The 72,089-nt window shown below is 38.5% G+C and overlaps 1 long non-coding RNA gene across 1 annotated transcript; it reads left to right on the forward strand.

The window, feature by feature from the left end:
- Window positions 1-20,050: 20,050 nt before the first annotated feature.
- LOC136007233 (uncharacterized) lies at window positions 20,051-42,129 on the forward strand. The gene is made up of 4 exons (XR_010609540.1): window positions 20,051-20,245; window positions 20,989-21,061; window positions 40,383-40,529; window positions 41,463-42,129. It is a non-coding gene; the product is annotated as an uncharacterized LOC136007233 (long non-coding RNA).
- Window positions 42,130-72,089: the final 29,960 nt, after the last annotated feature.

A 72,089-nucleotide genomic window follows, 5' to 3' on the forward strand; every position in this document is an offset into this window, starting at 1 on the left:
GAGGGAGCTGGGTCTCTTTAGCTTGGAGAAGAGGAGACTGAGGGGTGACCTCATCAATGTTTACAAATATGTAAAGGGTAGGTGTCAGGATGATGGAGCTAGGCTTTTTTCAGTGATATCCAGTGATAGGACAAGGGGCAATGGGTGTAAACTGGAGCATAGGAAGTTCCACGTTAACATCAGGAAGAACTTCTTTACTGTAAGAGTGACAGAGCACTGGAACAGGTTGCCCAGGGGGGTTGTGGAGTCTCCTACACTGGAGATATTCAAGGCCCGCCTGGACAAGTTCCTGTGTGATGTACTGTAGGTTACCCTGCTCTTGCAGGGGGGTTGGACTAGATGATCTTTTTAGGTCCCTTCCAACCCTTGGGATTCTGTGATTCTGTGATTCTGTGAATGCCATTTGCACACTACATCTGCTAATACGTTTGAAGGAAGGTTGTTTCCCTTTTGCATGTTCGTATTGAACAAGGCAGTACGGGACAGACACTGAAATGGCAACACCAGCTCAGGTGAGTATCACATACAGTATTACATTTCCAAGAAGAGATGTGAGCTGGGAGTGAGCCCTAACTCTGGTTCCCACATCAGCTCATACAGATCCATGTTGTCTGTCTCTGCCTTGCATTGCACTCAGGCTGCCAGGGATCCAGACAGAAGTCTTTATGCCAAAATATCCTAAAAATTGAAACTCTGATCAAGACAGAGCTTGCTAGTAGGCTAGCTGCAAAAGAATTTCTTCTCTTCCCAGGTGATCCAAGATTAAAGTTTCCTTGGACTTGGAGAGAAGGCAAAGCTTTAGTAATTCTGGAAAAAATGAAAAAGCTATGCACAAGTTCTCTTTCCTACTGCAGCAGTCCATAGGGATGGGATAGGAAGATGATGTGTCTTGTCTGTACTGATGCAGAACTGTGTGGGGATGTTTTTATTTTATTTAGATGTATTCCCTGTGATGGTAGGATAACTTGCTAAAAGAAAATAGCATCTGATTTGGACAGATGTCTGTCATTGTAATTATAAGCTTTCAGGTGGTTAGTGACAGCAAAAATGGTTGGAATCAAAATATTTAGGCTGTCTCCCAAGTGTGTTCTAAATCAGGCTGAGCCCTCATGCAGAAACTTAAAATAAATAAGTGCATCCTTCCTGGGGCCTTCTGCACACACAGATACAAAATAATTCCTATCCGAGAAATGTCAAATGCATTTGGTAAAGCCAGAAACTGAATCCATAAAAAACCCCACAGAATAAAATGCATGTATCCCTTCTCTGTAATGTTAGCATGAGTCCACTTCACTATTTCCTTTCCTGTAACATCCAGAATTAGTCCACAGTTTCAGCTGTCCACTTCCAACTTGGGGCACTAACAACAACCACAGAGGGTTTTAGTAAGTCTCTTTTGTTTGATTTCCCTCAGGAGGACTTGCATCAACTAGAGACAGAGATTTAGGTTTTCTGTTTTAAGATCTTAGCTCTGCTGTTCTCCTGTTTTATCTCTCCCTGCAAGTCCTCAGCTGGTGCAATTTCTTATGGAATAATCTGTTCTGTGTCTTGCAGGGAAAGCATAATTTTTGTCTCTGTTAGCCAAGTCAACAACTGGGTGTGAGAAGATTTGAGGCTCTTCAGCAGATTCATTGCTTGGATTTCCTTCTTGCTTGGGAGTGTTTTCTTCTCCCCAGACACCCATTCAAGACAAGAACTTCTCCTTGTCCAAGCTCCTCTCATTATTACCCAGTGCTGCCTTTCAATACCAGATTCATATTAGTCAATGTTTATGCAACTTTCCAAATACTACAAGAGAAGGAAGAATTCTTTGCCAGCTGTAATTTTAGGATGCGGGCATACGTGGTGATAATAGCTCTTCAGATGAGCTAATTAGTAGATGATTACTTTAACAGAGGAAAACATACTATAAAAACTTTCTTGTATTCCCTTGTCCTCCTCAAGAACTAACCCTGACCTAAGTCACTTCCATTTCTTTTTCCCTTTTTTGTTTTGATATTTTAGGAGGCTTTTTTCCTAGGGATGTTATATTTGCTTTACTGCCTTTTCACATGTTATTTGAAAACATTACAGAGTATTCACTTCATCAATTAACAATTAACAAGCTTGCTTCCAGTCATAAATACTGAAGTTCTCTAGATGATGTTTATTCTGATCTCTCTTAAAGACAAATCATATATGCAACCTCCTCTAACCTCAAAATGGAATCCAGATTGCCTGCAATTGCCTGCAGAAGTTTGAAATAACACAGTAAAGCCTTTCTAACTTCACAAGTTTTTTTTTAGCTCAGAGTCACTCCTCAGACTCACCTACAGGAGGCTGATTGATTGGTTTTGGTTTTTTTGCGTCCTGATTTCAAATTGGATATTCCTAGAAGTATGAGCAGCACAGGCACTTGCACTGATCAGCTGTGGAGGATTTGTGTAGACTGAAAGATGGGTCACTGCTGGCATTCGGCAACTGTCAAGTCACGAGAAAGGAAATTGCTTGTGTTATACACCCCATGCTCAGACTTTTCAGCTCTCTGATTGCCACAGTTGAAATATGACTTGCAACAGGTAAGAAATATCCCTAGTTATGGGGTTACACAGGAAAAGGTGTTTTCTGTGTCCCTGTTCACTGAAATTTTGATATCTCCAAGTCTGTGACCGGAAGAAGGAATCTGGGGTTTTTCCCTGCTGGAGTTGAGAAGTCATGGAATTTTCTGTTTTGATAAAAATGCAGGGGTTTTGAAACTGCTCTTGCATTGTAGCTATCTTTTATAGCTGTTTTTTTGTTTTTTTTTTTTTTTGGTTTTTTTTTTTTGAGGGTTCGCTTTGCAGCCAGCTGCTGATCTTTGGAAGAAAAGAAAAAGGCAAAGGATCTAGCCATGCTGAGATGCTCCTATCTCGAAGACTCCCAGGCCTATAGCCATCTGCAAAGAAGATGGCATAGCCTAGGCTGATCTGCAGCAAAGTCTGGGATCCCAGACCACTTTGAGAGGTGGCACTTGCAGAAGAGTTGAAGGCTGGTTATGGTTGTTAACAGGCTTTCATCTGGCTGTCACCTGGGAGATGAGGTGACACTTCAGATGTCACCTGAGGAAGACTTCTGGCATTAAGGGTAAGGAAGGAGTCAGCTTCCAAGCTGTTCTCTCTGAACAAATTCATTCCAGTGGGACATTTCAGAGACAGCCATTTCCCAGTGGAAAAATGTAGTGTTCGGAACATCATCTGGCCAGCTCCAGTTCCTGTTTTATTCAGGGCTTGAGCACTCTGGTCCTAATTCTTCAGTTCCCTAAGTTTCATCCAGTTGTTTATACCTGTCACATATGGGTTTAACAGGCTTTGCTGTTCTGTTTTTATGCCTTTCTTTGTACTTTTACAGTATAAATAACATTAGAACAGTAAAATCAACAGAATAAATGGCTAGGAGAGATGGGATGCAATAAGAAACAAAGGCATGTGATGTTAAAAAAGCAAGATATACTCAACCACTGCCTATCTGGTTTGTATGTACTGTTCACTCAATAAGGGAATAAGGTCCACAGGAAAATTTTGGAAAGTGAGTCCCTCAAAGAAAAAGCAAGGATTGTACCTGCTGACAGATGGTTTGGTTTGCAGATACCTACGGTTTGTGCTGTGTGCCAAGAGGTTTGTGGAGTTTGTTCAGAAGATTGAGATGTTGTGAGGGAAGGTGATACATCCTGAGTTCTGCAGTTGGCAAACTCAGCTTCTTAAGCTAATGCAATAGAGGAGTTATCCACCATTCTGCCTACAGATGCTCTGAAATTTAAGCCAGGTTTTCTGTCATCTCGGGAAGCACAAACTAAGATCCTCCATGTCATAAAATTTGAGGATAACGCTGCAGGGTTATAAAAATGTGGACATTTGTTTGCAGCTCATTGTGACTCTTAACATAACTGTTTAGTGGAGGATACATGACTGAACCACCCCCGTGGCAGGTTGTTAATGGATTTCCAGAGCTGGTCCTGAGAGCTTGGGTGGTTGGCATACTCTTGAAACGAGCTCATTTGTGATAGGAAGTTAACAGGTCACCCACTTCTCCCTCAGGTTCTCTAAGTCTCAGTGCAGCTGAAGTGATATAATTAGCATTTTAAATACAGATAGTGCTCCAAAGAAATTATTTCAGTTAAGATGACCATGTGGAAAGGTTGCAGTATCCGTCTTATGCATTCACGGCAGTCTGCCTCACCTGAAAAACTGCAGTCTGCAGTAGCTAAGGCTTCTGGTGGAGTTCAGGGACCTCTTTAAACAGAAATAGGTAATATCAAGTGAGCTTTGGTATAATAAAAGTTTGAATAACCAGCGGCAAGGACTGCCCAACTCAGTGAAAGGCTGCACTCTCCAAGGCATCATAAAGTAGCATAAATTATTCAATGCCACAGCTGGCATTCAGGAATGCAGCAGCAATGATAAGGAACATCAAATCTCTGATCCAGCAAACTTTTGGGAGTGCCTGCTCTGCACAAAACACAGATCTCTAAAAGAACAACTGTTTTTTTTTCCTTAACTCTGGTACATATTGCTTATGCTTGTGTTTATCCAGGCCTCCTGGAACACACAGTGATGCTCCATCCCCATCTGCATGCTCAGAGGATCAAGTGCATCTTGTTTCTGTTCTGACCAAAGCATCTATGTCCTGCAGTTCAGGCGATGTCAGAAAAGGAATCCTGTGGACTAGAGAGAAGTGTGTTTGTGAAATGATGTAAGTGCCTGCAGAATGAAAGAAGGACTCAAAGGAAAAGAAAAAAGCAAAGAGTAATGGAAAGAAAAAATGATTCCCACTCAAACTGAACCAACAGGTAAACATTCTGTAATGAAGTCCATACGTTCGTAACATTCATGGTAAGATAATGCTGAAATAAAAATGTAACAAGGTAATCTACTTCCTAGATCACTGAGTTGAATTTAAAGGAACTATTGTAGATGTGCATTGCTTTAACAGAGAAAAGTGTAGGTCTGAGTCTATGGTGTATTTTTGTGGTCTTGGCATGTATTCTAAAGGCCAGAGATCTGAGAGATGAAGGGACTGAGATCTGAGAGATCAGAGAATGGAGGGACTTTATATATACACCCCCTTCTTGATGCTAAAGCAAGTTAGCTAGCCACTTGAAAATTTTAAGGTGTCTGAAAGTACCAGTAGGTCATAAAATGAATGGTTATTTAAGGGAAGATGAGACCTGTTTATGCCTAATTAGATTACTGCCAGCAGTATCTGTATGGCTTAGGTCTAGTGAGACCTGAGAACATTTGGTCCTTGTAAAGACTATGAGCACAAAAAGTGATTTTGGTTGATGGGAAGAATGCATTGCTCATGTGACTGCGAGGCAAATGCAAAAAGTGGGATGGTAGATGTGTTCCTTTGTGAGTCCCTGATTAAGGGAAGCATGTAAGAGTCAGTTTCTAATCACTGTAGGCCATGTTAGCTGGAGGAACCTTCTGCCCAAAAAATTATTTCCTAAGGCAAACTGAATCTGAACTAAATAGAATTTTGATGTAGCTTGTTTTCTTCCTGTCTTGATGAGATAGCTAGCATATATATCTACAGAAAGACTTTTGTCTTTTTGTCTTTTGTGTTATTTTCTGCAAGGGATAATCTGTACTGAAACACAGGTCCTGGGACAGGGAACACAGCCTATTCTCCAACTTGTTCAAGAAAGTGTCTGTGATTAAAATAATAAATGAAGGAAAAGAACATGGACTTGCATTGTTGAATTGTTTTGTGTTTCACCAAATTCTTTAATGCACTTAGATTCAAATCCTGTTACTGTTAAGTTACAAATAGGAAGACACTAGCTATAGGCATTCCTGGTCCCTGGAGCTTTGACGAACAGAAAAGTCTGAAAGTTCAGTATCTGAGGAAAGAAGCCCAGATTTTTTTTTCTGGTAAATAATAGCAGTGAAATAGTCTTGTTCCTCTCTTTGCACTACATCATGGAAGTCATATGGTATTCCCCATGCACGGAATCATTTTACCTTTATGTTCTCTCAACCTGATTATTGCAGCTTTCTGGCCAAAATCCCAGCTCTTCAGCAGGAGCAGAATGCTGCAGTCTGTCCTCATATATATGTGTCAGGAAACATGAATATCAGCCTCATTTTCCTACAATTATGTTGACTCCCATCTATTTTAGAATCCAGCTCAAAACACCCTGCATCTATTTAGAAATCTGTTTGAAAATCTGTATATTAGCACAAAGAAGCTGTTTAGCTTTTCTTGAAAACAAAAGACAAAGAAAGAAAAGGATTTGGTTGAAATGTATTAGTAGATATCAAAAGCTGGAGCACTGTTTCAGACTCTGTGTTCTCTATGCATCGTCAAAAACAACACCTGGCTTACCTATTACAGAAAACTCCTGTGATCAAAATGTATTTCTCCTGCTGAAACGATTGTAATTTTCTCTTTGCTCATTACTTCTAGAGGGAGAATGCATCCTAATGAATTATTGTTAGGTACTTACTGTGATAGCTCTGCTTCCTAAAGGGAAGACGGAAGTCGAGAATTAGAGTTCATGGAAGGATTTGTGTTTTTAAGATGCTTTCCAAAGGTTTTCATTGCACCTGGAATTTGTCAGCCATATCCTCATGGGCTATGCAGGCAGGAGTATTATGGGTGAACTTTTGGAGCTAGTAAAAGAGGATGCTCCAAGATTACAGCCTTAAGCAGTCCCATGCACTTTTCTCATTGGTCCTTTCCCCCCTTCTTCAGTCCCAGCACTCCCAGCTTTGACCTGCATTTCTGTGGTAGTCATGGGACTTTGGGGATAGGCAGTGAGAGGCTTGTTTGGTTAAAATGTGAGTATCCAGTGAGACAAATTTCACAGCCTTGTAGGTTAAAACCCTACAGCTCAATTCAACTTTAAAATGTTTATGGTTCTCTCCTGTTGGTCAAGGCCATCTCATCTAAAAATGATGAGAGCTTCTCTTTGTCTTTGGAATTCATTATTCTTAAAATTTTTTCTTAGAAACAGATTGTCAGTATTTAATGAAATGGACTGATTTATAATAATAGCATCTCTGTACTGCACAGAAAAAAAGAAATAAAACTTTGCAATAGTGTGTTATTTAATGAACAGATAAGCGGCAATTTTTCTAAAATAATGAAATGAGCTTAAGGAATTGCATTTTTTGGTTATGACTTTTTTTTTTTTCAATGACATTTGGGCACTTAAATCTTGGGCTGAGTGGAAAACCAAAATCTTACTTCTTAGTTGGCACAGAATTCAAATAGGGAGGCAAACTCTCAGAGTCTCAAACTGGATTAAAAATTTCCCAGGTTTGATAGAGTTTGGAATTTTGATTCTGTTCATTCTAAGGAAAGAAGCCAGGCAGAAAGTTATATGTATTAAAACTTTTCCTATGCATTAGAATATTTTATATGTATTAAAATATTTTTATGACTCTTATCACTAGGTTTTGAGTGAATAGATTTGGATCTAAATTTTGGCAGCAGTTAAGAGTCTGGATCAAAGCTTTAATTCAGAGCTATCTTCCATTCTAAATGGCTTCTGTGGGTTTATGATCCCACTTTTTTTGTTTTTGAAACTGAATACATTTCAGACATTAGACATCACATTGGTTTAAGTTGGCAAAGTATATAGCAGAGCTGTCTGCAGATAATGAACTTGTGGATATCATAGGAAGCTGACCCTTGTGACTGTCAACCTTGACCTCCAACCCTCTTAGCTTTAATTAAAATCTTTATGAAAAGCTTTGTCTAGGCAAAGATCTCTGAGGAAAGGGTAAAACATAAGTATAATTTGTAGTGAATGTACCATAAAACAATAAAAAGGTATTCTATTTCTAATGATGAAAAAAAAAAAGAATAAATATACCAGCTCAAGCTTCAAGATAAATTGCCTAGTGATATGGGAAAATCTGAAGAGGCAAAAAGTTCTGTGTTGCTTCCTGACATTTGAGCAAACAGATTTTTACAGCTGTGTGCAATTACAAGAAGTTAGAGGACTGTTTATTTAAAAATGATATATTTATACATTTACCAGGAAATACAGCATTAGTCAGGCATTAAAATATCTGTTAAGCTATCTGCTATAATATCTGCAAACTGAAGCCTTTAAGAAATGGTACTCTTCCGTAGTATTCTTCCATACAATCATTTTTCAGTTTTCTGTAAACACAGCAAGAAAGGCATAATCCAACGGGGAAGTTCATGGAGGTTCACACAGAAATAGAGATGTGCACCTTACAAGTTTTTTCTCTCTCTCTGATATAAATTTAACACCTGTTCAGATCTCAGGGCTTCAGATTTTTTTATTCATTTTGTTTAAGTTTTTTTCTTTTTTTAACGTGTGTTTGTCTTTGTGTCACTTTTTTTAGGTCAGGAAATTGTCATATCTCCATTCCTGATGGGGGAAACTGAGCTCTGGACTGATAAATGCAAAAGACTTTAGGACAGAGGGGAGGGAGATTTAGATGCCCAAGTCCAAGACTAGCATCTTACTTGCACAGCTAGTCCTAGGGACACATTTTCTAGTGAAGTTTTTTCTCACATGAAGTAACTAGTGTGCTCGGTGTCTTCTGTTACGTTGTGTTAGAGTAATCTGCTGGACCTCTATGTGGATCCAGGCAGAATTTGAGCACTGATTGTGCATTCCCTCCATGCTGTGGCTCCCATTAGGATATCAGTCAAGGTATATCTCTTAGACAAGGCTCTACATGGAGTGCACCAGCAGCCTTGGTATTCATGAGAAAAATGTGTAGAGGACTAGATGGTGATGGTACTCCACTTTACACAACACTTTTGTGGTTAGAGCATTTGATGGTAATCATAGAATCAACTAGGTTGGAAAAGATCTTTAAGATCATCAAGTCCAGGCTTTTCCCTTTGGTATGTGGGATGATAGTGCAAATGCTGTAGATGTGCTGTTCTTGAAAAAGTGCTCCAAATATCAGAAGATAGTTGATGTATTGAAGATACTTGAATTTGAGTTCCTCCTTTAGAAGTTTTCTATGAAGTTAATAGCAGAGGGAAAGGAAGCCAATTTTTCAGTCACTAGCTAGCATCTTACCAATTCATATTAAAACCAGAAAATGGAATTTAGTTTTAATATTTTTCTTGGGTAATTTCTTTTCTTTCTTCATCCTCTTGAATTAATTTAGTGGTGCTGAAGAGTTCTGAAATTATTTCCTGGACTAGATTGATTATTAAAGACAATGGGAGTTGTTTGGTTTACTTCGCTGTTAATTAGAACAAGTAATTTATTAAAAGGCATGATACGGCACGAATGAGAAATAAAGCCAACTCTCCCTTCTCTTGTTCCTCTACAGAGACACATACAGGCACTCTCACATGTAATTTCAGCTTTGATCTCTAATTGTGAAAATAGGTTGTTCTCCAGACCTCTTAATTTCTGGGTGATTTGAGGAGAGGTTACTGATGATGAAGTGACCACCTTCCTACTGCAAAATGGATTAATATAATGAATTTTCACAGTTTTTTTTCAAGTAAGTTTCAGAACATACAGCATTTAGAATAGTTTTTTGTTTTCTGTTTTTTGCTTTTTGTTTTGGTTTGGGGTTTTTTCCCCCTCTGGTTTGAAGCACTTACGTGGTGTGATGTCAGAATATTTAAATGATAACCTCGTTGTCACATCTGCCCTGTAGATTTTAGGGGTAGGGAACAAAACAGAGACTATGACTAAAAATGAGCAAACAGAATGGATTTTTAATAATGCAGCAAACGCAGCATCTTATTAATAGTACTGAAGTGCATATTGCCCCTTTACCAATAGACAGCATAAGTCATTACTGATGTGCTGTTATCACAGCTGCAAGAGCATTTACTGATAAATCTCCTGAAGTGTGCAAAGCCCTCACACCAGCTAGTTGCTTTATGCATGTGAAGGGTAAATGTGAAAGCCTTTTTTTTTTTTTAATATGCCTCTAAAAACATAAGTACTTGCTTTAATTACCAATTACTGCAGATCCTGCTCCTGTTCCCATAAGGGTCAGATCTTTACAGCTGATTTCAATGAGAATGTAATCAGGGCAATAGAGAAGAGGGTGCCTCACAAAGAAGAGAAAGCCTTTTAAAATAAACCTCAGTAACAATGAGAGATGTTATAGTTTTCTTTTCCCTGCAGAAAGCTGACTTTCAGTTTGGTATAAAATGCAGACTATGCACTTTTGACCCATTCTAGGACTTCTTCCACAGACAGAAAACTAAGCCACCCTAGAAGTAAAAAATAAGAGATGTGGACATGAGGGAGTAGCACTTGCAAAAACGTAAGGTAGTCAGTTAGATGGGAGAAGTTCTGCGCGTGGACAGAGTATACCATGTTTTGTCTTATAGTCTAGAAAGACATCAATACTCTACCTGTCGTATTCAGTTGGGCCACATTTAATAAGACCATATTTCAATGCCATCAGCTGTGGTTGGAAAATCAGCACTGAAAAATGTTATGACGCAAGAGGGGACACACACCCCCTCCACCCCCCCACCCCACCCCCCCCGACCTTTTCTTTTGCTCTTATTCTTGAGAGAGAAAACTGGTTAGAATCAATTTTATGGAGAATTTTAAAGAATATGCCTAAAGTCTTTTGCTTCTTTCTGCTGTTAGCAATACTATTGGAAGGCTGCATGTGTTACTCTACAACAGTCATGATTACCCACTGATCCCAAGTTCCATCTTATTTGCTTCAGTGGCAGTGGCTTATACAAGCATGATTGAGTTTAGACAGGGTGGTTATTTGCATGGCATGTTCTGCCTTAAAATTTTTAATGTCTGCGTATTCTCCTTAATTTTAAATGTTATGATGCATTATTCTACAAATACCTTTACCCTTCAAATCATCCTGAATTTTGTTTTGAACACTCCAGTAATTTTAATAATACATAAATTTTCATAGTGTTTAGAATCTTTTAATCTCACTTTGCCCTACAATATGATTTTCACAAACACTCATTATTGGTCTAATCCTTCTCCCACTGAAGTTAACAATAAAGCTTCCATTAAATTCAATGGGAGGCAGAATTAGGCCAACTTTAATACTTTTCAAAACAGTACCTGGTTCATAGACCTGCTTGCTGCCTGAGCCCTTAAATAGGAAATTACTGTTGAGATTATAGTTTGATAATAAACCCCTGTTTACAGTAAACCAAATGACAGGCTGGATCCCAATCTTAACAGAAGTATAGGTCCCTACTTGTCTGATGCTTAAATCTTCTGCAAAACAAAGTGATTTGTCATTTTTAAGAGCCAGAATGCTGTCGTGTAACTCTTTCTTCTGTTTATTTCTCCCACCTTTACATTCAGTGCAGATGACCACTGAAATTAGACTCCAAACTTATTTTCCTCATAGTAGCCTTAAATCAACTCCTTATTAATACTCTTTGTTTACCCTGCTGATAGCAATACTACTCTAAAAATATATTTCTACAATATATTATTATCTGACTCTGAATGTTTAATTCACAAGGAGGACATAATAAATTCCGTCTCTTCCCATACATGACAATAGTCCTCAAAATCACTGGCAAACTTTACTTTTCCATCCTTCTTAATACCCAGGAGTCCTGTATCTTTTTAAACAGTCAGCATTCTTATTGCTCGTTCTTCTTGCTCTTATCTGACTATTTCAATTCCACAATTAGTCATGTGTCCTCCAAAGAGCTGTGTAGAAACATAATCAACTTTTCTGTGAGATAAGGGGTGAGTTTTGCAATTGGCATGTTGTGATGACTCCATTTGGGACCCTAATGAATATATTAAACAGTCTGGGCAAAATGGAAGCTGTTGTGGGTTTATCAGAAGACAATCTTAGGAGTAAATCAGCAAAACAAAACAGGGAAAAAAGGAAAATGTTTTCAGTGCTTCAATTGCAAAACTGTTTGCTTCAGAATGAAATACTTCAATTTTATGTGACAAACTTCAGGCCCAGTTCCAAAGAAAAGCATCTTGGTTTAAGAAAGTGTATTTAGCAAGATTTTTTAATTATTTTGATTTGCTGGTCCTTCTTTGCACCTTTTTCTTTCTTGTGTCTGAAACTGCCAGAACTGTGGCACTAGACCTGTAGTCTGCCCTTTACTGTTTGCCACTGCATTAATTGCATAGTTCCAGTTGCATTGTCATCACATTGTACCAGAGTGGAAGACAATACTGAAAGCAGAGCCTGGACAGTCAGAGTTTCCTTGAGTGCCCTTACAGGCCTCGTGACTCAAATTCATATCTGAAGCTACCTCCCTGGGCTTTGCTTGAGTCATCTGCAGAACAAATGGAATAAAGTCAAAGGCTAACAGAAATGGCATCCAAGAAAAATGTCCTGCAAGATATTAACAATCACTGGCTTAAGGGTGTAATCTTACTCTTATTGTAACTACTGGAGATTAAAGGGTTATAAACTATTGGCGGAGAAACTATGGGCAGAGAAGTGATTCAGAGCAGCCCTGCGGAGAAGAACTTGAGGGCATTGGTCCATGAGAAAATAAACATGACTGTCAGTGTGCACTCACAGCCCAGAAAGCCACCCATATACAGGTTGTGTAGAACCTTGGGTGACATGGTCTAGGATGAGGTGTCCCTCCTCATGGCAAGGGGCTTGGAACTAGATGATCTCAAGGTCCTTTCCAACCCTAACTATTCTATGATTCTATGATTCTATTCTGTGCTTATTTTCTGGTTTCTTATTCTGCCTCTGGAGCAACTGTGCTGGCCACTCTAAGGAGTGGGAACACTTAACTATACAGAACACTAGTTCAAGCTGGTATGTTTGCTTCTAAAGTCTTCCCTCCATAGCGAGATGGTTATAATTAACTGTCCTTTCTGGTGTTTGTGAAGATATTCAAATGAAAGAAAACCACTATCAAAGAACAAAGTGCTATCAGTAGCTAATGCTCATGGGTGCAGTTGCTGATTCAACAGAGCACTCATAGTGGTTTGAGCACGATTAATCTTCAAATGAAAAATGCAGCACACTTGCAGGTGAAACATATTCTGAAGTGAAATAAGAGATTAATTATTAGAAGGCAGCTGACTGGTCTAAGCAATAGCCTTTTTTTATCAATGCTTGTGATGCACATTAAAAACCCCAGACAACCCTACAACTAAATATAGCATGAAAGTTCTCAAAAGCCAGTCAATAAGCAGTAATTATCTCTCACAGCTGGAAGCATGTTTTGCTTTGAGAGTAACCAACAAACTGTGCTTGACTGTGTGATGATTATTTAAATCAGGTTATAAAGGAGAATGTCATGTGGGAGCTGCTCACTTGGAAGGTGTTCCTGTAAATGTGTGCATATTTCTGAACTCTTCTTTCCAAACTGCTACTGACCTTGATAAATGCTAAAGCCTGGCTGATCTGAATGCAAAGTCGGTTTGTGATTCAAATTCTGGTATTGGGCAGAGCTTCATCAGATCTCTTCCCTAAGCTCCCACTTACTGCTCCTGTGCAATCACAGGTCCCAAAATAGCAAAGCTGGCTTTCAGCATTTGATCAATCCTGCCAGGTCCCATGGCTGAATGCCACTTGAGAGGTGATGAATCACCATGTTTTGAGAGGGGAAAAAGGAAGAGAAGAGACAAGAAGGCAGCTTTTGGAAGAGAAGATAAAAAATAGGCCTGGCATGTTTCATGGTCCCTGACACAGTGATTTTTTCAGACATCTGAGCAGTGCTGGAAAGTGGACTGAACTATGAGAGCTTGAGAAACATGATCCTCATGACTGGCTACCCTAATGCTGTCAAAATGAAGGACCGGTTTTAACTGATTGTCAAAGTTACCATTTCAACAAACAGATCAAGAAACACAGTTTTGTAATGTTCTTGTGATGCATCCTCCTCGTCCCAGGCAACTAAATTCTTAGTGTCCCACTATCAAACTGTTCATAGAAATCCTGGGCTGGCATACGTAACTCCCATTTTAAAAAAAGCCACACTTTTTTAGTATCATCTTGCAATTCATGGGACCTGTTTTAGAAACTTCATGACCTTTGAGGGTTTCTTTTTCCATGCTAGAATGATAGTTGTCTTTCAGAAAATAGTATCTATTCTGATGTTTGGTCTCCATTTCTGTTTTCTCAGTGCATAAATGAAATATTGCAAGGCCCTTGTAGATGGATGTGCACAGCATGTCCATACTCCAAATTATTGTAGACCTTCCTTTATGCAGTATGCTGGGTTTTGAAGAAATTTCTACCTGAGGTGTAGCTACAGCTTCTGGATGGATACTTCACATGTTGTCATCTTTCTTCTCATCTTCCTTCTTCCTAACAGGATTATTTGAAGTGTTCCCATTTCTTTTCATATCTTTGGTATATTTGAGAAAAAAAAGGGGCTGCCAATCATTTTGCTTATTACTTAAGCAGATATCTGCTTTGTTAGAAAGGCATGAGCAAGGAAGTAATTTTGAATTCCCACGAGGAATATTTTATGTTGTTTGGTTATTTTTTCAAACAATGGCCTCTTTTTCTTGGAAGACATTTTCATAAGTAACATTTTAGGATGCCGAATGCAGCTTTTACTCCATTGTGCTGTTCAATTAATATTTCACTACTTTAAAAGTATTTAGACTGTCATGAAAATTTAGTTGAAAATAAAAGCTGGTTCCTTTCTAGGTCAGGTGCTGCTTTATTCTCTCATTTGATTTTGAATTATCTGTGCTGTGGATTACATGTGAAATTACTTCAATTCACAGGGGGAATATGAGGCTGAGAAGTTTTGTGGAACATCTCAACACAGCACATTTTTTTGCCCTTACTATAGCCAAAAGGGAAGGATCCCCACTGCAGTTAAAAATTGTTTTTTATTTTTCCCAGTATTATATTCTGCCTTACTATGCCAGTTCTAAGGCTAGTTATAAATTACTACAGGACAGCAATATCAGCAATGATTTTCAAGACAAAAAGAAGTACAACAGCAAAGTGAGCTGTTGATTGAATGGTAAAAATTCATGTCACTTGCTATAAGATGTTGTCTGACACGCAACTGAATGGCAGTGGAGTCTTGCTAAGATTTTTTTGCTAAACTTATAATTCTTCTAAACAGAATGTCAGGCAGGACACATTAAATATGTCTGAGGGTTTTGCAGTGGTGCCGTTTTCAGTGTGACCTGATCTACCCTTGAGAGCCATAAAGCTTGCCCTAGTTGAGAGGTTTCCTTTTTTTTTTTTTGCCTTTCTTTTTTTCCTTTTTTTTTTTCCTTCACAGTAAAGGCTCCTATGATGGAGCAAATCTCTCTTGAACAAAGCCACTGAGGAACAGAATAGATGGACTTGAGTGATTACAGGTTTAGGTAGCCCTAAACATGGCAAAACTGTGATAGAGCACAAAAGTATGATACAGCGTAGAAATGCATCACAATCAAATTGGTTTTACCAAAATTAGCATAGAACAACGTATCTTGGTGTCATTCAAATGTTCTCTCAAGGTTACATTCTTGGCGGCAACTCAGTTTGGCTGGTCTCTTTGTTTTTCCAACTGTATATGGACTTCTTTTGTTTCAAATTAGTCTGTTGATTGGCTGCAGATGTACACCAAAATGTCCTTTGTTTTAGTGTACATTTTCAAGTGTATAATGATTAGCATTGGTTGGAAACTTTTCTGTTGAAATGGTTTGACAGACATTTGTGGTTACAGCAAAATTGATATTTTCTGTGGAAATGTATCATTTTTGCCAAGGGAAAAAAATATTTGTCAAGTCATCCTGAAATTCATGGTTTGTTTTAGGTCAGCATATCAGTGGCTCTAAGTTGTTGCATTGTTTCAGGCCACTGCTTAAGAGTTGTTTATAATGACCTCTTCTTTTGTTGTTCCATGTTCTATTAATCAATCTACTTCAAACATCAGTATCCACTGTTGGAGATGTCATGATCATGGTCTGGGAAGTGTAGTAACTGTGATGCCTTCAGAGAGAAAATATCTCATAGAGGAGGTTGTGGATAAGTTTGCAGCTCTTGTGGGGAAAGTGCAGCAGCACTGTTTGCAGGGTTTGGGTGCTTCCTGTGCAAAATGTAGTTTGGAAAGCATAAAGCTTTCATTTGAAAACATTTCTATCCAGTCTTAATAGGAGTGAAATCTTATTTATATGATGCTCATGTTAGCATCTGTAGTTTTAGCTGTTTCTTTCTTTTTTGCAGAGGTGTTTTCATGCTCAGTTTTAAGGCTTAAAAATCAAAACAACAATAAACTCTTTTGCTTCTTTTTATTTGATTCTTCAGGGTATTTTCATAAAGCATTTAAACTTCCCTCAAGTCCCATTTTCAAGCTCTTTTCTGCAATTACAAGGGCTTAAAACTCAGCTTTCATTATAAAAATAAAAGATCATTAAGTAATTGCTTGTTTTGAAGACCTGTAGCTCTAAGGGAAAAAACCAAGAGCATAAGACTTTCACTGATGACATGAGAATTGGCAAACATGGGATACTGCTAGTGCAAGTTTTTCAATCACATGTAAGAGCCATTGCACAGGAGTGGTAGTGATACTTGTTTTGGTGGTGATTGCAGTCGATTCCAGGCCTTTAGGAAACATTGGAAGCAACTTTTAGATTATTACCTTTCTTCTTGCTCCACGGATGCAGGAGTACAGTAGACTTCTGGCAGTGTTCTTGTCCTTCCAGCCTCAGTGGTCATTTCAGAAAGCCTAATGAATATCTGTAGTTGCCCAAGATTAAACCATCAAGATCACCCTTTTGTCTTCTCCTTCTCACATATGTTTCTGTCTGTAGACTACAGCTCAGAGCTGCTGAAAGCTCAGGTTTTTCTTAAGTGGGAATATATGGAATACAGATAGCTTTCCTTGAACTCAGCAGTGGGCTAATGGAATTTCTCTAAAGTCTTCTTTACTCCATCATATGTATATATGATAGGGAATTTTGTGGCAGTTTGTGCAAGAGAGAGCAAGCCTTTTTTGAACTGTGAACTTTATAATAAAATTTGTTAGTATGGGTTTTTAAAATAAAAACCTGCTTGTCTTTTAAACAAAAAAGGGATTAATTTTTCCCTTTCATATCCTTTCTCATGCTTTTGCTAAAATGGCTATCTCTAGCTCTGATTTTTGCAGTGGCTCTCATCTCTACGATCATAAGGCATTAAATGTTCACAAAAGTGAATAAGCAGCTTAATGTCTTATTCCCCTGTTATTTAAGACTTTATCTAAAAAATCCCTTAATAAACATCCTCCCAATTACTTAAACATCTGTCCTAGTACCATGCAATTGGAGCATGGAGGAAACAGAAGGGACACACTAACCAAATGTAATTCTTGTAAAACAGGGACATAAGGAGATCAGATTGATAGCTGAGCACATCAAGGATTTAATGTTATCCAAATACTTAAAGTCCATGCTTATGCAGGTAGTAATAACCTCAGAGAGTATCTACAATATCCTTCATTTGAAAAGAGAATAGAAAAGCCCACTCATTTGTAACCTAGCAGTGTACATGCAGAGAGGCTTTAACTTATTAAAATTAATTTTACAATTAGAGAACACACTGAATCTGTGAATTAGCACCATAATGAGAGGAACAGATGTCACTTGCTGCTGAATGAGCAACAGAAAATATCAAGAGTGTACTGTGCAATGCAGTCTCATGATTTCTGACAGCCAGCTTAAACTCCCCACAGTCAGCCTGCTCCTTAAAATCCTTACCCTAATGTTTGTCTAGCCAGAGGCGTATTGCAGTGGTGACAGAAGGCACCCCTGCTGCAAGTCCTACCCCCCTCCACCCTCTTTCCTCAGTCTGCCAGAAACACAAGGCAGAGTCTATTCAATGCAGTCATTCCCCTCAGGGATGTGTCAAACACAAAATCAAAATTCGTTCTCCAGAGACCTCTCTTGGACCAAACCACATACAGACCTAATCCAAATTATGTTATTTTCTATTGTCAAGTAGAATTTCACTGGGTCAAGATGTTACTTATAAGAATGTAATTTTATTTCATTTAATTTCTTTTAAGCATTGGGTTAATTTAAGGCAGAGGTGTAGATTCTTGATCCCACAGCTCTATGATGCCCACAAAATCCTAAGAAGTGTTTTAAAAGAAGGGTAGAAGATTAAACAGATACTTTTCTGTAATTTCAAAGAGAAAAGTGAAAATGTCACTACAGTGTAAAGGGTTAACAGTCTATAGGTTCTAGCAGAGCAGATCTGGTTGCTGCTTTGGTGATGGGAAACATCCTGTGGCTTTCGCGAGTTTGATGAAACTGCAAGATAGGCTAGAAGAGTTGAAAAATTTGGCATATTTTAGGCATGCATAGTTGACTGCACACTGCTAAAAATGTGAAAAGGGGTAATCGATAGCTGGGGATCATCTGTAGGGTATCTGAGAAGACGTGGTAGAAAGATCAGCCATGCAGTAGTTCTTCAGCATCCTCACCACAACTAGAACTCTGTAAAAGTCTATATCTGTTCCCTCATGTTTTCTCATAACTTCACAGCAGAAATGGCACAGACAAATTACCACATGTGACGTTCTGATGTGACAGTTTGATACTAGGCAGTTTTCTATTGAGTGATATTATGGTGGGAGAGATGCTAAGAGAGGGAGACCTCATTCCTAATCTGTTTACACAATTACATGAATCTGTCATGGGCATGGATAGTCATATAATCCAGATATACTTTTTGTGAACAAGCCAGGACTAAATTGCTTCCCATGTTCTCTGAAAACGGGAGCAATGGGGTTTTGTCAGAGTGCCTTTTGCAGCAGTACAACGTGATGTTGGGCACTTGGGCTTTGTTGGCCATAGATGTTGGGCACTTGGGCTTTGTTGGCCATACAAACCCTGTTCCCACTCTTGTTATTGGGTTCAATGCAATTTTGTGAGGAAGTAGTCAAGTTAAATGAAAGCACTATGTTATCCAAAGAAATAGCAGAAAGTTAGCATACTTTTTACAAACCGTATCTTGTTGAGCCTCCAGCTTGATTAGGGGGGATTTTCTGCTCTAACTTGTTTTGATGAGTCAGGCAATTGTATGACTTAACAGGTGGTCATATGGGCATTTACACACAAAAACCTTGGATCATATGTGAGTTGAGACACTCAGTTTTTGTGGAACAATAGTATGGCTGAGATGGAAGTGTTCTGATACTGCCTCTTGAAATATTGAACTTCAAGCTCCATGTTTTGCAGACATCACTAGTAGTTGCCATGTCTTCATTTCTTATTGTGGAAAGCTTAGTTTCCTCTCCAGATTCTTAGTGCAGAATGGCTTGAAGTTGTCTTTTGTTTCTAAGATGAATGGCAGTCATGATCTCCAGGTTCTATTCTCTCCAGCTTTATGTTTTCTGCAAAGGCATGTTTGCATCAATATAGCAACACTGCATCCTTGTAACCTACCTGTCTTTAATTGTTGCTGGGGGAAGTAAACTTAACTGTTCCTGGGTGCATATGAAAGGAATATATTTATTAGCACATATATACGATCTTACCTTTCTTTAAGCTAATTCTGTTTATAGTACATACACATTGTCATGATAGGAAACCATACTAGGCTTCAACCTATTGAGACTGCTATCAAGGAAAGTTTTGTACTTCAGTGAAAAGCACTCTGGTCCCTTAAATTCGTTGTCTGTAATCTTTAGTAAGCTCTAGTGGGCAAGATAAGGAAAGCAATTTTTTTTCGTCTATTTTTAAGGGGTTTTAAGACTTACGGTTTGCAATTTCTTGTATTATGTTTGTAGCTTAAGTGAAAGCATCCTACCCTGAGTGCCTCCCTCCTCGGAAGCCCTGTACCAGGCAGGACCACAAGAGGGCACCCGGGACACGCCGCTTGCTCCAGGGCAACCTTACCTCTTCGTGGGTCAATCCAATTGAAGTGACTGATGAACTTCAGCTGCTTTACCTCATCCTTCCACCGGTGAGAGATGAACCTTATGCCTGCGCATCTACATGTCCCCATCTTAAAACCAGCAGCTTGAATTGATTGCCATGAAAACAGGTAATCAGCAGCTTGTTCCATGAAAACAGGTAGTCAAGCAAAATCAAACAGGCAATCCTGTGTTAACATCCTGTTCTTGTCTAAGCATAAGAGCAAAAATTTTTTAGTTGTTTGGAAGCTTGGAGAAATATTCAATCTTGATAAAGCTAAAAATGCAGTGAAACTGATTTGCTTTGAATTTCCAAATTTAAATTAAGTTTTCCCTTGTCTTACTGGGCAAACTTTAATAATTTACCCAAGGTACTGTCATACATGCCATTGGCTACAGCAATCGTTCTCTGACTTCTAGTTTGGGTAATACATTTTCCAAAAATAAACATAGATCCAGGAACCTCTCATGAGATGAGGTAAGTGAGATAATTCCAGTCCTTTGCATTTTTTCCCTATCTGTTGAGATATATTAGCTAGATTAGAATATGGTTCTGCCAGTACCCCTAATTTCTTGGGAAGGGATGATGAAACCCCAGAATAGCTGCCTAAAAGCTACAATCAAAGCAAGTAATCAGTCTGCCATTAAACTGTCAGAAAAGAGGTCCTTTTTTCCTGTCTGTCTTGAGACTGTTTTTTACAATGAGAAGAATTCCTTCCTGAATTGTGTTTTTCTTTTTGTTTGTCCCTTTTTTTGTTTGTTTGTGGGTTTTTTTTCCTTTTTTTGCCTTAAGAATGATAGAGAAAGCCCTAGAGGCTTAATAAATGGCTTAGCTGGCCAAGATGAATGAGAAACCAGGGGACCATAACTGGCTAGCAATAGGTGGGTAAAGAGAATCAAAGATCCTTGTTGTTTCCCCAACAGTATTTGTCATTCCATGCCCTGCAGGTAGCCTGTGAAAACTCCTTGAAATGTTATTTATTTTACTAATACCACTTTAAATTCTGTGACTCTTCTTAGTGTAAGCATATAGCTTTTGGTTTGATTTTTGTGTAAGAGACTGACTCTCAACAAAGGAATAAATCATATATCATAAATAAGAAACCTGCTGTTATTTTTCTGATTTTTATTTCTTTTTTTGCTAGAAGTTTTTGAACAAAATATAACAATGACTTGAAAACTGTTGGAGATTTCACAACTTATAGGAGTCTAAACTCTTAGGCTGTGCTAAGGCTGCAGAAACACAGAAGTTGAGAAGATTCCATGGCCTGAAGGCAGCACTGACACTTTGACTGTGAGTTCCCTGGGTAAAGACTTTCTGTTTCTTTGTGTTACATAAAGATTTGAACAACATGAGTGGAAACCTAACAGGACTGGGACATTTTGTGATCTTGTAATAAGGCTTATCAATAGCAAACCACCTAGATATCTGGTATGCTCTCCAATACAATAGCATCGTGCTTTTTCTGGGTTAGGCAAGAATAATTTTCATTAATATAGGGAGCTTAATATGCAATAAATGCCACCACTATGTATAGAAAGTGCATATTTATAAAAATATGCCAGATTTCAATTTTTTTCCTTCTGGAAGTTGGGTATTTTCAGGCAAGCATGATCTAGCCTTTTATTGTGTTTTCATGAAGCGTCAAAGATTTGAGAGACCTGTGGTCACATTATAATTCATCATATCCTTTCTGTAGCTTTAAAGATTTTTTTTTTTCGCTTACCTACTCCTTAGTTTAGTTTCTCCGTTTCCAAAATGGAGATAACTTCATTTTTCAGGGGTGATGGGAGGGTAAAATCCATTAATGATTTTGAGACATTCCTATCAAAGTTGTGAGGGCCATATAAGTACTGAGATGTCAAGAAATATTAAACAATCTGTGGCAAACATCTCTGCTTTTTTCTGTGTGGTTCATTAGTGTGCACTTGGAGATGACCTTAGTGTTGCTGGTGGCACCCTTTCAGATCCTGTTTAAAACAACTGTTGAATGACTCACTGTTTTAGGAATATGGAAAATTTCCCGGAGTGTGTTTATGCTCTACTGTCTTAGACTTCAGGAGATGGAGCTGATCAGGAAGGCTGTGAGAGACGACTGAATGTGCTTATAACGGGTGGACTATTCTCCCCTACTTTGGAACATCTGCTGATGATTTCAAAAATAAATAAATTTTTATTTTTTTTAAAAAGCTGTTGGCTGTGCCTGGTAGGAAGCAAGTACAGGTTGTTTTTGTGTCGCTGGTGATGTATCTTCAGAGGATTACGCATACCAGTTGCTTGACTTCAAGGAAAATTTTCACAGTGGAGTGATGACACAGATGTAGTGTTGATCTAGAGTAATTTTTCTTTCTTCCAGTACTTTTGTTCTTGCTTTGCTACTTCAGGCATGGCACTAAGTCTTACAATTCAAACCTGAACTCCAAGATTCTTAAAATATGAGTTAAGCTGTAGGTTTTTCACACGAGTTGTTTTCAAAATTGGCATCTCCTTCTTCCCCTGGCCAGGATTCTTTACTTCTGTTTGTTCCTTCAGTGAAGTTTATAAGCTCATGTTTTTGCCATGGCATGCTGTCACTGTGGAAATTAGTATGATGTCATGAGCCTGACATTATGACTTCAGATTCAGAAGAAATACACTACAAAGAAGCAAACAGAAGCTTGTTGAGTATACAATTGTGTTGGAAACTTGAGCAGAGAATACAGAATCTAAATTCTACTGGGAATTTTCCCAGAACTGGAAAAAGAGAAACGCAGGATGTGTCCACCAGGTCTGCTCCTGACACAGACCTGAATGCAATGGATATGGCAGGCCACACCACAGTCATCTACTGTCTACAAGTTTATTTAGAGGAAAAAGGAAGTTAAACAGATATGAGTTGCATTCGAGGTTTTAATTTGAAAATGAAAAGTCTTTGAGATTAGTGGGATTTGATTTCTTACTTGAATTACCATTTTGCTTTCTAGATTCTCCTTCTGTCTTCCTTATTTTTTTTTTTTTTTGTCCTCTCCCTGACTGAAAGTCTTTGGTAATTTAGTTGGTAGAAAAACTGTCATAAAAATGACAGAAGTGCTCACATCTGCCTGCAAATGAAAGTAGTATGAATCAGTTGGTCTGGAAATGAACAGATCTCATCTGGAATAAATGTAAATATCTGGTTTGAATGTCAACATTAACTATTTTGCTGCAGAGTAAAAAAACTAAAGAGTGACATGATCAATGGAGGAAAATTTGCGTATGTTCTTATCTTCACGCAGCCAGTGAAAAATATCTACAAGACTGAGTGGATAGCTTTTATGAGTTTTATTTTCTGTATTGAGCAGGGAGGAAGAAAAGGGAAAAATATTAGTGGACAGTGGTGTATCCTTTGGACCGAGTAATTAGTAGATGATGTAAATCTGAACATAGTAGCCAAGCTCAACAGAGAAGCAAACCCCCTGATGCTCCTATATTCTGCTAAGAGCTACGAATACTGAAGGTGAATTATGTACATCTGTAGTTTGAACATCTGCAGCTAACTAGCACTTATACCTTTCTCTCAGTTGAATTTGAACACTGGAACACAGAATCACAAATCCATATATTTAGCTGTGGCAACACTCTGAGTGTGTCGACTGAGGGAAAAGACAGGCTTCACTGATAAAAAGTATCTCCAAAACTGGAAGGTTAAAAAAGTATGTTGTTCTTTCTCTGAGAAATTCCTATTATATGCAAGGTACTATTGTCTGGGCACAACACTGGTTTAAAAAGAATGGAGATAAGATCACAGTGATGATTCATATTTTGTTTTACAGAGAAAGAATTAAGAAATGTGTAGCTTGTAAAAGGAAATAGCTTATTCTTGGTATGAGTGCTTGCATGGTGGGAGGATAATGACAGGTTCTTGAACTTAGCAGGTAAAGGTATCACAAAACTGTAAAGAAGAAAAAACCCTCTTAAATTGCATATAGAGTTAATATGTTAAGAGCAAAGATGCAAAAGTTATTTAAACACCAAATGAGTAGTGAAGATTCTTTCATTGGAAGGCTTTAAACACCTATGGGATATTTTTAGTTGTATGTATTATTACAGTCAGAACTATTGGACTCAATATGATTTTCATCCAAGAAGACTGAGGCCAAAGACACAAACTAGAGTTTCCATATTTCCCAGCCTTGCAACTCATGAGTCTTGAATACATTGTTGGTTTTGACAGAGCAAAGGCATGAGAGCAAAGGCATGTTCATATTGCAGGAGAGCTATTCCTATAATACATGATAAAGACACACATTTTGTAAGCAAATACAATTTACCAATGCATTCTTGTACTTTGTAAATGAAGAGGAAAAAGAGAACTAGTCTTTAATATATCAGAGGTACGTGAAAAAATATGTTCAAGTAGTGAATTTGAATGCCCTTATTAGGCTTTGTTGCTATGTTGCATCTCTTTACAACAGCTTTGATTGCATTCTAGGTCACTATTTTGTTAATCAGTTCTACTGGGTTTTACTGTTATTATTTTTGTGGTTGTAAAACTTTGCAATGTAACACAATAGAGATCAATGACCTGTTGTGAATGAGGTATCAAGACTACTTGATTAAATAATATTTGGAAGAGTGAATTTGGCTCATGAACTGCTATGACCTGAATTTTCACTAGATAGGTTCATGTTAAGTTGGTGTGAGGCTATATGGCTTGTTTAAATGTTAGCAAGATACTAGTTTTCTTGTAGAAGAACCACCTCACTGCTCTTTCAGGGCCATCTTTCTCCATCTTTGATCAATAGGTTTTCTTTTTAAACATTACATATATGATAACTATGTATGTTTATGTGCATAGAGAAGCTAAAATGTTATTTCTATTGTAAAAAGTGTATTTGTGAACTAGTCCAATAGTCCAAGAATAAATATTATCCTGCGAACAGCATCAAAGACACATCAAGGACATTTTCTTGGATGAACTTTTTCTGTGCTGCTCATTGATCTTATGCTGTGGAATGTTCTGGCAATTTGTGAAGCAGTGAACAGATGAGTTTCCTGTGGCTCTAAGAGTGTCATGGATATCGGACCACAGCATTTCTTCTCATTACAGCTTACTCTCATTACATTGGTGTCTTGTGGTCAATGTGACTTAAAAAGGAAAAAGATGATATGCCAAGTCTTCGTGCATGTTCATTAGACTGATCTATTAAGAGAGAATACTTTATGAGAAAATGCCATCTCACTGAAGTTATCAGAAGTAGGTTTTTTTTTTTTTTTTGTTTTCTTTCTTTTTTAAACTGTTTTTTTTTTCTAAAATGCTGCCAGGAAAAGAGATGTTCTGGTACACAGATAACGAGGCATTGCATCAAAGGTATTTCTTAAGTGTAAGTAGTTACAATAAAAATTGCCAAGAGTGGCGAATTATCGAGAACACTTGCTTACTCTTTCCCACACACTCATGTGGATGTACTCAAGAAAAACACTGTTGTCCCGCTGGTCTGTATTACAAAAATTCCTGTCCTGAGTTTCCTTTGCTTCTGATTAGGACTGAAGAGATTTGTGCTATTGCACAGACTGCAGTGTAAGGGGGGTTGTGGAGTCTCCTACACTGGAGATATTCAAGGCCCGCCTGGACAAGTTCCTGTGTGATGTACTGTAGGTTACCCTGCTCTTGCAGGGGGGTTGGACTAGATGATCTTTTTAGGTCCCTTCCAACCCTTGGGATTCTGTGATTCTGTGATTCTGTGATTCTGTAAGACATCTCCTTGATCATAACCTTGCCATAGCAACCTTCAGTATTGCAATGGAAAAATTGTGATTCGAGTGGTGTTATTTGTAAGGAAAAGGTATTTTCATGGGCTCTGGTCTGCAGGCTGATGCATGCCAGGAAGCACAGCCATGGATCTGCCCATTTCCCACCTTCTGACAGCAAACTTTGGATGAAATAAGAACCCTTTCTACCCTGCCTATGTTTTAAGTACAGATAGGCTGCTCTTTATATCTTACCTTGGATTCAATGTGGACTACAGGCGGTCCTTTGAAATCAGCAGGAGAGCTGGTGGGGGAATGTGCAACTCATCAGAATCTGGGGATAGAGAGGGAAGAGAATCAGGTCAATTGCTGGCATTTTTAGCAGAGGCGCCAAAGGGGTTTTTAAGTCTGAATTCCTTTTTTGGTTCTGCAGCTGGCTTGGCTTGGTCTCAGTTGGAAAATATAGGGATGGATCTTGTCTTTGGAGGAAATAATTTTAAAAATAAGTCAAAGTATGATCTCAGGTCAGAATCATTATTCTGTAATAACTTTCACATAGATGCTTGCCTTACATTTTAGCTCATGATAGTTTTGGATATAAAGTAAATTAAATAGTGTGAAGGCAGGTTTACCGGGAAATAAGAGCGTGCATATGGTGAGCTAGTGCCAAGTTATTAGTTAGAGCCATTTCCTAATATTAGACAAGCTCTTACAGGTGTTTATACAACCCTTATCCTGTGAATAATAAAGAATATGGGTCACTAGAGCTGTCAATCTGGTGTTTTCATTCTATTAATTTCTGGTGTTACTGAAAATGGTTTTTTTTTTTTTTTTTTTTTTATTATGAATTGAATGTGATGAGCTAAGAGCTGTGTTCAGACACATGGTTTAAATCCTCAAGCTGCTTGATCATCCATTTGGGAGGAAGAGTTCCTCTCATTGCAATGCAAGTGTGTAACACTTGTACTGAAGATGGCACATTAGAACTTTAAGTAGGTAAAGTAGGTTTAAAACATGAGGAATTGAAGCTTATAATCAGAAATAACTGTAAATGACTGGGAAAACATTTGCACTTAAATTGCAGCCCAGAATATTTATTTAAACGGGAAGTATTTAGTTCCTATTTTTTCTGATAAGAAAAAAGTTGTGTTTTTTCCCATCAGAAATATTGAAACATATCAAAAGCAACTTTTTTGTGTTGTTTCTAAACAGCCTTTCAAAAATGGAAGTAAGAGATCAGAGACACAATGTAATTTTCTATTTATGTTTTTCAAGGAAAGAATGCCTAAAGAATAAGAAAAAGGTTTTTTTTTTTTTTTTTTGTTTTATCCTTCACTACTTCAGGCTTTTGCTTTTTTATCTTTTCCTCTGAAAAGAAAGAAAAATGAGTGGAAAGGGTGAAAATGTCGTAAATACCATGTGAAAAATTGTAAAATTTCTGAAAAATGTGTTCAGAGAACGTTTTCAGATGAAATGTCACTTTCTTTTGTCCTGCAGTCTTAGTTGAGGTTGAAGTCTTGAATTTTTTGTTACAAAACAGGAAGTCAAAATTATTTTGCCTAGTACAGCATGTGAAAGTTGCACATTTCATCCTGTCAATTTTTTTAGTACTGCCGGTAACATGCTATGTCAGGCTTTGTATATATGTAAAATTTCTTAACTAGTACGGTGTTCAAATTTGTTTAGTGCTTTTTTGTAGGTTGTTGTGTGGCTACAGAAGTGCCAATTTTATGTGGGCTATCAAACTAGATTTCTTCTTGCTTGTAGTAACTGAAAATATTATGAGCTAATTCAATGTAATGGAGCTATTTACCTGTCAGTCCTGGAAAATGTGTGATTACCTACTATTCTGTTTAAAACTCACCTTTTTTTCTTTAAGGGTAACAGTTTTTATGCCAAGCATCTTATGAGCAGAGGGAGTAGGCTTTACAAAAGTGGATGTCTCCCAGTTTCATAAAGGTCTTTGATTCTTCTTTGTCATCTATTAACTCAAGGTTTCATTAAGGCATATTTAACATCAAAATTAATTTTGTAGACGTAGATGCATACTTTTAGCTGTGGACACAAAGTTCTTTAGACACTGAAATGCGATTTAATTGCTCAGAAACCTTTGCAAAGCTTGGAATGTAGGCAACTGGAGTTCATACAATTTTTACACATCATTCTCTGGTTAAGTCTGTAAAATGTCTCCAGACCCTTTTGCTCCCTAATAAATTGTCCTGCTTATAGTAGAAAAATTGAGGATGGAAATAATGAAATATAAGAAGTATTATAAGCATCCCTGATACTACAGCATGAGAGAGAAGAGGTAAAATCTCTGGCCATATGAAAAAGATGGATATTGATATGGGAACTGAAGGATGTCATAAGGAGGCTATCTTACATGCTGAGAATAGCAAGTAAAGATCTGCAGGAACCTCACACACTTCTGAAATTTAGCTCAGTAAGTATTTTGCATGCTATTGTATGGGTCAGGTTCTTAAAAATGCGTCTGATGTTGGATACTAAAAATGCCAGCTGTCATGCTGTAGTAACAGCCACGATTAATTTTTTGGTAATAGCTGTATATACTGTTGTTTACCTCCTGATCTCAGGGCAGCTCATGGAGATCATCAATATTACTGTCCCAACTGGGATAATGTTTTTTTTTTTTAGAAGGAAGCCAGATCTGGAATTCAAATTTTCCTAGCTGTTTGCTGTAGTTCTTAATTCATACTGTCAGGGCAGCTTTATTTCAACATTTTGCTCTAGCCTCAAAACTCCTTCTTTCCATTCCTCCTTTACCTTCTTATAAGTGACCAGTTTTTTCACCTTCAGTGCTGTCTTTTCTCTGCCACTCACCTCTGAGAGTAACCTACTTTTACCTCTTACATTATCCAGGCTTAATTAATACAAATTCTGATGTCTCAAGTCAAACAAACCATGTTTAGGCCTGGGTAAAACATCCTTGTACAGATGCAAGTGCTTTCTTAATTGATTTCTGAAAAGATGAAATTAGATAAAAGAGAAAGATTCAGCAAAGTTAACTGTGGAGAGTCAGATATTTCACATGCAGGATTAACTACCATTGTTATCAGCTGGTGAAAGTTTAAAATTAGAAAGGAAATTGTTATCTATAGAGCCTGAACCATCAGAACTGAAGCATGTGAGTCGATCTGTATTAAAAAATCATGCAGTTGTCTTTGCTTTTCCTATTATGTTTATATAATTTGCTTGTTACAGTTTTCTTGCTTTTATAATGGAAGTAGTATAGAATACTTTGTCTTCTGTATCATAAAATTCAGCTTTAATTTCACAGCTGGTTTTTTTTTGCTCATTTGTCGTGGTTTAAACAAAATCACACAGCTCGCTCATTCACTCCCACCCCCCCACCCCCCACTTCTTTCCTTCCCTCTACTCCTGGAGGGATGGAGAGGAGAATCGAAAGAATGTAACTCCCATGGCTTGAGATAAGAACAGCCCAGTAACTAAGGTATCACTGCTGCTACCACCAGTAATAATAATGATAAGGGAAATAACAAGGGGAGAAAATACAATACCACAGCACCAGCCAACCGATAATTCCCCCACCCCAGCCGACTGATAATTCCCCCACCCCACCCGACCGAGCACCAACCGATCCCTTGTCCAACCCTGCAGTCCCCCAGCCCTTCTGGGTAACTCCCCGTTACATCCCGGGCATGACGTGCTGTGGTATGGAATACCTCTCTGGCTAGTTTGGGTCAGGTGTCCTGTCTCTGCTTCCTCCCAGCTTCCCCTGCTCCCTGGCAGATCCTGAGGCTCAGAAAGTCCTTGGTCAGACTAAAACATTTGAGCAGTAACTAAAAACATCAGTGTTATCAGTGCTGTTCCCAGGCCGAAAGTCAAAAACACAGTGCTGCACCAGCTACCAAGAAGGAGAAAAATGACTGCTACTGCTGAACCCAGGACGCCATTAAATACCATACCATTTAAAAAGGACTTTTTTTCCAGCTGTGCATTCTGTCTAGTAAGAGCCTTTGTAAGTGTTTGAGAATACACCTAGAAGGTTGTCCTGGGTTCAGCAGTGCTGTGTTTTTGACTTTCAGCCTGGGAATAGTGCTGATAACACTGATGTTTTTAGTTACTGCTCAGTAATGTTTAGTCTGACCAAGGACTTTCTGAGTCTCATGCTCTGCCAGGGAGGAGGGGAAGCCAGGAGGAAGGAGAGACAGGACACCTGACCCAAACTGACCAAAGAGGTATTCCATACCACAGCACATCATGCCCAGGATGTAAACTGGGGGCAGTTACCGGGAAGGGCTAGATCACTGCTTGGTCGGGCTGGGTATTGGTTGGCGGGTGGTGAGCAGTTGTATTCTCTTCCCTTGTTATTTCCCTTATCATTATTATTATTGGCGGTAGCAATAGTGGTTTGTGTTATACCCTAGTTACTGGACTGTTCTTATCTCAGCCTGTGGGAGTTACGTTCTTTCAATTCTCCTCCCCATCACTCCAGGAGCACAGGGAGGAAGGGGGGGGGGGGAGTGAGAGAGAGACTGTGTTGTACTGCATTACTGGCTGGGCTTAAACAATGACAAAGATCAATATGTCCAGTATTTTTATTTATACTGCTTGGCATCCCAAAATCAGTCCCTTAGAATAGGCTTTTCCTTGGTTATGAAGTGAATTCCTCCATAGCCATAATGCCATACATGGAGAAGGATTTGTTTTTTATCTGTTGTTTCATGTGGCTAAACAGTGTTTATAACTGCATCAGTTCCTATCTCTTTATTCTCAACTGTAACCTGCTGCTCCAGTTTACTTTCTGTATGTTGCAGAAATTCTTTCCATTGAAATTACTGGTCTGTCTAGGTGCCAGACCTGAAATACAGAAACCATTGTGGTATTTTGGTTCAGAACAGGTGCCGGTTGGTAGCATGTGCTAACAGCTTCAGCTCATCACATGCATCCCTTCACACTGCTGGTTTAGGTGCATATTAGGGACACAGCCTAAGTATAATTGCTGTCACAGCTTTCTCATTAATACTAATTTGCTTTGTAACACTCATTCTTCTGGTGTATTTAGTGTATCTGAAAGGTATTTGATAAGTGGTGGAATGTCTTCCAGATGCTTGCAAGCCATCTTGCCAATGTGTCTCACTGAATGGCTTGTTTATAGGTAAGAGGTTTAGGAGCAAGTCATATTCAAATCCAGATGTTTTCAGCTGAGACTCCAGCTCAGACTAGAGTGAATTCTAATAGAAAATGTTAATATACATCACCTCTGTCTGTTAAGAAGTGGTCTGAGGGAGTGATTGTTCTTCGTGTACACCATTGAATCTACCTCCAAACATCAATAACTCTTGATTGCTATTAACATTGTCTAACAAGTTAAGAAAATCTCAGTTTTGTACTGTGGAGTGATAAATAGTTCAGGAAACCAGCAAATGTTATTAGATTGTCTAACACAATAGATTGATCCAACTTCAGAGGAATGTGTACTGATCAGAAAGCAACAGTCAATTCATCTGGGGAAAGAAGAAAAATTACCAGGATTAAGAGAATACACAAATGGTGAAAAAATCTGTACTTCCGGAGAAAGATATTCAATGCCAAGCATTTATTTAGAGTTTTCTTTAAAATTTCAGAGCAACTATCAAATTACTCCTCAATTCCAAATTGGAAAGCTTTTATTTTTCTTTTTCCTGGCATGTTTGTGGACAATTACAGTTTAGAAGCCATGATAGACAGTGAAAGAGCATTTATGATAAGAACCTAGTCTTTTCCCCAGTTCCTTGTAGCACTCTGGACACCTGAGCTGTTATATAAAACTGATGAGATTTGATATTCTGTTTGCAGATGTAACTGTCATGGTATGGTATTTTTAAATCCCATTAATTTGAAGTAGTATGGAGCTGTCCCAGACAACCTCCTTTAAGTTGGTTTTGCCATAAAGATATGACAAAGTCATAAGTAAATTAATTCCATGTAGACTTTACTTGCAATGTTTGTTTATATTCATGGTTTATATTTCATGGTTTATATTTGCAACAGTCTACTGTCAAGATGATGCTTCTTTTACTACAATTCAAAAGAGAAAAGTTATAATAGCTCATAGGACATTTTACAGCTGACTTCAGGGAGGAACTGTTAAAACTTCTGAAGTAACATTTTGGAGAAACAGTATTTGTGAAATTAAGTTATTTTTGCAAAACCAAATTTTATAATTTAAAGAAACCGTATGGATTTATCCAGGGAGACAAATACAGGCTTGAGATGTGTGTTGGATAAAGGCACTGTTTGAAGTTTGGACTTTAAAATTCTGTCTTTACATGCATTTCTCCATGTCACATTCAGAAATGGAAAACCCCCTTGTTTTCATGGATCCTGTGTTGTGGTAACTGTTGTTAAAGTTGACTTTTGAGTAACAACTGTTGTATGTCTGATTTTATGAAGTTCATGTTCTCATAGCTGGCAAAGAAAGTCACTAGACTAGACTTTCACAGCTAGAAAATTAACTCCAGCTCTATCTGAGGTTTCTGTTGAGTGAATAAAGTCACATATTCGTTAAATTTCTCTCACATTGTAAGTAGAATTATAGGGATTGACTGCAACGGTCACTGAAAGCAACTAGAAGAATATTTGTGGGAAGGAAATTTTAAGCTCATAATAATGACTATTTGCTCTGGAAAACTGATTTAATCCTGATCATCTGAAAAAAAAATGGAACATGTGATCTGTATGTTAGTGCAATGAAGGTAGTCTTGGAAAAAACAAATGCTACAACAAACTTCAACCAGAAATCTTGTGCTGAAAGTGCCTGGAACTGCCTAGGGTTTAGATGAATCAGCTTTCTTGTTTTCACATGCGAGTTGCTTTTGCTTTGTTTGAATCAAAGTATAAGCCTGAAATAAGACATAGTTATAAAAAGGCTGATTTGAAAACTGTGATCATAATTATGCATCCAACTCTTACTGAAGTTACTTATACTCTGTAGCCTTTACATTTGATTCTTGGGAATTATTCTCTCAGGAGACAAGTCCCAGAACATCTAAATTTATGTGCAGAAATACTGGACTCAGTTATTCATTAGATCATAACTTATTTTATAAATGATGACAGCATATATAACAAGATATATACTTTCAGTCTAAGTACCGACTAATAAAGAATACATTCCATCCTATTGTAATATATGTAATGTTATAGTGACTAGAAGCTCCCAGTTAGGAATGTGATTTTTTTGTACCAGGTGCTGTTGCAAAATACAAATGAAAATCCCTGCCAGAACTGTTTTTACAAACTTAACCTCCAACTTGAAGTTCTGTATTTTGTTCAAATGTTCTCTCCCTGCTACTGAAGTCTCTGTATCCTTCCACTAAGTTCTGCTTTCAGAATATAAAGCAGCTTAACTAATATCTAAGCTTCATGCTTGCCTCCCCCTGGTTTGCAGAAACGCACAGTTCTGGAAAATGCATTTTAAATTCAGTCACTGCTTGCAAAACTCAGTTACAGCCCTCAATACTTCCTGTGACTTCCATGCAGCAATTGGATTTTGTTTTCCAGATGTATATGCAAATTAACTTTAAGTACCTATGGGAAATTGACATTTTTTCAAAATTTATATTTGCAAAGTTATATGAACATTTGAAATTATTTGGTCTTTTAAGAAAGATTCTGTGGCATTTGTTCTGTCTGAGAGCATCTCAGGGATGCTTTATGTAGGCTGTTTATAGAACCTCATTGCTTCAGAGACTGTACAGCATAATAAAAGTTTTGCTTGGTCATATGTTTACAGGAACATAACATATACTGTCAAAGATTAGAGATTTTCATAGGACTATAATCCTGTACTGTAACTGGCACATCTCCTAGGGCTCTTAAAATCTATGTACCTGGAGATAAAATGTATGTGTGTAAACAAATACTGCAAATTGTATGAACAGCACTTTACTATCAAATGCTGTAAATAGATACAGTAACCTCTCCCTGTGATTACAGATAAAGCTAACCTGACAGGTGTTTTCTTTCATCAAGAACATGATAAAAAATGGCAGTCACTAGAGAAGTGTTTGTTTACCATAGGCTTTAAATTTTGTGGGATCCTTTCAAAGGAACATACCTTCTGGAATACTTAAATACTTTCAGAGCAGGATTTTTTCTTACTATCTGTCAAAGAGGAATTCATGATTGCATGGTTTTGCTTTTGTAATAGTTAAAAGTTTGAAAAGATCAAATGTACAGAGCCCTACTATGATCCATAGTGAATACCCCAGTGTTATGGGGTGCTTACCATGACAAATGCACCCATCCATCTGTCCACATTCTGTGTATATATACTTTATAAACTTGCTTGGTGATACATACTTATGCCTTAAAAATAGGACAGATGTTTTCCTTGTGTGTTTGTCTGGGCCATGAATGCTCATTCCTTTCAAATCAAGACAATGCTGCTTAAGGCAGGCAGGTAGAGTTTTCCAGTTGCTTTGGCTAAAAAATCAGTGTAATCCGCTCTTAGTGTATGCTGACTACCATGACAGTTTGAGTCTGAGAGGCAGAGAGTCTAAAAACATGCTTTGCCTCAAGTTTCTCCCACCACACACTGGAAAAATCACGCGTTTAGCCTCCTTTGGTGTGTTGCAGTTAAATACCCTTCACTCCCTCATAGTACTAGCATATATCTTCAGCGAAAAGCAGATGACAGTTTACTACTAAAATCTATATAATCAGAGAGATTCAGACCACTCTGGTGAGAGTAGTATAGCGCTTTTATTGCTTCATCCATCTGGTTTCCTGTTAGATTTCCATTCAGCATGCTTCTTTCAGTAGTTTTGACAAATTTCCTGCTGGTAACATCCCTGGCACTTCCAGTCAAATACTAGAGACCCTTAAAACCAGTCAGAGGAACAGCAATAATCTGTGGTTGCATAACCAAAAGCTGAGTGAAAATCCTCTTTCACGCTCTTGTACCTCTTAAATATATACTTCTAGGAAGGTTTCTGCCTCAGTTTATGGGGTGAGATGGAAATAAAGAAGGATCAAACATTGTTGCCTTTACAGCCTATTAGAAGAGTGGTGAGCAGTCCCTATTCAGAAAGTCATGTTACTGTTAAAATCAGTAGTCAAGTTCTGTGAAGAAACGTTTGGCCCTTAGTGCTCTGCAAGTCTAATTAGATATGGTGCCCACATATTGCCTAAGTTGGCAGTGTCTCATGCATCAAAGCAATCTTATCTCACTCCCTCTAAAACTGCCAGGGGACTTTGCATGAATTTCTATGACAACTAAATGAGAAACTGCTTCTAACAGGTACTTCAATACATAAAATATTGATGATTCTGAAGGGTGTTTTGAGAGTTGGCATGACAGAAAAGAAAAAATCTGGTGGTAGCAGAAAAATCTGCTCCCTGAAGAGTCTTGAAACTGTTGGTAAGTAATGAGCAGTAATGGAAGCTTGAAAAGGCTCTGATTGTCAAAAATGGAACTTGAGATGTTTTACAATGCATCAGTAATGAAGACCTGTTTCATAGACCACAAAGTTTTAAGACTTTTAAAAAGTGGGATTCTTGGCACAATGCAGCAATATAAAGTATGCTATTCCTTTCAGTCTGCTCTGATTCTGCAACAGTATCAGTGGCATAGATATCTTTATAACTATGTAGTGTTTCTTATAAAGTTAAATATACTCAGAGGTCTCAAAGAATGGGTTGTAAGGCTGAGACCTATGCTTATAAAACTGAAGTCTCACCAGGCGAAGCAAGCATCAGTGTGATAACTCCAACACGCACAGAACAAAACATGTAACTGAACTCTGAACAGGTATTTTCTATGACTACTAGCAGGCTCAAAGGTCCATAACACTTACCACTAATTCACTACTCCATTCTCTTTAAAAATCTTTTAAGTGGGTATTCCTATATCAGCTCCTATAAAATACGTGTAGAAAAATATTTACCAGAGATGGTTCTCTCATGTAGTTTTGGTGATTTTAGCACTATACATATGACTATAAACATACTAAACACCCTTACTAGGGAAGAAGGTATTTCTAGTATTTCACCCAATTCATTAGTATGACAACATCTCTAACAGCAATAGAGGAGACAATACTCAAAGACTATTTTTAAACTACTTTTTGAAGCTTTTACTTTTTTGCTTATTCAAGAGCAAACATGTTTTTTCTGCAACTTGGTGATAAAAAATGTGGAATAGAAAATGATCACAGAGATATTCTTAGAAACTGGTATCAGTTCAGCCAGCTGAGCTGATAGGTAATATGTGATACTTTAGTGAAAGGACTGCAGTTATGCTTCCATTTTAGCAAAGGACACCTGTGATGGAAAAGGAATTTCATTTAATTGAGCAGTTTGTACTTCTGTATACCCAATTTTTAAGCCTTTACATCTAGTCCTAATAAGCTTGTATTGAAGCCTACTGAATTATTAATGTTTTATAGAAAATGGTTTCCAGGCTCTGCTTTTCCATGTTTCCAATGTAGTTGTTTTTTGTGTCAGATAAGGATATATTGACTGACCATCTATCTAATTATGAAAATGTTGTTGATACAGGTAAGTCAAAAGAGGTGTGAGACTGATAGATATAGAGTAACACTACCGATAATTTGCTCAAATATTCTATTTGTTTTACTTTGTCTTGGCTAGCTTGTATGTTGTGTTACAAAAAAAGATTAAGCACATGAGCAAACAAGCTTCTTGCTGTTACCTATGCTACTAGTAGCCACTGTTTGTAAATATTTGCATTCTGGTTTGCTAACATTGGAATACATTTCAGTCCTCCAGTTCTCACCTTTTTCTTCCTCCTGTGGCCTAGCACTTACTGCAAGTTAAGCTTCTTAGAAAATAATCTTTTCTTGCACAAATTTCAGCAGCTGGAGCTTTGACAGTTAGCAAATCTTGTGAGATTCCACAATAGCATGCAGGAATGGTTATCCATGCTCCTTTCTTTCTTTTGGAATATTTTGTGGGTACCTTTAGCTATGAAGATGTGCAATCTTAGGAAGTCATTGTGGATTATAAACAACATACTCTAGTTAATCAAGACCAGGAAATTAGTGAGATCCCTACTGTGGCCCCAATGGATCATCACATCTGCAGTGGCAGATTGGAACAAATGAAGTCACCTGAACCTTTCACTCTGATGAAAGACCGGGAAAATGAGTACAAGGACTCCATACTTTCCTAGAAGCAAAGAAACCTGAGTGGCCGATTGCCAAGTATACCACGGCAAGAGTTGCTAGGATCTTTGACACATTCCAGTGGGAATATTAACAGCTCTGCATATTGCTGGGTAAAGTCTTCCAAAGTTTCAAGAGTGCTGTGAATTTCTGCTGTTTAATGTATGTACAGTTTGTGGTCCCTAGCTATCCGGAAGCTCTCAAACTCTGCAAATACCTTATGAAACTCTCACAACCAGACAGGTCTCCAAACATTCTTTCTCCCCTCTTTGAGCATATGTGGTCACCAAATCCTGAAACCATCTGGAAGTATAAGCTATAGGCTTCCAATCATCACCTTGTAATAGGATTAGCACCCCATCAAGCTACAGATGCTGGGCATCTGCTGAAATAGCTGTAATACTTTGAAATAGAAAATATCATTAAGGGGGTGTGTGGAGCCTGATCCAAAGCTCACTAAAGTCAGTGAATTCTTCTACAGTATGTGTCTCAGTGGGTTTGGGATTAACCTATGATCAAACAGGTTTAGATCCTCCAGGTCTTTATCCCATCTGAGTATACTCTGAAGCAGCACATAAAGACTGAAAGGTATTTTGTCCCTTTATGTTGTGTGAAAAAAATGATATAGTATAAAGTGGCTACCAAAAGCCTGCTCCTGGACAGGGCAAATACACTATGGGGAACCTCTAGAAAAGTCTTTATATCCATGGCTTTAGGAAGGTGAAAGAGGGGTGTGTCAGGTGTAGGCAATGACATTTAGTACTTGACTGACTCTTAGCAGCACTGTAGCCTGCAACAGGGTAAAGTCCCCAGAAGTTCTCACTTAGCTTTTGGGTTGTCTAAATTCTGTTGCAGAACGAAGTCTAATGGCCTAGAACTGGGATGTCTGAAAGCTTCCTTTGGTCTCTTCTGCTGCATTGTAGATGCTGTGCTCTGCCTCCCAGAAGGGCAATAAGGAAACCTGCCCCAGGCTGCTTGACATCTGTCAAGCTTAAATTTGCCCTGTGATTGTGTCAGAGTGAAAAGAGATGTTAGTTCTAACATCATTGAAAAAGAAGGTACCATTGAAGACTTACCCTTTGCTATTTTGGAGGTTCTACCTAAGCCCTATCCATTTTAAGTGTCAGAAACATTTGTAAGTTGCCAGTTGCTTGTTTGTCTCAGAGAGATTTATTAGTTTTCAGTGCTTGTTTGCCTTTATTCTGTATTCTTTCTCGGACATCCCATTAAAAAGTGTGACCTATGTTGAACAACCAGTTCTTTCGGCAAATTATAAGCTATTTGGAAAATATCTGAAGTAGTGCCACTTTTGATCAGGTGGTGACAATGGCTTTGTCTTCCAAGAGGTATAAATAAATACTATTACTTGCATATTGAAAGGTTGGCATGCATTCAAGTACTTTGATAGATCTGGAATATACTGAAGAAATATGCATCTATTGCACAGGGACGTTGTGGGGGTTTTTTTGTGCTGTTTTTTTTTTTTGTTTGTTTGCTTGGGTTTTTTTGAGAAATACAGGGTTTCTGCTGGAAAATGAGATATGATTCAGGATCTAAACTTCTGCAAGAAACAGCAAACATCTTTTTTCTCAGATCACTGTTTTCATTTCACCCATCAGGAGAAGGAATCTAATGGTGCTTGTTTTGAGATTTGAACATCATATGAGGAAGTTTGAATCTGTGTTTGGTGTGGACCCATCTAATCTTTCAAGTAAGGTCAAGAGAACAGTAAAGGACTAGAACTGATGGTCATATTAGAAATTCTTTGAATAGGAAGGCATGCCTTAACTGTCATTAAAGGAATTTTAAGAGACAAGCACCAGCTGTTACACTAATAGAAGGAAGACAGAAGGCATTTGACATGGCAATTGTTTTGGGGATTCTATTGTAGTAGAACAAAAGAAGAGCCTGAAAGCACAGAAAACATGACTGGTGTTGGGGGAGAGATGGAGAAAAAAAAAAGGAAATTACATGTGCTTTCAATTCTCATTTACAAACTGGCCTAGTCCCAAATGAAAATTAAGATGCAAATTATTTTGTCTTTTCTCATAGACCACAATACTTATAAAGGCACACTCAGCTCAGTGTATTCATGTTGGGTTTAATTTACTAATAGAATTGTGTTTTTCTGGAACAGTTGAAGTGAGTAAATACTGCTTGAGCTGTCACCTTCCCTTGAGGTTTTATGCCAAGGAGGGTACCTTTAAATTGTAGCAGTAGGTTGCCCCCAGGATGAATTGTACCACTGCTTCCCCCTATGCCTCATTTGTCTACAACATTTTTTTTGGCTGGCACTCTTTCTTTGGGGTCAAACTGGGTAGCTGTGAGCCCCCAGCAGAGGCAGGTGATGGAGATGTCAGAAAAGCACATACCCACATTCCTGGAGAGGCTTTCTGCCTCCTGAATTGTTGTGGCAAATACAAAAGATTAGGATTCTCCCCGATTGACAGAGATATCTCTTGCAAAATTTGGATCAGATTTCTGGCTTAAGTTTGCAGCTATTCAAATCTGAGATTTTCGTCTGCATTTGTCTGTATTAGGAATGAAGAAAAGTGATTTCAACAAAATGAGCAAGAGCTCACTGTTCACTATTGAACTGAAACAGAATCTTTTCTTTCTGTCTGAAGTTGCTTTAACTTTTCAGTATTTGTGGAAAATCACTATCAACAACAAAACCAAAACAAAACCAAAAACAAGAAAACAAACAAAAAAACCACCCCTTTTCATCATCTTTTTCCAGACTTGGCATCAAAATTGCATCAAATTGCAGTATGCCTGCTGCATTGGTCTTGTCAGCCAAGAAATGCAGTCTTGTAATTGGTAAATAAATTATTGCTTTGCTCACTTCATATCTAGACTGGTCATTTGTTATTGTTATTACTGGTAATTAATTTAACGATTTGGCAACTCAAACAAATATGAAGCTATACATGCAAAATAGAAAAAGAAAAAAGTACAAACACTAGAAAAAGAAAACTTTGCAATGAAAGGTAACTTTGAGATTAAAAAGTTGGAAAATGCTTAGAAATAGTGACATTTGAACAAACTAGTATTTGTAGTAAAAAATAGTTCAGTGAAGTATCACCACTGAGCTCCTAATTTTTTGTAGGAATTAGAATGGAACATTTCCTAGAATTGGTTTTGTGCATCTTATATGGCGAAATGAACCTTTTCAAGGATAGCTGATGCTGAGACAAATAGTTTTAGAAATAAGAGAAGTTGTGAAAAGGCTGCTATCTCTTTCTCTGGAGCATAAACAAAATTGCATCTCTCGTGCTAGGTAAGATGGTAATTATTTCTGTGCAATAAGAAATGTGAAAAAATAAATGCAGGATGAATAAATATGGGAGATAAAAAAAATAATTCTGTTAGCATCATTCAGGAATAACTTTTTCAGAAAGGAGTGGATTTTTTTAAAGTATGTTAGGAATAGAAAAGCCACTTATTTATTAGTTCAATGATATATTTATGATACAGACCAAATATCAGCCTGGTGAACTTAAAAAAACTGTTTAACATGCACTGATCATTGGAATAATGTGAACCTGCATTTTATTTATTTCCATGGTGCAGCTCTTTTGTTACTCTTGACTTTTTTTCTGACAGCAACACATTATGAGGGAAATACAGGCTAGTAATTATATAGCACAGCTACACAAGCAAACAAAAACTTCATACTAATTCAAAGAAAGCGTAATATATATTCTTCATTTGGTGTTATAATGATCATGTTGTTACTTCTTTTGTTCCAGGAGGGGCTGATGCAAAGCCCAAGAAAGCTGCCAAATGAAGTAGTGGGGGTTTTGATGCCATAAAAATTTGCAACTATTATGGACAAAGTGGTCGTGTTAGGCTTAGTCAAGTTATCCTATTTCTAGTGTCACAATGGCTTATATGAGGTAAGTTTGACATTTTTGAATGCCAGAGATGAACTTGAAATCGTGAAATTATTCAGGCACTTGTATTGATGAAATGGTGTAAAAACCTGAAAAAGATCATAATAAGCAGGGAATTAATTAAGGCTATAAAGGCAAGGGTAGGTAGTGAAGTGTGACGACTGGGCTGAGCTTTTGAAATAGAAGGAGAAATCCAACCTAATGAGGCCTGAAGTACGACAAAGTAGCAGATACAGGGAAGAGAAACATTCATCTGTGCCTATTGAATTGGGTTCCCATCAGCAAGCCAAAATATGTAATTTGTGATTTCAGTGTCAAGTGGAGGGAAAATACGGCAAAGAACTGAACTGAGTTCATAGGCCCTCATTTAGTACTTAAAAAATATGGTTTTACTCAGCCATCACACAACATGTAACTGGATGATGGTGACCAAGGAAGTAATGTGAAGCTGTTCCTGATCTTTGTCCTCAACCCAGCTTGGTGGTAGCAGTTGGCTGAGGATAGCATGTGAGGGCTCAGCTATCCTGCTCCACGGGGAGCAGCAAATTTGCTGCTGAAAAAGATTCAAACCAAGTGGGTTCCCACCTCTCTGTACATCGTTTGGGGATTCTTCAGGGTTACCCTCCAAGGCTCAGACCAGGGTCAGATGGACACAATACCTGGGACAGCAGAAAGAAGTGTTTCTTGGCAAATGTAAGCCCATGTGCTTGCGATGAGCAGTAGGCAGCTTCTGTTGCAGGAGCAATCCATCATATGAAAGTAAGTTAGTCCCACTTCCTGCATCTATTTCAATCTAGCACTTGTCTTCTGAATGGTAATTTGAACAGGCCAGTTAGTTCTCCCAGTCTATCCTATTTGCAGACTTGTATTTTTGCGTTTTCTGTACTACCCCTTCTGTCTTGTAATTAAATGGTTTTCTCATTTGTTTCTCTCCAGGGAGGAGGGCAGGGGGAAGGAATATGTCACAGATACTTTCAGAATAATAGATTGTTTCTGGACTAAAATAATCAAGGATTGACACATCAACCTTTTACACAACTCTGTCTGGCAGTGATGACTGTTACCTGCTTTGAAGGGAATTCCAATGAGATTAATGAAATGACAGCCCGACTGCAAACAGCTACACTACCTCAAGTAACTTTTTGTCAGCCAGTGATAATCTGCCTTATGGTGACTCTCTTTTCTGTTCTTTAGCCAACATCCCCTGTGAGAGCTCCAGCCAGTTAGCAAGACACGAACTGCTTTTCCTGAAACCTGGTTGGCCATCATTAGTCAAGCTGTTCAAATAGCTTGCTTTGTTTTCAAAACAACTTCAACTGATGTGTGTGTAACTTCCTGCTTCTGCCCCAGCGTCTCTCAGAAACAGTGGCATGATCTTGGGCCTTTTCTAGTTGCCCAGGCTGCTGAGGGATCTCATGTTATAAAAGTCATTGCTAAGGGAACAGCACCATCTTCCTCAGCTCTGTGTTAGGAGTACGCTGCAAGATGGTGATGCTTTTCCAAGAAGGGAAATAGTCGTTTGATTGCTGTGGGGATTCAGGGTGCAAGCACCAGCACCAGAAAAAACATTCTCTCTGCATGGTGTTTTGGGTCACTACCTGCCTACGATGGCTCTATGGAAAATTACTGCTAACTTCTCTGAAGTGGCTAATGGAGTTTTGCTAGGATCATTCATGGCAGAATCTGTTTTCTATTGCTCTTCTGCATTGATGTCTTAGGGATATGACAAGAAACAGTTAAATCATGAAGAAAAAATATACACCTTTTATGAATCTTTGAAATTAGTCTTGGCAGGAAAGGGAGATTAGGATGGCAACAGTTTCTCTCTTAATACTAACCTGGAGACAGAAGTAGAATATGTAGATAGATGAGACCCACCTCAGTTTCACCTTTTACCCGTGGGGTTTCTGGCTTTAATGGTGTATCCCAGAGTTTTATGTAGTAGGTCATCCTGTAGTATTGCATATTCACTGCATGAGCCAGTGACAGAACTTACCTGTAATAGGGAGCCAAGTATATTCCATCTATGATACATTCTCTTTCTACAATTAAACTTTCAATTATGTAAGCAAAAGACCCTGATCTTCTTGGAGAAACATGTACCCCACGCTTAGATAAGAGTGTAAGAAGATGGCTTTCACACCTGAAAAGGAAAACAGAGAGGTGAATCTCAGTCTTCATTATCCCGGTCATATCCTATCATTCCTCTGTTCTTATGTGAAACCTCATGATTGTGTGGATCACAAGAACGTCAGGTGTAACTCTTTATTTGCTTTGCTTTTCTTAGTTCTGAAAGAAAAGTTTTCTTATTCAGTTGGAGAGGATGGCTCATTTGACACAAACCAGATTTTTCTCACTCACCCTCTTTTCTTTACCTTCTCCCTCCCACCCCCAGTAAGATAATTGAAGTGTTTGCTACAGTTTCAACACGAGTACATTTTCCAAAGAAGCATTTTTGATTCAAATTCTGAACAAAAAAAGTATTTGTGAAGCCCCGCTTAATATATTCAAGGTATTACTTTGGATGAAACTAATAATTAAATACTTTTTTAAGTCAATGAATTGTTTTTATAGCCTTTGGATACTCTCTCTATTCTACCATGCAATGCAATGCATTGAAAAAAATGCATTTTATTCAGTTCATTATTAGATCCTTTCCACTTATCATCTTCATAGTCTGCATTGCAGGTTAGCACTAGTACTAACACAGCAGACTACTGTTGTGCCAATACTGACCAAAGCAAATGAACTGTGAGATACTCTTTATAAAAATCCAGTATTTTACAGTTGGTTTGGTTTACAAGATTTCCTATAATTTGCTTGATATTTCTTTTTTTTTAGTTCCTATTTTTCTTGTGATAGAAGAGTTAAAGGTGGCAAAGATGGGGTACTGTTAGACAAGCAGGATGAGTCCTCTTCAAAGCACTCCTTTTTTTTTTTTTTTTTTTTGCAAGATGCAGTTCAGTATATTGTATTAGTAGAGATGTAGCATAAGAAGAGCTTCTTTTTCTGTAGGCAAAGAATAATCTGTGACTAACAATAGAAGAGGCAAAACTTAAGGTGGTATCAAGTAATTTTTAAGGTGCAAAGTACCTGTCAAACTTTTATGTTAGAAGAGTATTCACTTATGTGAAAAAATTCTGTTTTTTTGAAAGGTGTTTTGAAAATATAAAGCTTTTTTTATATGGAGTTTGGAAAACTATATTTCCTCTCAACCTCTCACATTCTTAAAAAATCCCTCTTTCAGAAAGCTGTAGATTATCTGTCAATCTTCTGTATCTTGTCCTGCTGCTTGACAGGCAGCTTTTTTAAAAACAAGTAGATTATCTCGATCCATAACATCTTCCAAAATAATTATATGCATTTTATGCAACTGAGTAAGTGTCAGAACTTTTAGAGAGCATCATGAGAGACATCTGCTGCTGCAACAAACTCCTGTATGGGTGAGGTCTTTTATGGTGAGAGGAGGCATGATTAGCTTTCTGGACAGGGGCTGCAGTTAGGATTGGCTGCAGCCTTTGGCAAGGCAACTTATTGTCAGAGCTCCATGACTCCTTTGGTGGTGATGCTGAGAGGCTGCGACTGCAGGCGGGAGCTGCTCACTGAAGCTTCCAACCTTGTGCTGCCTTCCCTGGTGGAGAGCTGCTGCTTTCCTGACCCTCCAGAAACCTCTCTTTGGCTTGCTGTCCTTTTCCATGGTAGGTAGAAGTCTTGCCCAGGTTGGGCGTTAGCAAAATTCATTGCTGTCTGAGCTTATAAGAAACCTTGAGTTCACCCTGGCCATGAAGAAAACTTTCATAGAGTCACAGAGTGGGAAAATAAGGGGGGTGACCCCTTTAGGGGCTGAGGTCACTGAGCTCTTGTCAGCACCAGCTGCCACAGGATGGGTTAAAGTGACACCAGTGGGGACTGGAACTGGTTTTGGTGCCTGAGCAGCCTCCATGGGGAAGTCCAGATTCCGGTCAGACCTTCACACAAAGAGAGAAAGGAGAAGCCAGCAGAGATGTGCAAGGAGGAAATGGGAGAGGAATGTGTAAAAGCTGTTAAATCCTTCCAGCACACATAGTGGTGTGATACTTGTTCTTCCTTGATGAGTGTGGTGTAACTTCCCCGGCACTGCTGGTGACCATTCCCACGGCCACTTTGCTCTTAGGAAGCCTTTTCTTTGTTCTGGGGTGGGTTTTTTTGTGCTTAAAAGGTTATCAACTCTGCAAATATGCAGGCTGCCCTGTATGGAAACTATACTATTGTTTGCATCGAGGTTTTATTTACTAAACTGAATAATAGTTAAACATAATTTATTATAATTATTCACCAACTAGTAATTTAAAAAACAAAAACCTTGGTACTGTGTGCCTGGTGCCTGAAGCAGTTCAGTTTAAACCTTTATTAATAATGTTCTCATGGCTTTTTCTTTTAATTCTCATAATGGCCGGATACTGCGCTGCACATCAAAGAAATTTTGGTTTTAAAAGCAATGGTGAGTGCTACATGCTGCATTCACTCCCCTTTGATCACCATCCGCAGCACAAGTAAAGCTCATTAATCAATATTTTCTCTATTTCCTCCTTGCTTTTCTGTCGGTGCCAGAGTTCTGTTTCCAATTTACTATGCTTTGTTTCAAATGAGGGGAAGATTTCTATGGCTATCTTCTGTCTAAAAGGTAAAGTTCTCATTACTTTAGGAATGAAACTATATCTGTTGTAACTAGGGCTTGATCTAAGCCTCCTCAGCTTGAACGTCAAAGTGGGAATATTGAAGCAATTAGAACAGACATAAGACTGTGAGCAATCCCTTGGCCAGGATTCATTCACATAAAATATTTGGCGTACCCTTGCCAGCCGGAGACAAATTACTAAAAGTCACAGTCTGTTCACAGACAATTCTTGAGAAAAATGATGAATTTGCTGAACAAATTGTGACTTGCACGTCCACTTCCAGTTGTGACTAGAAATTACTATAAGTAACTGGTGTACGTTCCACACAAGCCTCTGAGACACAATCCTGTTTCATTTCCTCCTAAACTATCTTGTAGTTGTGAGACTCTACACACTTGCTGCTATGGTGTGAATGAGTAACCTGAGGAGCAGTTTCAGTGTAGCTTTCAAATAAATGTGAGGCCTTTGGATGAAAGTCTCTGTTGAAAACTCCAGTTATTAGCAGTCTCCATCTCCACGTTACCCAAAACCTGCCTTTCATCAAGCCAAGTATATGGGCTGTATATATCCCCAGTATATGGGATCATTGGGTGCTTCGAAGCACTGTCTGCCCTGGAGACCTGACCACGGCAGAGTAATCCAGTGGTGGTAAGGAGTCACATCTGCAGAAAAAATTTTGGGACTGGGTGCACACAGTGTCTAAAATACGATGTTTTTAAGGTAAGTTAAATTGCTTCTAGAGGTGCCTTATTCCTAACCTTTACCATGCTCTACTGATCAGTATTTCAAGTGCGTTACCTGTTTTAAGTCTTGTGTCAAACATGAAAGGCAGCTTCACCTCTTTGCATTACATACACTTGCGAGGGCCTTTTATATCTTTTCTATTTTTTTTCTTTCCTGTTTCACCATGTATGTTTTCTATTTGCCTTCAGTTTCTCAGTGCCAGACATTTTGGTGCATCTGCTGCAACCAGTGAATGGCTGTGCCGGGAAAATCCAAGTCCTTGGGGGTGGAAAGAGGGAGAATGGATGATTATTTTTCCATTCCATTGAACAAAGCTGGCTTCTGTTGCCATTTTTAACACTCCAGTATTACTGGAATTAATTTGATGCATCTGTTCCTGAATTACCTCCCATAGTTCTAGGCCTTACTAGACTTCCAAACCACTGTTGATTTAGGCCTGTTTGTTCCAATTGATGTTGCATTCCCATAAACTCTTTGCTATTTTAACACAGTTTAATTTCTTTTTAAATCCTTCAATATTAAAGTTACAATAAATTTCAAACTTCATTATGTTATTAAACGTATGTCTCTAGATTCCATCTACTGCTGTATAAAGCCTGGCACATGTCACCTTGTACAAGTAAATTACGAATATTCAGATTCCAGGGCTTGGCCAGTGACAGTTTACTGGGAAATCCTCTGTGTAGCATTCTTTCTGTAGGGATTCTCCAGATCCAGGCTTAACTTAAATCTGTTACTGTTAACTCAAGCAGCATAAATGTTAAAAGAATAAATGCCTGTTGGTCACAGATAACATTTTCTCACAATTAATCCTTGTAGGTAGCATACCATTGACAGGTAGTTTCTTCACCTTGAAAGTGATGTTTTTGTACTTAGCACTGAGGGGAGATAAAGATTCACTTAATCAATATATATTTGAGCTGATTTTGTTGAACACATGTAATTTCATTTGACTGGTGTCACTGTAGCTCATCCTCTGTGAGGTTCCAGAGTTGCATCTCTTCTTGGTTCTTATGCATGGATTAATTCAAAGCAGGAGGATCAAGGTGGGAGAGAAGTGTCTTGTAGAGAGGGATTAAAGAAACAGTTCTGAAACCGACGTTAAAAGCAAACGCATCCTATTAAAAAATCAGTCTTTAAACATGCTGCTCAGGAGATCCGTATTTTCTGCCTTCTTCAGGTTAAATCAGTTTAACTCTCTAGTCAGTATTTCACCCTTCTCCTTACCTTTCCCTTGCCCCAGGAAACAGAGCTGAAAACACAGTGGGAGACCTAAAAGCTTCACCTAATCTTGGTCCAGCCAGGGACATAAATTTAGCACAGCATTGCATTACACTTCCTATGGCCCTGAGAGGCTGATATGATGGCCAAGAATAGCTGCAATAGAGCAATGCTCTGGCCATGTTCCCTCAACCTCTCTCACACTGGGAACCGAAGGAGAGGTACAGAGTTATTGCAAAGGTCCCATGCTGCCTGGGGAAACCAGCTGCACTAGTGGTGCCCTCCCTCCTGCATGTACTGGCGCAGATGATTTACACCACCAGGAAGGGCTAGTGTGCATTCAACATGCTCAGTAGCTGCTTTTAAATAGGTTGCCCATATCAGGAATGAGAGTAGTGAGAAGTCCAGAGGTGTTTTAGATTTATTTTAGGCTGGAAAGAGGTGAAAGAATGTAGGTTTGATATGTACTTCGATATGTACCTTCTCCTAGCATTTCCATTAAATTTAGCCAGGGTTTCATGCTACCCACAGTTAAGCTAAAATCTATTGGAGATTCTATTTTTTTCCTTTTTTTTTCTTTTCCTAAAGCTGGTTGCAAAAATAACCACTTCACCAAGTCAAAAGCATTTTAAATATCAAAAAATTAGACTTTTCAATGAAAGAAAGCACACAGCTTTCAAAAAAAACCCAAAACTGTCAATAAAATAATTTTAACCATTTCAGTTCTAAAACCTGATATTTTAAAAATCAAGTACAATGCATACCTGTATTAAAGGATTTTATTTTGGTTTTAGTTTATTTATTCTGCTTTTCCTTTATATGCATGAAAGCACAATAGTTTCAGGTAGGCTGTTTGCAAGCAATTGGAATGAAAGCACCCACTCAACAAAATCAGGTCACTCCATTTAAGTGATAAACTCCTGGGCTTTAAAACATCCCTGAGGGTCAACCACTTGAGCAAGGGAGGCAGAACAGGTGGTAGGGTTCCAAAAGAACATTTCTGCTCTCTGTCCCACCCTTTTAAACCCTAAACTAGGCTGGACCTTTTCAACATTGCACTGATTTTGATCATAAAGGGTTTCTATGAATAAATGGAATTACTCAATTTTGTTCTTCTGAAAGAGGAATGATAGTGATAAACCTTATTTTGGTGGGGTAAAGCAATAGTGAAAAACTGTTGTTTCCTGTTTTTTATTCTGTTTCCGAGTAGTCCCATCAATGAACAAATGGTTTCCTTAAGCATTGCTTATACTCTATTGAAGGAGCATTGAGAGAAAAATTCTTCTTGGTCCTTTGCTTCAGAGCATAGTCCAATGTATGTTTGATCTGGAAACTGGGCTTCTTAGGGAGAAAAATACATACTCTGGGTAATGTTCATCTATACTTTTTGTGCATGTAAACCCAGGCAAAATTTACCAATTTTTCTTTCATGTGCAAAATACTGCAGTGCACCTTCCCTTTGAGGAGACAGCAACTGCCTAACCTTAAATCAGTAGGTTTAACTTGAACCTGAAGGCTAAGCCGCATTCCTTAGAAACTTCAGAAATTTCCAAGTGTTGCTGTGCTTAACTTTTTTGCAGTTCATCACTGTGACATGATAACTTCTGCAACCTCTTTCCCTTTCTCCAGCACCAGAAGAGGTTGGATTGCCAGCATGGGTGTGACAGTATCATTCTGCATTCACTTCATGTAGCTGGAATCCCTCTGCACAAGCCGTGGCATCCCCTTTTAACTGAAGGTTTCAGGTATGCTCTTTGCAGGTCTGTGCATTATGATTGCATGGTATGTGAGTGGGATAAACACACAAACTGGGGAATACAAAAGGTGTGCATCTGTGTATCCTCACGAGTCAGAAAGGCTGTAAATGCTTCTGTGGGAAGAAAGGAAAAGCAAGTTCTGCTGCCAGACCCAGCTGTCAGCTCTGTTCTTTTCACGTACTTTTATCCTACCTTTGTGCCCATGAATACTAAAGATCAGGTTGGTACTCGATAAAACAGGAGGATTTTAAACCTACTTTTCCTGGAGGTGAGTGCCTGTGCCAGATGCAAGAGAAGTAGTCAGGCTGAAATTGAAAAGTAATTTATCTTTTCTGTGCATTCATGTTTTTTAAAAGCAGCTGATTCCTTTTGGCAACAAGCAGAAAATATGTATATTACAAGATTTTTTTCTTAAGTGCCCAGGGTGTTTAGGAAAATGAGTCCTATTAACTTTCAATGAACTTGTTCAGCTCAGCCCTAAAGATGTTTGGATATTTTTCTCTCTTAGAGACAGTCCAAAAAGTTCCATATCATATTCAGTGGAAATACTGTTCATGTTTTCTTTACTGTTTCTACAATTTGTGAAAATGAGCTCGTGTGAAATTAAATCTGTTTCCTTCTGTCTTTGCTCTTGCCAGTTCTTCTTGCCATTTCTTCCCTGGCCAAAGCCTGTATTGCAGCAAAAGCATGGCATTCTTCCTGAAGCTGGAGGAAATGAAATACAGATTAACCAGTCCTGCATTTTTGGAAAACCTTTTCTTGGCCTTATGGAGGAGATTGTAAATAACCTTTGGCTTCTGCTTCAGCCAACATTTCACCTGGGAAGATCAATTATGTAGCTAATTTTCCATTTTCTGTGGTTGGTACTAGTAGAAGACAAAAACAAAACAGTAAACCTACTGGGACTTACAAGAGTGACAGGAAGTGCGGGGAAGATACAGAGGGAAGTATTCTCTCTAATCATGGTTTATAGTTGCTTTTTTTTTTGTGCATGACTGCATGACCAAAGAGTACTTGTCATGGAGAAGCACTCACTGGTCCACGTGTAGTGTAGTCTGGGTGAGGGATGTGGCACCATGCACTACCGCCCAGACAAGGATGTCTGCATATCATATTGGCGCACAAAGCCTTTCTGTCTGGATCTGCTTGACTGTTGTTATTTCTGGTCTACCTCTGTGTAAACTAAACCACAGGGATGTTAAGTTCATCCAGGCTGAGCAGGTCATTTGCTTTACATTAGCATAAGTCATATACAGAAAGTCCCTGAATCCAGACTCACACGGTAAATACAGCACTGCATTAGCGCTCACAACTGCTGATTGATAAGCCAGCATCAAGTGCTATGGTACCTAATCTGACTTTTGGGTGATTAAGTGGGTTTGGGTATTCACAAAATTATATGAAAACATTTTAAGTGTTTAGAAACTTGGCTTAGGAATGGGTCCTGTTTTCTTTATGCTCCTTGTATAGTAATAGGAGAGAGAGAGATAAGTTCATGCTTTCTGTGACTCTTTAAAGAAATAAGCCATCAAATCCTATCGAATCTGAGTAGGCTTCTGGCTTATGTGTCCGTATTTAGAGACTTAACATAGAAGGTGTGAACAGTTAAGGAGAAATTTATCCGTGCTACTAAAATTCATGCTTATTTAGGTAAGTGCATTTCTCTAACCAGGCTTGAAACTGGTAGCAGATGGGTGTCCACGTAAAGGGATAATACAACGATCCTTATAGTAAGAGCAAGTAGAATTTTGGTATTCTAACCAGAAAGATTAATGTGTCAACCTCTTGCAGGCTGAACTGTTTATTTAGTGTTTCTTCAAAGTCTGTTGAAATAAGATGGTTATCTTCAGGATTCCACTCACTGAAATCTGTGGATTTCTGTGGTTATCTGGTCCTGTATCTTATTTTTTTTGTGAGCTGGAAAAAAAGCAGAGATTGTCTGGAACGATGCTTGCACCAAAGTTTCAGGGTTGTCTGCTGAGTTAGAGTCACTATTTGGCTATGGAAATGATCCCCAACCTATAAACAACTTTATACACTGATGAACTTAAACTTATTTGGAAGAGTACTGATTTTTTTTATACACACAGTAGATTCTAAAGAGCTTTTTATATAGTTCAGTTCAAGTGGTTACAGGAAAAAAAAGCGTGAGAAATGTAAACATTGTTGACATGAGCTGTTTTCTATTAGTTAACTTCTGCATATCAAACAGACTGTTGCCAGCACTTTGCATGCGGTTCCCTTTCCCCAGAAGCTTGTTTGCCAGATACAACACAGGTTAACGGTGGGAAAAATAATCAGGGGAATCAAGTCTTGGTATAAACTTCTACTGCTATGTACATGTCTGACACTGGCACACTTGTGAACATGTTTACAGCAACAACCAAATCTACTACATAAACACAAGGAACTAGACTGCTGAATTACCTCACTGAAGCATTCTACTGCATGTGTCTGAAGGTTTTGGGTAATAACGCTAAACAGGATCTCTGCACTGCTTTACACCTTCTTGGATAACTAGTAGTCAAAAACTTTGCTGTTAGCTGGGTACTTGCAGCCTTGCTCCTTGGCATCCAGCCCTGGTATTCTTTTGTCTCGAATCTGCATAGCAGTTATCACAGTGGCTCAGCACAGAGAAGGAGTAAAAACATTTTTTAAAAAGTGCAAAGGAAGAAGTAGAATTAAGATAAACATTTACATAACTGGGGAAAATTACCCAGGAAGGACTGGAAATCTGATGACATTCTGTTTACTTAGTGCAGTATTAAAACAGTTTGTGAGAGATACAAAACAGAACACTTCGTATAAATCACTATGAATGTAAGGACCTGTGAAGCGAGACAGTAAACCCTAAAATTATCAAGATGACTCAGCATAATAGAACTTACCCAAGACATTATTTTACACATACCTTTACCAAAGCTGTCTTGAGAAGAGAAAAGAAGACGGTACACAGCTTCATGTTAAGGAAAGATTTTAGGTACTCTATAACTAGCGTTTTACATCCTCTATGTGTACCATCCATGAGGATGATCAGGGAGCTCAAGCACCTCCCATACAAAAACAGGCTGAGAAAGCTGGGGCTGTTCAGCCTGGAGAAGACTGCATGGAGACCTCATAGCAGCCTTCCAATGTCTGAAGGGGGCCTACAGGGATGCTGGAGAGGGACTCTTCATCAGGGACTGCAGCGATATGACAAGGGGTAATGGGTTTAAACTTAAAAAAGAGAAGTTCAGGTTAGATATAAGGAAGAAGTTTTTTAATGTGAGGGTGGTGAGGCACTGGAATGGGTTGCCCAAAGAAGTAGTAAATGCTCCATCCCTGCCAGTGTTCAAGGCCAGGTTGGACAGAGCCTTGGGTGAGATGGTTTAGTGGGAGGTGTCCCTGCCCATGGCAGGGGTGTTGGGGCTAGATGGTCTTAAGGTCCTTTCCAACCCAAACCATTCTATGATTCCATGATTCTATCTGCAAGCTTTGCCTGTTCTAACCAAATTCAGGCATTGTTACTCTATAAATCCAGGTTTTTCTGGGGCTTGAAAAGGTACATTCTTGCTTCATTTTTGTTAAGATACTGTTGCTAACATTAGATGATCATAAGACCTATTTGCACTTTTCACCCAATTTTGCCAGTAGAGGTAAAGTTGTGCAAAATCTAGGCTCTGTGTTGACCAGTTCACTTGTCTGCTCAACGCAACCTGACTTTGGTGCCCCAGAAATGTATTCACCGTTCTACGAGATCAGACTCCATCTAAGAGTTGCACCCTGTTTTTTCAGAAGTAGAGGTTTCACTTGGAATACTACCACAATATTTGTCTCTTCTTTATAAAGATTTTCATGCCTCAAATTAGGGTTAGATGTCATCTTTCAAGATTTCATTGTAATCCTAAACAGGATTTTTCAAGAGTTAAAGTAAAGTACAGTTGCAGTATTGGAGGAGGTGCTGGCAAGCATGGAAATGAACGTTCCCTATTTTGGCTGTGCTACTCTAGCAACCCTCTTGATTACAACTTGTGGTATGTGAAGGCAAGCATCAAACCAATCTGATAGGTAAGGCTGGAAAGAAGTAGCTAAAGAGGTCTGGGAAAAATCCACAATTGGGAGAGCTAAGCAAAAAAGAAGTTGGAGAATTATTAATGTGCAGATGGATTAGAAATCCTTCTCCAATGGGAAAAGACCACAGCAACCACAGATTTCTCATTTTAAAAATAAAATACAAAGATCACCTCTTTAACCAAAACTTCTCAATAATAGCATAAGACAAGCATATTCATTAAAATAACATAACCACCCTTCTCACTGCCTGGGAAGAGAGAGAAAAATAGTTTTGTGCACAACTTAAATTTTGTAATAAATACTGTGTAAGAACATAAGCTAGATAACATATGTCATGATAAATAGAGTCTAGTCTACCAGGAGGCATTTATTAATAAAAACTACAGCGACAGCCAAAACAAACAGGCCTCCACAGAGCTCAAGTTTCTGCTTCGTGTTCTTTATTTGCCAGTGATGTCTAGAGCTCTGTACACAGCAATGAGACATATAGTAGCTGAGCAATAACTCAGAAGATGGATACAAACTACTCATTTACGCCAGTAGATACGGGGACACAGGAAAGACTCTGGCACTAGATGAGATGAGAGAGCAGAGAAGAGGAAAGGTTAATGAAGTACAGTGAACTCAGAAGCATGACAACTGTGAAAGAAGTCCTGGGAGGAGGAAGGATGAGTTGCTTGAGTGCTGGAGCTGATTTATTCAGTTTTTGTGGGAATGAAAACTAGCTGCAGATCCCAGTCCACTGTCAGTTTTGAACATCTGGACAGATTCTGGACTTGCATCCAAATGCTGTGTTCCCCTTCTCACAATTTCTTGCCCTTCTCTTTGTTTGTCTTAAGTGTCTCTGCTCAGTGACAGATGCATGCTCCTTGAGAACGGACTGTTTGAGGATTTCCCTGTAGGAAATGTTTCTGGACTTTGTCAAGTCAATGAGGGGCTGGTTCTTAGATCAGTACCTGTGATCAGTGTGGCACAGTGCCCAGCCTTATGAGCTGGCAGTTAAATGTAAATGCACTTTTCTCCAACCTATTTTTATCAAAGCAGCAGTGTTCAAAACACCAAGAGGATGTCAGGGGATTTTTGGTGCTCTAAGCATGGTCATATCATATCTTACTTTATTTAGTTTTATTTTGTTTCATTATTTCAACCTCTGGAAGCAGGTTTTATTTTCTTCTCTGTTGTTGTGGTTTAACCTCAGCTGACAACTAAGCACAATGCACTCCCCCCCCCCGCCACCTTGGAATCGGGAAGAGAATCAGAAGAGTAAAAGTGAGAAAACTTGTAGGTTTAGATAAGGACATTTTAATAAGTAAAACGAAAGTGTTGCATGCAATCAAAGGAAAACAAGGAATTCATTCACCACTTCCCATAGGCAGGCAGATGTTCAGCCGTGTCCAGGTCTGCATCATGTGATATGTAGTTGTTACTTGAGAAGAGAAAAATACCATCATTCTCAATGTCCCACATTTCCTTCTTCCCCCAGCTTTTACTTCTGAGGATGATATGATACGATATGGAATACCTCTTTGGTCAGTTGGGGTCAGCTGTCTCAGCTGTGTCCCCTCCCAACTTCTCATGTACCCCCCCAGTCTGCTCGCTGGTGGGGTGGTGTGAGAAGCAGAAAGGGCCTTGACTGTAAGCACTGCTCAGCAATAAGGAAAGCATCCGTTTATCATCAGCACTGTTTCCAGCACTAATCCAGAACACAGCCCCACACTAGCTACTACAAAGAAAACTAGCTCCATCCCAGCCAAAACTATCATACCTTTGTAAGCAAATGACACAAAGGCCAGTAAAAATGTAACCCTTCAAAAAGCCTAAAGCTGAGCCTTTCTCTGTAGTGTTATGGCAAGTTATTTTTCTGTCATAAGATAATAAACTATTTTTGGCATTAAAATACAAATAAATCAATAAACAGGAAAGTTGTATGTGCCCCCAGAGGACTTGCTCAGCTAAGAAAATAAAAAGCACAAGTACTTTTCTAATCACAAAAAGGAGGATGGGGATACGTTTAGAACAATAGCAATCAATTTCAGAAATGCTGTGATTTATTAAGCATGGCACCTTCAGATTTTTGAGGTATGCATAATGTAATTTCTCTTCCTTTCCCTTTTCCCTAAACAGAAACAACTTTTGGTTGAATAAAGACCCAATTCACATGATGGTGTATGTTAAAGGAGTAGGGAAACATTGATTCATAACAATTTGTTCTGTTTTTCTCTGAGACAGATTAATAATTGTCTTACTATTACTATTTTTATATATATATATATATATAATTTTTTTTTTAGAAATGGTTCATCATTTCCCCACAGGTTAAAAGCCCCCATCCTTTTTACACACATACCGAGAAAAGCAAGATGAGCATTTTCTCTCAAGCCATCTAATGTTCAGGCACATGATGAATACATGTCTCTGTATTTCCTCTTTAAGACGCAGAGTATCATAACTGAATTAATTTTCCATTAGGATGGTGTTAAGTAGCTGTTACCAATAACAAATTAAGAGTACTGTAATATAATTCTTCCACAGAAGTGATATTTGAAGATATTTCTTCTTAGATGGGAAGGCTTCCTGATCCATAGTTTCCAGGGCTTCATTTTTCACAGAAGAAACTCCCTTCCTTAATACACAGAGCTGAGCTTGCTGTTGACTTACTGGTGTGTTAGCAGTTCTTGGCATTTAGAAGTACAATATGTAAAAGTGATTGGTGTTGAAGCTTAGGCTGGGGAAACAAAACCAATTCATATCTGATCTCTTGCTCAGCTTTTGCACTTGGGAGGTCTCTGGCATAGTAGAACAATCAAACAGAGTTGGCTGCCAAAATCAAAAGTCATAACAATCTACTTAGCAAACTGGCCAGTTTTGCTGGAAGATCTAACCGCTGATCTTCGGACATCTGCCTTTACTGTCTCTGTCACCCAGTAAAAGTATGTTTATTCCCAGTTAGGCTTGCTTCTCCCCATACTCAGTGGGGACATTTTTGTTGTCCTACCTGGTTCTGACTCTTGTTGACCATGAAGCAACCTCCACCAAAAATGGTGGACTGGACTTTTGCCTTTCTTTTTCACATGAGCCCCTTAGCTGTCTCTATCTCATGTCAAATCTTGCTTTGCCCCACTATGGCTGTTCCCTGGAAGCTTGGTTGCAAAAAATGGTCCTTATATTTGTCACCTATTAAGGGATTAATCATCTTCATGTTGGAAACTTTTGGCCAAAGGTTGTGATCTGCCATCTGCTCTCTTTTGTCTTACTCACTTCAGTATTGGGCAGGGCCAGAGTGATACCAGAAGCCAGAAAGGTTGTTCTGGGACAATGGAAGCAGCAAATGTAGCCAGAATCAGGCTATGACTCACTGCACCAGAGCCCTCATGCCGTGCTGGATGGGGTCCTGCCAATGCTCCTCTCTGTGACTCGGAATGTCATGGCTGGCTTTGGCAAGATGTGCATAATAATTACTGAGTGGGTTAAGGAGGAAACATAAAATAGCTGGAGCTTCAACCTTAATGAAAGCAGGGCTATTTTATTTCAGTGTAACTGCTTTCCCTCAAGCTAACTTATGTATGGTGTTTTGCAGTTACGACTCTCACCCTGTTTCACCCCAGAAAGCTATATCTCCTTTTTGCCATGCCACTTCATCATTTAATTGTTGGTTCTATGCATTATGTGAGATGGTGCTTTGGCATAGCAGGCAGAACTGATCCCTGTTGCAAGTCCATTAACTCAGATGGAGCTACCTCTAGAAATGAATGTGTATAGAACTTCAGCATTAGTTTAATCAGAGTATTTCATATTCATGAAACTGTGTATAAAGAGAGCTGTGTAATTAAGATCATTCATAATGCTGCAGGGTATTCAAGCTAAGATAAAAAAGTTAACTTGTTTTTTAAGGGCACAAATCAAACTCCTGCTGTGGTTATGAAGGCTTGATCCAGTGTGTATGTTCAGAGGAAGATTTGATGGTTATGCTGCAGTTCTCTGAGTGCATGTAACAATAATCATAATGCTTTCTGATAAATAACTTATTAATTTTACTCAGCATTGATGGCTGTAACCATGGCTAAAGCTCATTAAGATGCATAATATCTGCATTGGATCAATACAGTGCTTGTCTATAGCCCCATCCTGAAAACTGGGAAAGGACATGAGTTTAGGAGATGAACTGCTGTGTCTTTCCTTCTCTCATACTCCTTAGAATCCTTCAGCATGCCAAAATACATTCACCTTTTTCTGAAGAGAAAAAAAAACGCAGCAGGTATAAAGCATATGCACAGTTTCATAGTATCTCACTGTTTGCCTGACTCATTCAGAACCTAGGAAGCTGTCCTTCAACTAAAATAAGATCTGTTGTGGGAAAGCAGAGTTTTGTCTCTGTAAGTCTGCAAATGGTACTTACGGAAGAGGTTTAAAAATGTTTCCTCTGTGTTTTTAACACATCATGCAATTAATAATCAGTTCTGTATTCCCTTCTGGCTTAAGTTACAAAGAAAGGAGGCATTCAACATGGTTCCGCTTGATTTCCACAAATCTCACAGCAACTTGACATGAAATTATTGAAGAGGGAGGCTCAAGAACTGACCTGGGAAGGCTTGAGAAACAGCTTATCTGTTGACGTAGACTGAGCCCGCTGCTTTTGGGGAGAATTTGGCACTTTCCTTAAGAAAACTCATCTGAGGGAGAGGCTGTTGGATAGGAAAACGTCACCTCCTCCAATCTCTTGATGAAGTGCAGATCTTGCCTACAAAGGAAGCAACAGTTTTTAGTCCTAGTTCCTTCTCTGAGATCCAGGAGACAAACCTGGCAGCATCTGTTAATGTATTATGCTATCAATCCCTTCTCCCTTTAGTGCAGAAATCTCTATGGGACTTGTGGATCCCAATCCCTTTGTTCCTGACTCAGTCCCATGCAGTCTTCAACTTTAAACATTTTGTGAAAGTGGGAATGGTATTGACAGATTAATGACCTGGGAAGCTCTTGTAGGTGGATCTGAAGGGTTTGTTTGGGGTTTAGATTTAAACACATGCCCCTGCACTCATTTTCCTATCACTTTACAAAAAAAAAAAAAAAAAAAAAGCTTTTAAATTTTGGTATACCACTCTCATTTTCCAGTCTAATAATTTTTGAACCTCACAGGTACTCATTTACAGTTGCAGTGAAGGCTAACTAGCAGTTTCTCTGTACTTAGGAAGTGTAACCTGATTTTTGCCCTGTTCATTTCTATGCCTGCACAAATGCTACTTTGCATGGCGCTGGGAGACCTGAAAAGCTGATGCAACCTGATATAGTAATGTTTGTATCTCTTCCTAATGAGACACCCATTAAAACACTGCTCTGAAAGTTTTGCATGGACAAAAGTGGGTTTCAGTTTAAGAGAAATTTTAGTGCCTTAATATAGAAGTATCAGCATGTCACCTAGGAGCTTGTGTTTCTGTTTTACTCAGTACAGGTCTAGTAAGTGTCATCAGGAAAGTCTAGAGAGCTAAGCAGTTGACAAGTCACTAGAGCCTTGTTTCATACACAGGCATGAGTTCTAGTGTGTGTGCTCCCAGCAGTACCATACCTGGCCTTGAACGACTCCTCCAGAACAGCCTATGTCTTACATCTGCCAGCCCCATCAGGAAGTCTCAGATGACAGCGGGCATCCATGCTTGGACAACTTGACTGAGCTCTAGCTGTTTATATGGGGATGAGCTGAGGTAAGTGAGCTACTTTGGTGCAAGCTCTCAAAGCTCAGTTGAATGATTTGCCTGGCTCTGCACTAGGTTGTAGGTGAAGTGTAGGTAAACCTTTTTCTACAGCAAAGTAAAGTGTAGGTAAACCTTTTTCTACAGCAAAACCCCACCTTGAATGTCAGGAAAACTCCAAGTAGTTTCACAAGAAAAAACAAATTGTCTCTGATGTTTTTGTCAAGTTCTAAACGGGATTATTCTTGATTTGCAAAACTTAACCAGATGCTATTAAATGGCTGTCATTGGTCATTGGTCATGAATTCACTGGTGGGTGAACTGACACAATGTTTAGCTCACAGAGCAGTGAGTCAGGTTTGTAAAGGAGTCTGAGATTCGCTAAATGAAGAGACTGTTGAATATAAGACCATAATGATGAACACAGCAATCCTTCTCAATACACCGCATGCTTCATTCAGAAAATTCACAGAAGCTGAAGAACAAATGATGGTTGTACATCACAGCACTTATAGAAATTTAGATTTTAATAAACTTCTCAACTTTTTTTCTTGACGTCTGGATCCAACAGTGATTTAGCTTCTTTATCTATTCTCATGCCTAGAGAAATACCTTTGCAATTTGTTAGGGCTACATGTTTTGCAAAGCATAAACTGGCAAATGAGAATGATTACGTCTGTGGCATGAGGCATTAATGAAGATTTTGTGTGAAAGCTAAAAAATTTTGCCATAGAATTTTCCATGAATCGTAATGGATACATGGTTAAATATCCCATACTGCAATTTATAATTATTCTCATTAGAAGTTCTGCCACTGCCTTCTTTCCCTGTGCTGAGGTCTCTGCTGTTTTTTATTTTCTTTTTTTTTTTTCACTTCTTCTGCTCCATACAAATACCACAGTAACAGATATGACAGAGTAACTTCTAATCAAATTTCTACAGTTTTTCACTGTTTTTCCCCTTTATACTTTACCCACTCTTACCTAATCATATGGATTAAGAAAAAAACAATATTTAAAATAAGTCTTTTTTTCAGAGGACTTTAAGCAGGCCATTCTGGAGATTCTAGAAGGCTCAAATAAGTTATTTGACAGCAGCTCTTATATTTATATCCCTGGGCATCTTCCAGTTCTGTAAATAAGGAGAATCATCAATGTACTGTGGCACAGTTACTATTTCGATGTCATTCCTGTTTTAACCTCAAACAGGAGAACCTGACATCTAGGCAAATGTCCTAGCCACCTGGACCTATTCCATTATGAGGTATTCTAAGTTTCTGTGAGAAGCTTTAAAGTCTTGGGGCTTGTTCTGAAGGAATACTTTAAAATTCTTAACTTTCTGAGCCGTTTCAGGATGAAGAAATGGCTTTTCAATTTCTCCATGCCTTTCCCAATATTAGATTTTATAGGTAGGTGGATTAACACCTTTTTGTTTCTGAAAGCAATAACTGTTCAAGTAAACTTATTACTTGCAGACTAGTTCAGCTGTAAGCAAATAATATCTAGCTATCATTTTATATAATTTTGGTGAATATGGGATTGCAAACTACGATTTTATCTAGAGAGCTGTGCTTTGAAAGGATATCAGTTTCTCTTCCGATTACAATTTTGTTTTTCTCCAGTGTTTTCCTCAGAAGGATCAGAATTATTATAGCTGAATAGAAAAAGAAATTTTCCCACTGATTTGTTAGCAAGCCTCTAATACTGTTTGTTCCCCACACCGTGTGTGTTACTGTCCAGGCATTTCAGAGAGGTATTTACTGATTTCCCCAAAAGAGTGAGAGCATCACCCATAACGTCATCTCAGCAATTCTTTATTTGTGTGCATACACTTGGCATGAGCCTCCTTCTGCCCTGGTGTGGTTCATCAACTCAGGAACACTAAAAACAAATGTTAAGAGCTTATCATAAATTAATTTGCCATTAATTTCCTAGGCAACTGACTTGCAATTGCCTATTGTAGCAATCATCGTTAACTTTTCTGACGTGTCTACATCTACACTCCAAACCTATAGCTAAGTTGATTAGAACTAACCGTGGTAAGAACTGTTCTACTGGCTTGTTGCCCATAAATAGTATTCCATCATTTCCTGAGGGGAAAAAAGGTCTTGTAGACTTGTTGCCATTTGTCCTCACATTTATTTGCAGCTCCTTATTTCCCTTGAGAAGCGTCCAAGACCATTTGGAAGTTGAATTTTCCGATGTCCTCACTGATCTCCACCCCCTTCCCTCTCCATTTCTTGGAAGGATCATCTTATGAAGACAAATCTCCCATGTTGTTTAATTCCATTATTCACTACTATGTGTCCATTCTATTTCTACTTATCATACAGCATTCTTTAGCTCCTACTTTTTCTGAACTTATTTGGAAATCAGCACTCTGTAGCACTAAAAGATGCACAGTTATATAAAAAACAGACACTTTATCATATGGTATATATATATATATATTTAACAACAGATTCAGCTATCAGATTATCATTAGGTAATGTTCTGACATACACATCCCTGAGGGAGATGACTGTGAACTGCTGAAGGAAAAATGGTCAAGATTAGTCTGCCAAATATATGGTAGGTATTAATCATCATCAAATAGAAGCTGAAGCAGCATTTTTGCTCAGAAAAGCAAGAAAGTTCAAATCTTGTTTGCAGAATTTAGTGAACTGGGTTTTTTGGTTTTTTTTTTTTTTTTTTTAGTTAATCAACTTTAACAGCCTATTGGTCTAGTAATTTAACAGTGGCTTTCTAGCAGTTCAATGTTGTTTCTTCTCGGAATTCTCCTTCAACACATAAGCATAGAGACTTCAATAAAATTAGACTGAATTCACCTGCAACTCAAATAGTATCCATTAAGAGATTTCAAATAAGGTCTTTCCTCTTTCATTGATATTTACCACTATTGAAAATGCCAAACCCAACTAGACCTTTTCAATATGCGTGTAATTTCTTATGCTTGGAATAGTGCTTACTTTACATTGCCTCTTTGCATTCTATCCACTATGTATACACTACTGTATATATAGACTAAATGTTAAGATGCTTGTACAAAGAGCTTGAACTTACGTCGTGACTTAGTATCTCAAGCTTAGTGAGATTCATATCCCAAAACAATCAGTGTTAGTAAACTGATCCTCTACAAGCACAGCATTAGACTTTTTGTAAAATAGTCTTTCTCCATCCCCTCCCATTTTCTCCCCTTAGAGACATTAGTAAAGTATTCTGAAATTCAAGTAGATATGTAGAGGAAAAAAAGATGCAATAAAGCACTAAGACAATTTTAATGTGATCATATTCAAGTTTTTTTACTAAATAGATTGAACTGAATCTTGAATGCAGTAGACGGTGACTTAATTTTTCCACTTCTCATTATAACCCTTTTGCCCTTTGCCAGATATCAGTATGCCCGTCTTTAAAATAAATGCATCAAGTGTTACATATGGTGACAAGGAGGGAGCTCTAGTCATGCTGATCATGGTCTAAGTAGCACATCTTCAAATAAATATTTGTGTTTCTAACAGACTGTTTAAAATTGTGATGTGTGTACCTCTCAAGACTGGGAACCCAGTACTGTTAACAATTTGCCACTAAGATTTTTACAGGAGTCACTAAGTGGCACAATTGAATTTGCTGTGTTCTTTCAAGGTTCATTTTCTTCCAGGTGAAGACTAGCTGGCTGTCAAAGAGAACAAGAGTTGTTCTAGAGAAACAGGACAATCTATTAGTGACCAAGGAAGCACTTTTAGCCAAATGATCTCATCCATTAATACAATATTTTTCCCAGCACAATTGAAAAATGCTGGTTTATCTGAATAGTCAAGTTAAACTTCAGATTCCAGATGAATTTCTAGCTTCAGACTGGGGAATGAACATTGTAAGGAGCATAAAGGTAAAAATTTTTGGAATTTTGATCAAGAAAGAGAGTAATTTTCTCCACTAAATGATTCTTTAAGAACAATATCTTATGTGAAAACTGCTGAACTATTAACATAATTCCATTAGAGTTCTTTTAGTTCCTGCATATCAGTTGGCATGAAAATCTAATGTTATTCTTCTGAAAGCATTGCCATAAACAGTGCAACACAGAAGTTTCCTAAATTCATTACTGTTTCCATTAGATTTGCAAGCATTTACACCTGAAGCAAGGAGGTGAGAGGATGGTTATCTAAAATTATTTTAAATGCTTTTTCATTCCTCATATCAAATACAGTAGGTGAATCCAATGTTGAAGTAGATGAAAGTATTGCTATAGTCTTGGTATGAACAGAAGGTACCACTAAACACTACTTTAAAAAAAGTCTTGTGTAGGAGATCTCCTGAGAATGAAATAAGGAGTATGTGATCATATTAAAATATGAGGGTTTGAGTAGCACTAGCTGGAAGCCAAAGTCAAATTTTTCTCCTGCCAAATGGATATGTACTAAATTGCACTGGGCTTATTCATTAGCTGGGGGCCAAATTGTGTTTTTGTCGAAACCAGTGACAGAACTATTGACCTGAATAGGATCTGGAATTAATGTTCTGTTTCTCTGAAACTTATGTTTTCACATCATTTACAAGAGGGAGCATAGTAAGAATTTGTCAGAACATCATGGAGATGTATGAAGTAACTGCAGATTAATGTGATTGGAAATGAGAGGAGAATTTGACCTGCTGTCTGCTGGAGAGGAAAATTGAAGTAATGAAACTAGAGTGCAAAGAGATTACTAGAACTGGAAGGTGGGCTGTTATTTGGAAACAGCATGGCAAGATCGTAATAGCCACTGGAGCTCCAGGATTGCTGTATCTAATAATGTGGTTTTGAAAGGGGGGTGTGGTGGAATTTCTTATTCGTCATACTTTCTCTTAACTGCCTAACACAGCTCCTGAGCAAGAAAGAGCTAGGAACATAAAATAGTTTGAAGGCGACTGAACATAGAAAATGTTTGACTGTAATATTTCTTTCTAAAGTTCAGGCAGGAGTTGTAGTGAACAGGTACAACTAGTGGCTTTCCTCAGCAAATGGAGTGATACCTCTGCTGAGCTTTTCCTGTTCTCTCAGTTCCCTGGAAAATTATGTACATCATAACATGTTCAGGGATGATATTGATGCCAGGTCACACAGCTACTGGCTGAGAAGCACTGATGTGTAGTCTGAGAATGGTTAATGTTTCTTTTCATTGCATAGCCAAAATAAGACGGAGCTATACTGCAGTCTCTTTCCCACTTATACTCTGGAGATTCTGAAGTATTTTACTTTTCCTGGTGGCTATACGCAGCAAACAAAACATCAGCCTGTAGTTTACATTCTTGCTGTCTGCTTTATTTAGCACCAACCCTGAAGTGACTCTGGGCATTTATAAAAAGAGAACTCTCACAACACTGAGCCCATGTGAAAGATGGTGTTGGCTTTCCTCTGTGGAGATTGAAAACAGAGGGTGTGCTGCACAGTGCCAAGCCTAACTTTGTGGCTATGGTAAGCCAGGGAGCCTGTTTTCTGTCCCATTATTAACTGTGCAATGCTCTCTGCAGAAGTGCATTGTGGGTTAATGGTATAACTTTTAATGACAATTTCTCTTTCCATATGAATTCACTGGTCTGAGGATGTGATTGATTCTTAAAAATGAGCCCTAAATCTAGATCAAAGCAGGACAGTCCTTCCCAGGAGAGGGATATATTGCCAAATGGACCTGAATTGCCACTGCCCAGAATCTTGTATTAGTAAAACTGGTACTAGGTTAGAGTATAAACATTTTATATCCCTAAGAGCTAGGGATTTCTCAGTGTTACTGTAAGACATCAATTAATAGAAAGTATAGGATGTAGCCTGTTTCATTTCTATATTCTAGTGTCTTCATGCCGGTTAAAGAAAATGAATTAACCATTGAAGTTAGTTAGAAAAACCCCCACTCATGTTCTTTTTACATGTCTTGAGTGTGATTTAGCAGCTAAAAGCAAAGAGGAGAGACAGTCTAGTGGAAGTTTTCCTTAAGCTGCTATTCAGCAAAAGCCACAGTTCAGAACTTCCCCAAAGAGCATCAACAGCCTGGTGTAAAACATGCAAAACAGCCTAGTGGCATGGTTCGACAACCTATTTTGCTTATGGATATGGATGCTCAAAACAGGAATCTGTCTTTGAGAAGGGGACAAGGCAGAATACAAATGAATCAATACACCAGAAATGCTTGTGGGACAAAATATTTTAGTCTTTCAGGCAGTTGAAGTCTAGACATTCAGGGGAAGTAAGTTAAATAACTGTTGGTGCATTTGAATGAGAACATTCATCTTGTTTGTCAGAGTCCCACAGATATTCTTCAAAATGACAGAAGTGTCTGACCACATTTCCCCCCTTCTCTACCCTGAATGAACTTGTGAACTAGTTAGGCGCTGTCTGGGTTCCGGACTTTTCAATAGTTTTGGCTCTATTCTAAAATTCAGCCTAGAGGAATTCCGGTTAATTTTGTTTATGCTCTTTATGAAGGTTTTGTTCTGTTAATTCAGACCTTTTCTTTGTGTTGAATGCACTAATGGGAAAATTATTTTATCTGATTAAATATGTATTTCCATAATTTTGGGCAGTGGTTACTTTCTCTGAGAACATCCTATGCCAAAATCCAGAGTCCAGACATTCTTAAACTTTGTGTTGTTTGCAAGATACTTACGGATCTAGACTTCAGTTCTGCAAGTAACTTTTCTCTACATATAATGGGGAGAAACAAAAGCTTAATGCTCTGCCATCTGAATTTGCTACGGTTAGCTCTAAACCCCAAAGAGTTTTGGGGCTCGTGACGTTAAATGTATGATTATGTCAGGGAACTGTGACTGGGAGGAGTACTTGCTACTCCCTTAGCAGTGGGGAATCAAGTAAGCAAACATCTGTGGTGTGCTGGGTATTATCATGTGGGAGCCTATGGTTAGCAAATCCAGAAACTTCTGTTTCAAACATGTTCTCTTGGCAAGTGTTCTAACATCAGGACAACCACATCCAAGAGCCTAGATCAAGGTTTCTTTTGCAAAGCATGGTGTAGAAATAGCCAGCCATTCTTGTGCCACAAGTATTGTGCAACCTGCATTGTCGAAAGGAACATTCTTTCAGATGCTTTGCTGGATATGCATCATAATACAAACATCAGGCTGAAATGATGTCAGATCCAGCAATCTCATAGATCTTGAATAAGTCTGGCAGGTGCATATGCTACCTAAATTCATCCTATTTGATGTTTGCTTAATGTGGTGAGGCAATCCTGCTAAGCCTTCTAACTTACTGACCAGTCCATCGAAACTACTCATCAAATGCTTTTAATATGACTCAAAGCCTAACCATCATTTTGCCTGGTGAAGGTGTGGGGTTTTTTTTTTTTTAATTTTTCTTTTTTTTTTTTTTGACACCAAAATTTTGCAAAAACTTGTATTTGAACATTTAAGCTTGGCTCACAGCTTATGAACATTCCCCCCGCCCCTACTTTCAAAATCTACAAACCTGGAAAGTTGGGTTTTGCTTCCCTGTTTTTGAAGTTGAGCATCACTATTTTTCTACATTTGTTTCTATCTATCTCCCAGAATGCAAGGCATACAATCAATCTTGGACTGTAAGGAAGAAGATTTTGAAGGCAGTCAAAAAATCTGGTTTGATGTCCGTTAAATTAAAAATAGGTATAATTTTACATGTTCTCATTATTCTTACTGGTAGGTAATGCTGCAGTATGAAATGTTAATGAGGACTGTACCATGTTCAGCAGAAGCTTTTTACTCTAGGTCTACTTGATTTACTTGGGTAAGATAGATATTTCTAGGAAGAGAAACTCTGGAGAGTCTGCAAATCCTGAGGCCTTGTGAATGGTACATGGTTTTTTAATGGCATTTCAAAGGAGCTGAACAGCAATTGAGTGAGGGAGTGAAAAGAGTAGGTCTGGTATTAGTCTATTGCTTATGATACTTGTGTTTGTAGAACAAAATACTTTTTTTCCCTGATGTGTGTTAGCCCCCTGGCTGTGTTGATGAATCTGAATTTCAGTGAGTGGTGCTGTGTGCAGCACCACTCAGTCAGTATTCATCTGAGCTGTCTGTGCAGCATCTGAGAGAGGACAGTCATTCCTTCCCCTATCCCCACATGCTCTGTGCAAGAGCACAGAAAAAGCACTTTGACATCTCTGTTGAGTTTCCAGGTACAATGACTAGTACTTGTCTGAAGCTTTGAGATCAAACTTAGAAAAAAAAGATCTCCTGCCAACAAGAAATTATGTTTTCTCCACACTTCACCTCAGGTCATCAGGTTTATATGTCTATTCTTCCCATAAAATAACTTGACAGTTCACTTTGGAAATTGTCTTCTAGGAAAAGCAAGACTGCGTCACAGGCTGTGTAATGAGTAGCACTCTGGTTGGATGGGAACTAACAGAATAGCTCAGTGTATTACAAACCAAATTTATAAAGCTGGCTTTGACTTTAGCAGGACAGCAGCTGTCCAAGCATCTGTCACCAGGACCAGAGCTAGTTATGAGACTGGGCTTGCTCTTAATGTTTCACTAGGGAAAGATTTAGCACCAGGAAGTTTCCATTTGCTTGCCTGGTTGTATAATTGATGGTACATCTCTTTCTTTACTATTTCAGGCTTTTCCTGTCTCACAGAGCAGCATCTTGTAATACCATAATATCCTTTATTTAGACCTATGCAAGGAGGAGCTCAGGTTGGTTGTTTATTTATGCTTGGAATTGGGTTACCTTCCGTGTGGCTGTCCTGCACCATAGGGATGAGACTGATGCATCTCAAGATAAAGCAGTTTAAACACTGGCAAAACTAACAGTAACTCTGATTTCACTATCAGACTACCCTAAATGATAACTTGATCTACGATTAATTGAAAGATTATTTCAAGGAGAATAAGACTTGACTCAGTTTTGCATTTAAAACTGGAACAGAACTATGTATCAGATTTCCATCACAACAAACCTCTCTTAAACATTTCCTTCCTCTATTGTTTTTCATGTGTCTCTGCATTTCCCAATTCTGACCTCAACTGAAACTAGCATGAGTGTGTCCACTCAGCAAGCTTGAATGTTACAGTAGGTACTGGATAAGCATCCTCATCTGGTCATGATACAGGTAACTTAAAATAAATCAAACCTCTTTCTAGCCTTAAGCCCATATCTTATCTTGGTGAGCAGTATTCACAGATGTGTGTTAATGCTAGAGTATCCTAGTGAGACTGAGGAAAACTTCTACAAATGCTTCCTTCATTATATCAGCATCTGTGGTTGGATTGTTCAGAAAGAAAATTTCTGTGATAAAAATGATCATGATTGAAGTACTGCAGAGGTAAATGAAAGGATTGGAGAAAATACAGAACAATCCTGCTAAATAATTTGAGTTCAGCAACTTTAACCATCAACACCATTCATTGACCCTTCTGTTTGTAATTTGTTTGTCTTCACTGACCCCAATGGATCTCATAATTTTGGAGCTTGTTTTATGAACTTTCTGGAAGGACATCTGGCAATATGAAGCTATCAAAGGACATCTGGCAATATGAAGCTATCAAAGGACATCTGGCAATATGAAGCTATCACTCTGGAACCTGATGGCAAGGCCCAGCTCTATATTCTTCTTCAGCTCTAGCTTTGGCTACAGTTTGGTTTCATCCTGGATATGGTGGGGACAGCATTGGAATGGGTCTCTGTTAAGAGCAAGCTGATGCCACCTGCAAGGCCTCTTTTCTGTCAGTAAAACAGTGCTCATGACGCCTCAGGTAAATGTGGTATGAAGGGTCTGCCTTGCTGCTCAAAGCTGTTGGGTTGTCAGGCAGACACAGAACTGTCTGAAACCTATTCATTATTTACCCTTTTTTTTTTAGTGGTAATTGCGAGAAAGCATCTTAAACCATGTCAGTTAGGTGTCATCCTGCTCTCATTTAATCACAGGCAAGTCTCCAGCTGACTTAACTGGGGCAGAATCCAACCCATTGTGCTTGTGGCTTTGTTTTCAAGAGCTCGAGTGAGACCACTAATTCACTGCACCCAAGCCAGATGGTGGATTAAATTAGCAGCTTTTTCAAAGAGAAAACTGGTCTGCACGGGTTTTTTTCCTGATGTTGTCTCATACATGGTTTGTTTTTCTTTTAAAATCTGTTAGTTTTTAACATAAATCTATTTACTTTTTTTTACTTTTTAGAAAGTGTTGTATTTAAAACAATTATAAGCTTCCCTCCAGCAAAGTTAAAAGTCCCAGCAAAGAGTGTGCTGTAACCCTTTGTAGAGGAGTAGCAAATTGCTTTGTTCCCAGAACTGCTTTGAAAGATCCAGGACCTTCCTCCTGGTACAGCCCTGCAGAGGTACTGCTCTGTACAGTGCTAATCACCAGATGGTGCTTTGTAAGCCTGAGCCAGCTCCCCCTCACAACAGAGGGGGCCTTACCTGTGGCAGTGAGAGATCAAGCTCTAACGGCACATTTCACCCCCAGCCGTTAAGCAAACTCTTTGGACTGAGTTATGACCTCTCCACCCTTCTTACTTGGTCACTCATCTTAGCAAAGTCAATATGAGTAGTCCTACAGAAGTTTACTAACAGAAATATTGTCAAGGTGAAGTAACAAGGAGTTAAAGTGCGGAATTCAATGTCTTTGAATACAGCTATGCTGCAAATGATATAAAGTGTTGTTAAATCTGAAATACAGCTAAACACTTTGTGAAACCTATGTTATAGTTTGACAAAATATACTTTGTGATCTATTAAGAACATTTTTAGCTAATTGTAACTGTTCCTTCTAGACTTAAAATCAACACAGCACTGTTTGTTTGAAATATTTAAATGCAGATTTCAAACAAGTGCAAAGTTATTTTCATCCCTCTATTTACAAAAGAATCACATACCTCCAAGTGAATTTCCAGTTTTTGCTATGACTAGCAGACCTGACTATGTCATTAAGTTTTGCAGCCTGTAATGAAGGCAGGGAAAACTATGGATCATTAGGTAGTTTGTATTCCACAGCAGGACATATTCCTCTGAAAAAGTGCAGACATCAAGAAAAGGAACCAACATAAAAGAGGCTCTTGAGTTATTTCATTAATCATTATGTATTTAAGAGCCGTATTTTGCCTTGTGAGTCAACTGGCATGTACCAGAGCCAAAATTTATACCTGAAAATATAGAATCATAGAATAGTTAGGGTTGGAAAGGACATCAAGATCATCTAGTTCCAACCCCCCTGCCATGGACAGGGACACCTCACACTAAACCATCCAACACAAGGCTTCATCTAACCTGGCCTTGAACACCACCAGGGATGGAGCACTCACAACCTCCCTGGGCAACTGATTCCAGTGTCTCACCACCCTAACAGGAAAGAATTTCCTCCTTATATCCAATTTAAACTTCTCCTGTTTAAGTTTTAACCCGTTACCGCTTGTCCTGTCACTGCAGTCCCTGACAAAGAGTCCCTCCCCAGCATCCCTATAGGCCCCCTTCAGATACTGGAAGGCTGCTATGAGGTCCCCATGCAGCCTTCTCTTCTCCAGGCTGAACAGCTCCAACTTCCTCAGCCTGTCTTCATACGGGAGATGCTCCAGTCCCCTGATCATCCTCGTGGCCCTCCTCTGGACTTGTTCCAGCAGTTCCATGTCCTTTTTATGTTGAGGACACCAGAACTGCACACAAGACTCCAGGTGAGGTCTCACAAGAGCAGAGTAGAGGGGCAGGATCACCTCCTTCAACCTGTTGGTCGCGCTCCTTTTGATGCAGCCCAGGATACGGTTGGCTTTCTGGGCTGTGAGTGCACACTGCCGGCTCATGTTCATTTTCTCATCGATATAGGCTGGAGTGCTACTGATAGGGAAAAAGAAAGCAAAATCTTCAACTTGTATAAACTTTAATAGTGCTTCTGACCATCAGACTGCTTAGCAACTGAGTTTATTAAGGTTAGAACACAATGACAAACCCCAAGCCTGACAGTTTCTTATGTGGTTTAACATGGTGATCAGCTGCTTTTAGTATCTACATATATATGAATTACATCTGTAAATTTATGCAATCGAGAATCCCATATTATTTCATTAATTAGCTAAGAAACCATTGAGAATTAAAACCATAAATTGCTGCAAAATAGATTTAGATTCAGGAATATGTTCAGAAAGAATTGCTACCACAGGAAGTAGCCCCAGTTGAAGGTTAGAGCAGAATTTGTTTTCTTTCATAAGACTTAAGACATCGCTATGGCCAAAACTAACCAGCAGGAAAGATTCTGATGTGCAACCTGATTTGTTTTGTACAGTTTCATACTATGTTAATACCACAGTAACTTCAGCATGCATAAACCAAATGATTAACATCTGTGCTAGGTGGCTGTTTTATATCGGCATGTTCTCAAGAAGTGTGCATGAAATTGAATTGGTGAGGTTTTTCTTTTTAAAAGTTGTTCATACAAATTCACATGGAGAAGAAACTTCACAAATGTTGACTGTTTATCCTCTGTTAATAGGTATTGCTATTATGTCCAATAATTCTAGTCTATTTTTATCTTAGGTTGTGTTTAGAAGACTGACAGAAATCATCTTGGTAATTGATCAAATTTCATCTTGAATTCTTAGAGAGTTTATATGTGTGGAACTATGTGAAATTATTTTAAGATTCATAGTAGGAGTGTATAAACACTTTCAATACAGATCAAATATGCATCCTATTATAAAAATATTAGGTAAAATACCAATAGATGTCCCCTGATAAAATTTTATGCAGTTCCAGAAGAGATGGCCCTTCATGCCAAACAATCAAGAAATATTTGAGATGTGATTTATTTTAAAGGCTGACTTTCTATGAGAAATTCCAAACCCTGCCTGCTGTATCAAAGCAAAGGACCAGAGACCCTGGGCTGTGTAGAAGTAGAGCATGATTTTATAATTTATGCTTCTAAATGAAATTTATTTGAGATATTACAAGTGAAAGCAAGGTGATATTTAAAGGGAATTTGTGTTGCATTTTGACATTTCTTGGGTAGCTTATTAAGTACAAAAGTCACAAAATAAATGAGTTGCAAACATCTATTGCTGCTCACAGTTAGGAACCTTGAGTACAGTAAATTAGTCCTAGAATATTAGGTACTGCATTATATATGGAAAACATATTTTGTTTCTTACAATAATACTGTTCTGTAAACTAGATCAGGAGTCTATGGTTATCAGCAGTATGTGTCTATAGAACTCAACGATCAAGGCAATTTCTGTTAGAGATTTGATCCTGGGATATGAAGTCTTCAGCATGTTGGTGCTGTGCTGCATAAAGTGTCTGTAAGAAATAAGATCTTAAAATTTTACATAGACAGCAGCTCAGCTTTCTGACTGGGCAAGTCAGTTGGTCTTTTATTTGCCAAATCAGTCAGGATGTGATGTCCCTCTTGCTGTGCAAAACCATTGGAATAGATGAGCAAGAGCTGATGGGTTAGAGGTCTTTAGGTGGTCTCAAAAAACTGTAGGACACGGCAGAA

The sequence above is a fragment of the Lathamus discolor genome, chromosome 1 (genome assembly GCF_037157495.1).
Source record: "Lathamus discolor isolate bLatDis1 chromosome 1, bLatDis1.hap1, whole genome shotgun sequence".
Taxonomy (NCBI): Eukaryota; Metazoa; Chordata; class Aves; order Psittaciformes; family Psittacidae; genus Lathamus; species Lathamus discolor.